General features: G+C 43.4%; 1 long non-coding RNA gene across 1 annotated transcript; it reads left to right on the forward strand.

The window, feature by feature from the left end:
* Positions 1-41,026: 41,026 nt before the first annotated feature.
* LOC309871877 lies at positions 41,027-59,596 on the forward strand. The gene is made up of 4 exons (XR_014315542.1): positions 41,027-41,089; positions 55,508-55,598; positions 58,593-58,716; positions 59,152-59,596. It is a non-coding gene; the product is annotated as an uncharacterized lncRNA (long non-coding RNA).
* The last annotated feature ends 1,352 nt before the right edge of the window (positions 59,597-60,948 follow it).

Raw genomic sequence — 60,948 nt, forward strand, 5'->3', positions numbered from 1 at the left:
TGATGTCCCCGAAACCCCGCATGTGAGAGCATTTCCTATGCCACAGAACACCAGCTGAGACAGAGAGTCCCCTCTGGGTGAAAGAGTTTGTGGGAGTCTCTTCTGAGAGCAGGGAACAGAGACATACACACACACACAAAACAGCCCACTAGGGACTTCAGACCCTCCACAGACAGGACACAGTGCAGTAAGCCTGTGACTCATCAAGACCAGTTCTCTAGGTCTGGGCTCACCCCTGCTCCCTGATAGAACACTCAACTCCAGATCTCCGATCTGCACATTTACACTGACTTTCTGAAAAAATGCTTCATTCTTGTGGGGGTTGGGGGGTGGAGGGTGGATTGCAGGCAGCAAGCCAGCTGGTACAAGACCACATTTGGGAAGGCACAGCCTTTCTTGTGATTTTAAAGCCATACACCATAGGTCTGTCTACTCTGCTCGTATGTAGCTAATTCCAAACATGAATTCCTCTACCCATTCCAACTATGCTGTAAGATCAGGGGTTACCATTAGAAGTGGGAGGGATAGGGAAAAGTTATCCAAGCCATTGGAGGGAAGAAGAGGTCAGAAGTAAGGGAGAAAAAAAGATAAGAAAGGAAAAGGGTCTTCCCTGCTATAAATTCCGCTGGAAAAGAGATGAGGACCAAATCCAAAACCCCATGAGGCTCACCCAAGTGCATTTCGGGGGGACCAGCTGCCATCGCCAGCCCTCCACCTGAGCTGGCCTTGCACACTTGTTTGTTCTGGCTCAGAACACCCAGCCCATTTTGCCAGCCGCTCCCAAGTCTGAACTTGCAGAGCAGAGTGTGGGCACAGGTTCTATCTTTGGAAGTTCTTCCTCTCTCTCACCACTAAAAATAAACCATCCCAGCTGTCCAATGTGGTTTGCAACAGACCTTCCCCAGTGACCCCACTCCTACAACCAAGGAAAACAGAGATGATGTATTAAGTGTGACATGGCTCCCCAGTCACGGCCTCATTCTCTACCCTCCGCCCCTTCGGTCCACTTATCTCCATCCAAGACTTCTTGGAAACGCTTAATTCAGGAACAAATCATAAGGCTATTAAACCATGTGCAGTGTGAAATGACAAATGTTGCCCTTTGGTGCCACCTAGGATGTGGGGTTCAAAAATACGTGACCTGGGTGGGTTAGGGGGGGAGGGTAATACAAAGCTAGAATCATTGGGAAATACTAAGATAGTGTTTTCTGTAGGAGTAAGGAACAAGGCAGTTATGACTGGGATAGAAACAAACAAACAAAATATCATGAACCATGACCTTGAATTGTGCTCCCGAGTGGTCATTTCTTCCTGAGGTCAACTTTTCTCAGCAAGAACTACGTGAGTGCCTGTGAGTCATTTCTGCAAATCTGCTCAAACCTGAGCTTTTAATTTTAGACCAGGGACCCAAGTTAAATATTTCATGTGAATAGACCAAGAATAGAAGATGAGGAAAAAAAGGAAGGAAGAAAGAAAACCCTTCATTAGACAAATTGCAATGCATATTCAATTGACATCCGTGGAGTGTCAATGATAAATCGGGCACTAGGCTACCGATACTTCTACATCCAGTAAGAGCCCTCACCTCATCAAGCTATTTAAACTCATCCCATCTTGACTTCTATTTCCTCTGCAAGGAGACTACTTGTCCAATTATTCATGCAAAGTTGTCCTGAGTGGAGTTACTTCCCCTAAAAGGCCTTTTGGTCTTGCCACACTTAACTCCAAAGGGAACAATTTCTCAAAGCCCTACCTACCCTACCCTCAAAGCCCTATCTCCCCAGGGGAGATGCCTGGGATAGCCATCTGCTTGTGGCTATCTGAAAGTTCTCCTGAGGAAGAGCTGGGTGGCCTATTCAACCCATTTAGGGGATGGGGCTGGGGGCGCTTGTCTAAGATCTTATCTCCCAAGATCTGACAATATTCTCCTCTTCTGTCCTGTCTACTACAGACTAGGCAGCAAGGGGGGCTCTCGGTTCTGAAGCATCAGCTCTTCTTATCCCACTCTTGACACCCAGAACAACCCAGGGTGTGGTGTGGGAAGCTGTGGGCACCCATGAAGTAGGCATGGACCCCATATTGCCTTTCTCCAAACTTCCTCTTTCCATGTCCAAACTGGGATCTCCCTGGGGGAGTGACAACTCCCCACTAGGTCTCCATGTTGCATAGAAAATATCCTGGCATCTGGCCTCCCAGAGTCTGCTCCCAGCTCCAGAGCCCTGTCCCTAAACTGCTGGGACTTGATAAATGAGCTCTATTTTTCTTCTCATGAGATTTTCTACCACTTTACATTATAACCTTAAAATTTCACTTTCCATTCAGCCTCATTGGATCTTAGAGAGCTTTCAGCATTGGGCATTGTGTTGGGCCAATAGCTTCCATGGAAGGAAAATCCCTCACTTCTCCTTTGCCTGCCCAGGGACAAGAAGACCAAGTTCTAGAAAATTCCAACCCCTGGCACCAGATTACTTTCTATCCTAAAAGGTTCTGCCAGAATCAGCTCCTGCCTTGCCCCCAGGGCATTGCTGGAACAAGGCCCCCCAAAAACTGATGAATGTTTCCTGAGCCAGACAGGTTCCCCCATGACTATTTTTACCTGCTCACTCACTCAGGGTTTTAGATAAATCCCATGCTCAGGCCAATTCTTTTGCAGCCTACTACTCACAGCCTGTTAATCCCACCACGGAAATTCAGGTCTTATTCAGGGTGTGTGCTCAATTCTGTAAAGTGCAGTTGTTCTTTAAAGTTTTATTTTTTTTAGATTTTTATTTTTTTATTTATTTGACAGATCACAAGTAGGCAGAGAGAGAGAGATAGAGAGAGAGAGAGAGGAGGAGGCCGACTCCCTGCTGAGCAGAGAACCCGATGCGGGGCTCGATCCCAGGACCCTGGGATCATGACCTGAGCCGAAGGCAGAGGCTTTAACCACTGAGCCACCCAGATGCCCCTGCAGTTGTTCTTTAAAGCCGCATGGATCTCCCCCACGCCTGAGTGAGGCTGGTGAGCCTGATGCACCTAGGCCAGAAATAGTTTGGTTGGAAGGCATTGGCTGCAGACTCTTGCTAGGATCCTTCCTTCTGGGTGGGCGGGCAGGTGAACTGAGACCTTTTGGCAATAAGCCAGGGGAACATTCTGGTGGCTGCTCAGGGACTCAGGGGCAAGTTTAGCATGGAAAGGGTGTGAGGGAAGAGACTATGTTCTAGGAACTATCCATGCATTGTTATCTTGGAAAACAGCCCCATTTTATAGATATGAGAAAAGTCAGTCTTAAAGAGTCAAGAATTTGCCTGTGGATCTAGATGGTGAAAACAGGTTTAAGGACAAATCAGACCCCACCTGAGGGGTTGTTCTGTGTGCTGTGCTGGGATGTCTAGACTGAGTGAGCTCATGGTGAAGTCTCAGCAAAGCTATGGGTACACCCAGCTTTGTCTCCAAGGCTCCAGACCTCTCTTTCCTTCCTCTTGGGCATTCAATAGCCGTTGAAATTTCACAGCCTCGTGGTCATTATCCCTGAATGTTTCAAGCCACCAAGGTGCTGTGAGCATCACAACACTGTGAGAGGAAACACTTGGGAAAACATTTCAAACCTAGGACAAAGGAGGAAAGTCAGAGCCTCTGTGATCTTTCTGGACGTTGGGAATCCCCATCACTGCTCTGAGCATCTGGGGAGGCCCATGCCCCTTCTGAGGCTAACCCACCCATTGTCAGGGCCTTTAGGGACAACTAGAACTGAATTGTCTTGTGCCTCACTCAAAGCTTTTGAGGGTCTTCCAATCATGTCCCTCATCTCCATAAAGCTTAGAGTCCTTCAAAGGCAATTCTCTCCCTGAACCAGAGTGGGCTCCTTCATTCTCTCTGAACTTTCTTGCTTCCCCTGAACGCCTCAATAGATGAATTTTGAGGGATTTTCCTTTCATTGTAAGAAGACTCCCACAGGTTCTAAACCATTTTCAGGAACTCTCCCTGAGGACACCAACCCCCCCCCCCAACCAGCTCCCTTCAATGACAGCTTCTTTTTTTCCCATACGCAGACACCACTGGATAATTCTCCAGACCTCCTCCTTCTCTGATATTTCCATCCCTCTGTGGCTCATCCCTGAGCCCCTAATATTCCCAACTCTATGCATTTAGTCTCTGATCCAAGTCTATCCGTTGGACTTCCTCAAATCCCTTCTGCTAAACAGTAGCATCAAGGCACATAAATATTTATGAAATTTTCAAGTACAGCACAGTTATCTCCCCAGTAAACTAAATGAGTCCCATATACCCAACCAGAAAGAGTGCAAAATAATGCTTTTCAAAATGAACTTAATATGGTTTCTTTCTAAATGTAGAGACAACTTCACACTGATAGAGACAATATTCAAAATTGTATCCTTGATAGGCAAAAAGGTCACACAATTACCAAGAAGCTGATAAAACCAGCTGCAAGGTTATTCACAGAGATGATGCTCAGAAAGGGAGTAGATTGAAGTTTCATCAAGTGTCACTTTGCCTATCACTTTGGGATATAATGTGAAAGGTGAATTTCTCTCACCTGTGTGTGTGCTGGCTAAAATTTTCTGTTGGGATCTAATGGACCGACAGTGTACACACAGAGCATAAATCTTCTCAAGAAGCACATGACGTCTGTTTATGAGGGAGATGGTTTAAGTAACATTGTGTTCTCTTTACCCTGAAAACCCAGGCTGTAAGGAAGAGATTTTGCATATAGTAAAAGATTATTTGAGATCCACGATGTAGACTAGAAGCCGTCAAGTGTTCAGGAAGAAAAGGTGTGGCCACACAAAGAATGTCCTTAGATGCCTGGCCTTAACTGAGTGTTGAGTTGGGGCTACCTCCTCTGAATCCCCACGAGCCCTGCACATATCTCTATCGCTGTCCTCATTGTGCCAAATTAGAATTCTATGTGTCTGTTCCTTTAGTAGAAGGTGAGTTCTTGGATGTTAGTTCACTGACTGGCACATAGTAGGTGCTCAATAATGATTGCTGAATGAATGAACAAGGCAGTCAATCAGAATTCAGGGAATTGAAAGTGAGGTGGGTTACTTCTTCATAAATTGAAAGCTAGAGGCAATTTTCCACACTTCCCTGGGCATGCCACGTCCTTATCTCCCAAAGAGACTTTAAACCACAAGATGCTAGAAAAGAAAATGGATGATCAAAGTAGGTGGACTCTCATCTGGATGCAAATAATTCACAAGAAGCAGAACTCTGGCAGGCAGCTCCCATCCTGAATAAGGCAGCTGTGAAAAGGGCAATTTCTCCCCCTCAGCTCCCGAATCTGCTTCTGAGCAGAGTTCTAGATCTAAAGAGAAATGAATGCAAGTCTACCCTCTACGTTATTACCAACATTACACCAAACACTGAAAGTTCCACCATGCCTCTGAAGCCACCTCTTCAAGAAGTGATTCTCCTTACCTCTCCTCCTCCTACTCACTCTTCCCATTACATGAATGGCACTCTGTGCATGTGCCAGCCAAGATAGGCACTCAATAATACAGATGGGGTGTAACTGGGCCACAGTATTTTTATTGTGAAATATTTCAAGAAATATTTTCATGCTAAGTTTTTGTGTGTGGGTCCTCCCTCTGAGGATAGTTGCACTGAAGAAAGGGGTTTTCTTTTCCTCCCATTGTGTCTAGTATGGAGCAGGTATCCTAGTGCGGGTTCTCCAGAGGTGTTTTCCTAAGACAGCAATTCCTAAGCAAGCATCTTATTAAGGAAGCAGTCCCTGGGAAGACCAGTAAGATAATGGAGGGAAGCAGAAAAGGGAAGGGGAAGAAGCCAAGCACATGATCTTGACCTTGGCTTGATCTGGACTGCAAATCATACCTGAGTTGGTCCTGCCTCAAGGCGAAGGGCTTTCAGATTCCTGCCCCCGCAGTCTTTGACCACGGGCATTTTAGGCTCTCACCAAATCTGGGCAGAGTGGCTCCTGGGGTTGAAGAAGGTTGTGAGTTCAGTCCATTAGGAATGAAGCCAGGAGAGCTGGGGGATGGTGCACAAACCTGAAACACAAGCCATGGAGGGGATTCAATTAGAGCAACAACAGCATCTGTGACAGTGGGACACATTAGAGTTGTGCCTAGATTGCATGTTATACCACTGATTTTCATATTTTTTAAAAAATTTTAATCAATTATTCTTAATTTTATTTAAATTCAATTAGCCAACATATAGTACATTATTACTTTCAGATGTAATGTTCAGTGATTCATTAGTTGCGTACAACAACCACCCAGTGCTCATCACATCATGTGCCCTCCTTAATGCCCATCACCCAGTTACCCCATCTCCCCCACCCACCTACCCTCCAGCAACCCCCAGTTTGTTTCCTATAGTTAAGAGACTTTCATGGTTTGTCTCCCTCTCTGATTTCTTCCCATTCAGTTTCTCTCCCTTCTCTTATGATCCCCTGGGCTGTTTCTTATATTCCACATATGAGTGAAACCATGTGATAATTGTCTTTCCCTGACTGATTTATTTCACTCAGCATAATACCCTCCAGTTCCATCCACGTAGATACAAATGGTAGGTATTCATCCTTTCTGACAGTTAAGTAAAATTCCATTGTATGTATAAACCACATCATCTTTATTCATTCTTTTGTTGAAGGGCATCTTGGCTCCTTCCACAGTTTGGCTATTGTGGACATTGCTGCTGTGAACAATGGGGTGTGGGTGCCCCTTCGTTTCACATCTGTATCTTTAGGGTAAATGTCCAGTAGTGCAATTGCTGGATCACAGGGTAGCTCTAGTTTTAACTTCTTGAGGAATCTCCACACTGTTCTCCAGACTGACTGCACCAGCTTGCATTCCCACCAACAGTGTAAGAGGGTTCCCCTTTTTCCACATCCTCGCCAACATTCATTGTTTCCTGTCTTGTTAATTTTAGCCATTCTGACTGGTGTAAAGTGGTATATCATTGTGGTTTAAATTCCAAATGGTTACACAAACTTTTTTTTTAATGGTTTGGCATTTTGTAATCAATGTCTGAGTCCTGGAGGCTGCATGAAGGTTGAGTATCAAAAAAAAACAGGTCCCAGGGAGATGGAATCACCTTCTTTTGGCTTTAAGAAGTAAAGGCAAGATCTCTGAGCTCTCCCATTGGTTCCCTGTCAGCTCTGACCCATGTCACCAGTGGGTGCCACCTGGAAGCATCCAGACTCCATCACCCTAGCTCCTGTGCCGGGTATGGTTGGATTTCAGCCAGCTTATGGCCAGTTGGAAAGTAGCCTAAAATAACTGGGCAGGAAATGCAAAGAGTGATAAGAGGTAAACACTTACCCACCCTTCTCCCTAGGGTCAATGGGACTTCTGATTCTGAGGGAAATTTCTCACTGGATCCAGAGAAACACAGCACGTAAGGACTGAAGACAGAAGCATTCCCTAACTTTCATGTAGGCGTTAGTCTATGCATGAGAGATGGCCCAAGTATAAACCCCAAGAATAAACTCCACCCTCTTCACTGAGACCAACATCACTGCCCACAACCAGGACCATTGGTGAGTCCTCCCTCAGGCTGAATGATGACTCAACATCATTTCCTCTTGTTTCTTTGCCAACTCAATAGATTTTATTCTCTTAGGAGCTGCATCTCTTCCCATAATCAGTTGCGGGGATTCCAGAAAAGAAGGTGATTGTGGTCTGAGAAGAACATGAAATTAACTGAACTGAACTGAACTGAACTGAAGCACGTCAAACTCCCCTAACTGCACAGGTTTTTCTTCTCTTTTCTTTCTTCTTCTTCTTCTTCTTTTTTTTTTTTTTTTTCAAATGATGAGCTTGGAAAAACCTTGCTTGCATTTTTAGCCCCAGCCTCTGACTTACTTGTTTTAGAAAGTTCATGAGGCTTTGAAGGGAAATATGATACATATGTTTGAATTCCTATTAATTTAACTCATCTTCAGCTTGTTTATGAGAGACATCTATTGTCTATAAAAAATTTATAGAGCTCTTAGATAAAAACTCTCTCCCTCAGATACAGATGTGCTGTGCTTTTCATGGAGATTTATGCCCTGTGAATACACTGTTGGTTTCATCCCAATGGAAAAAGAGAATGTCAGCTCATGCAACCCACAGGTGAGAGAAATTCACCTTGCACATTACAGCCCAATGTGACACCCAAAGTGATACTCGTTCTACTCCATTTCAGAACATCATTGTTGTGAACAACTTTGCAGCTGGTTTCCTCAACTTCTTGGTACATAGGAGCAATATGCATCCTGCAAGAACACATTTATGCAAAAGATACACACCCAGTACAAGAGAAGGATATCTGTGGTGTGGACAAAGGCCTGAGGAGGGGACAGAAAAGGGAACATGTTCATGGTAAGTAATTCATGGAACAAGATGTCAGGTTTTAAAAAGAAAGGTAAAACACATACTAATCAATTTGTCTCTCATATTATAGATGAGGAAGATCATTTTATGGAGGAAGATGCTGAGGCACACAGGTCCCATGTCAGAACCTGGGTCTATGAACCACCATGTTAATGTCTTCACAGAATCCTAGGCTTTCTCAAGAGGGGTTATTTTTCTTGCTGTTTTCAGAGTTTCACTCTGAAAACAGCTTTAGCTAAGCACTGGGTCACCTTAGCTAGAACCCAAGGCTGCTTGGGGGCTGAGCTGTACCTTCTCCCTCTGAGCCCTCCCTTTAAGCCTTGCCCCACCCTGTGTAGCCACCTGATCTGAATAGACCTATGGTCTCTCAAAGCCCACACAGTCTCAGACTAGAGTTTGGTCCTTTGCTCCTCTCACCTGAGCATGTGCCTGGAAGTCATCACTTCCTCCATCAATTTATAGACATGGAGCATTTAGAGCCATAAAGATCCCAGGAGATCACATTGGACCTGCCCTTTCATTTCATGAGTAATGAACATTTGGATAAGGTCACTTCCACACTGGGACATTTTGATGTGGTTCAAAGAGTAGGCCATCAAATTCCCATCTTAAGGAAAACCCGTCCAATGTTATAAACCCCCACAGATACTCTCATGAAGCCTAGAGCAAGTCAAGGACAGGAGGAGGGCTCAGGGAGACAGGAAAAGGTACAAGGCTCAGGAAGGTCTTCAGTGACAATGCACAGAACAGTTTTCTACGTTGATGGGTCATTTTCTTTAAGAAGCTTCTTAGCTTTAGGTTTGGCATTTTTGATCTACAATTCATCTTGTATTAATTGTTATATATGATGGAGACAAGATTTAATGTTTTGGTTTTTTCTTTTCCCATACACCAAGCCCATTGTTCCAGGACTATTTCTTGAAGATTTTTCATTTTCCATTGGATTGTTTTCATGTCTTTGTTGAAAATTAAATAACTATAGCCACCTCAGTGGCTCAAACAGTTAAGCATCTGACTCTTAATTCCAGCTCAGGTTATGATCTCAGGGTCATGAGATCAAACCCTGTTTCAGACTCTGCACTGAGTGTGGAGCCTGCTTGAGATTCTCTTTTTCCCTTTCCCCCCTCATGCTCACTATCTCCCTCCAAAAAAAAGAAAAAAAAAAAAAAAGAAAAGAAAACGACTATATAAGTGAAGGTCTATTTCTGAGTCCTTTCTTCTGTTTCATAGATCTCTCAATTGATTCGTTTTTTTTTTTTTTTTTTTTTTTTTTTTAGTAGTTCTCAATTGATTCTTATGGTGGTTGATTACTGAGCTTCATAGTTAGTCTTGAAGTCACATAGTGCAAGTTCTCCACTTTGTTCTTCCCTTTCGAGACTGTTTTAATATTTGAGGTTCTTTGCATCTCCACATGCATTTCAGAATCAGTTTGTGAATTTCTGGAAGGGAAAAAAAAAACCCTACTGAAATTATAACCAAATGACGCAGCATTTTTGAGAACATGTCAAAACTCCAGCTTCAAATACCATCTGATTTCACTCATATGTAGACTCTAAAAAAGCAAAACAAGTAAACAAACAAATAAAAAGCAGGCACAGACCCATACATATAAAGAACAAACTGATAAGGTGCCTGAGGGGATGGGGTGCGGGGGATGGGCAAGATGGGCGAAGGGGAGTGGGCTGTATTGGCTTCCAATTCTAGAATGGGTAAGTCATCTGGATAAAAGGTAAAGCACAGGGAGTAGAGTGGTTGGTACTGTGACAGCCTTGCATGGTGACTGATAACAACTACGCCTGTGGTGAGCACAGTAGAACCGATGGACTTGTGGAATCACTATGTTGTACACCTGAACTGACATGTCATTGTGTGTCAACTATATTTCTATTAAAATGAAAACCCCTCCTGCTCTAAATTTTCAGCTTGTGTATTTAATGAATGGTGAAACTGAGACCTGAAGACAATTGTGAGACATACTTAGGTCATGAGTTAAATGGGGGTCATAGTAGTCCCGGGTCTTTCAACCCCCAGCCTGCTTACTTGAGTCCTCGTACCACTGTGTCCAAAAAGCACTCAGCATCATCCTACACATGGGCCAACACCCACAGGGATAAAGGACTTTAGCTGACAAAAGCCTCAATCAGGGCCACCTTCTCTACCCACTGAATGGTTTTCCTATAGGGAAAAAAATGGCATTAGTTTTCAAAGTAACAAAGTCTTATCTTGTCACCATGGTAACCTATCTTCCTCAGGCATCCTGACTGGCCTCTTTCTTGAAATAGCTTTTCTTTCAAGCTTCCCAGGCCTAAAAGGCAGAGCTTGATCACTCATTCTGATGTCCACTGGAGGAGGTCAGCACAGGATAGAACAAGGAATGAGGCCTTAAGACTTCACCCACAGGGGGACCTATTTGGGAGAGGAGAGTGTCTTGGGCACTTCAAGGAAGCTGTGGACAGCAGGGGTTAATGTCTCAGAATCTTGAATATAGGCTGGATGCTGATGTGCTTTGGTTTGAAACCATGATTCTTGGCTTCAGGGATGTTTTGTCTACTTAAATAATTCGGACAAAAACAAAGCAAGCCAACTTTTCAAATGCAGACATGCCCCTTCCTAAAGGAAATCTCAGATCCTTTGAGAGATACCCCAATGACAAGTAGCCGTCCCCTTTGATAAATTCCATAGGCTGAACACTTGCTTATTCATGAAATATTCTTTATTAATACTTCCTGTAGGAATAGGTCACAACATTACTCTCCTTAGTGCTACCTCAAAGGCCCATGATGGCCCTTAAATGGTATGGATTTTGGTGATATCAAACATTTATTTGAATTCATACAAAGAAAGTATATCAAAGATGTCCTAGGTATTTAGACTTATGCATTATATCCTGGCTAGAACTAGTCTAGGTTAGAACAGAAACTGGAATGTGAAGGATGAGAGAAGCCCCCGTCAAAGACCCCATGGGATCGTGTGTTGGGGGGAGGGGGATTCGAGGTCATCCATTGAGGGACATCTAAGTTAGAATGACATCAAAGTTCAGCGTGGGAGGAAATTTCCCATATCATGTGGTCTAATGGCTAGAAGGAAGGTTCCTTTCTTAATATCGTCCTTGGTCTTGAGTGTCCCAAATATTGGATTTTTTAAAAATTTTTTATTTTTTATAAACATATATTTTTATCCCCAGGGGTACAGGTCTGTGAATCACCAGGTTTACACACTTCACAGCACTCACCAAAGCACATACCCTCCCCAATGTCCATAATCCCACCCCCTTCTCCCAAACCCCCTCCCCCCAGCAACCCTCAATTTGTTTTGTGAGATTAAGAGTCACTTATGGTTTGTCTCCCTCCCAATCCCATCTTGTTTCATTGATTCTTCTCCTACCCACTTAAGCCCCCATGTTGCATCACCACTTCCTCATATCAGGGAGATCATATGATAGTTGTCTTTCTCTGCTTGACTTATTTCACTAAGCATGATACGCTCTAGTTCCATCCATGTTGTCGCAAATGGCAAGATTTCATTTCTTTTGATGGCTGCATAGTATTCCATTGTGTATATATACCACATCTTCTTGATCCATTCATCTGTTGATGGACATCTAGGTTCTTTCCATAGTTTGGCTATTGTGGACATTGCTGCTATAAATATTCGGGTGCACGTGCCCCTTTGGATCACTACGTTTGTATCTTTAGGGTAAATACCCAATAGTGCAATTGCTGGGTCATAGGGCAGTTCTATTTTCAACATTTTGAGGAACCTCCATGCTGTTTTCCAGAGTGGCTGCACCAGCTTGCATTCCCACCAACAGTGTAGGAGGGTTCCCCTTTCTCCACATCCTCACCAGCATCTGTCATTTCCTGACTTGTTTATTTTAGCCATTTCCTTACACCACACACAAAAATAGACTCAAAATGGATGAAGGACCTCAATGTGTGAAAGGAATCCATCAAAATCCTTGAGGAGAACACAGGCAGCAACCTCTTTGACCTCAGCCGCAGCAACATCTTCCTAGGAACAACGCCAAAGGCAAGGGAAGCAAGGGGCAAAAATGAACTATTGGGATTTCATCAAGATCAAAAGCTTTTGCACAGCAAAGGAAACAGTTAACAAAATCAAAAGACAACTGACAGAATGGGAGAAGATATTTGCAAACGACATATCAGATAAAGGACTAGTGTCCAGAATCTATAAAGAACTTAGCAAACTCAACACCCAAAGAACAAATAATCCAATCAAGAAATGGGCAGAGGACATGAACAGACATTTCTGCAAAGAAGACATCCAGATGGCCAACAGACACATGAAAAAGTGCTCCATATCACTCGGCATCAGGGAAATACAAATCAAAACCACAATGAGATATCACCTCACACCAGCCAAATATTGGATTTTGAAGGAAGTGCAGTTGGGACCACACTTAGGGTAAGAGGTAGAAAATCCTAACCTGCCAAGAATAACTGATCCACTTACAATGTTAGCTGAAGTCTAAAAGGAATGATAAGCCAGCTTGTTGGGTGAGAGACACCTGCAGAAGACATTGAACTTCCCTGAGTCCACCCATGCCCACCCCAGCAGCCTTGCTGATAGCAATCTACCACTCTGCTCTCCTGGCCCTGCTCTGGCCCCTGGGCCATCTCTCTGTTGCCAGAACATTTCTTATATGTAGTATTTCTATAGGAGAGTGAGTTGAATCCAACTCTCTAATTCCATGGATAACCCATCAGGATATTAAGATATTTCTTTGGACACTATCCCTGACCTAGAAAGGTACCAAGATCTTATAGCTCTTCCTGGAGCCCAGATACCCAGTCTGGGCTCTCTGCCTGAGAAACCGGAACAACAGGAAAGAGACTGGGTTATTCACTGAGCATTTACCTGGAAACATACATCCTGTATTCCCTCAGCAACCTGACTTCCATCTAAAGAGAATAGTTTCAGGTGCCTGAGTGGTTAGCCCAGAGACTGAGAACTTCCTTTGCTGAGGACACACCCTGATTATCCCAGCGCACAGCGTTCCCATCTCAAAACCCCTGCAAAATGTACCAGCCCCAGTTGTGTCTTGGCCTTAGACCTTTATCTCAATTCCTCACCCTTAGTGTGAAGAGGTTAGGAGGAGAATCAATTCACTGTAGAGTAGGGATGACCTATATATGGCACTGTTACCCCACTCCCGTTCTTGCCCATGACAGACACTATTAATCAATCACTTGTCCTTTTCTTCTGAGCCCAGATGTGTCCTCAAAATCCTTCTGCATAGGGGTGTCTGGGTGGCTCAGTGGGTTAAGCCTCTGCCTTCCGCTCAGGTCATGATCTCAGGGTCCTGGGATCGAGCCCTACATCGGGCTCTCTGCTCAGCGGGGAGTCTGCTTCTGCCTTTCTCTCTCTGCCTGCCTCTCTGCCTATTGTGATCTCTGCCTGTCAAATAAATAAATAAAATCTTTAAAAAATCCTTATGCACAGTAATTGATAAGAGCTCAAATCTGAGATGAAGCACATTTTCCATCCTTGTTCTAGGAATTATGGTGTGCTGGGGATCCTGGGGGAAGCTCAGTCGGTTGAGCACCTGACTCTTGGTTTTGGCTCAGGTCATGATCTCATGGGCTGTGGGATCCAGCCTGCATAGGGCTCTGGGCTCAGAAGGGAGTCTGCTTGAAGATTCTCTCCCTCTGCCCCTCCCCCATCCTTGCATGCACTTGCTCTCTCTCTCTAAAACAAATAAATCTTTGGAGATTATAATGTTACAACAGTTCTGAGGAAGGAAAGGTTGCTTCGTTCATTCATTTAATTTATCGGATATTTATTGAGCATTTACTCTATGCCAGGCTCTGTGCTCTGCAGAGAGATGTCGAAAGTGCCACAAGAAGACAGACTAGGGGCAATCAAACTGACTCTGGGGTGGGGGGGATGTCAGAAGAGACCTCATAGGAATGGAAATTTTCAAGGAAGTAAAGAAACTGGATAAATTTGGAAGAAGGTTAGACTAAAGCAGAACAGACAGTGAGAACAATTTATGTCGAGACATAGATGTACAACAGCTACGGAGAAGTTTTGATGACTAAAGTAAAGCATATCAAATAGCAATGACAGGAAATGAATTTTTATGTGTATTTCTCAGAACCATGCAATGGAGACTGTGGTTTGTGGACCAGCGGCACCAACATCACCTGGGAGCTTGTTGAAAAATGCAGATTTTCAGGTCCCATCCCAAGCCCACCAATCAGACACTCCAAGGAAGAAGCCAAGGGATATAGGATTTAATAAACCTTCCAGGGGATTCTGATGCACACAGGAGATCCAGAAGCATGCTCCAAAATAATGATCGATGCTACTACTAATCATTGAGCTCACCTCTGTGTCCCATGGGGACAGTCACCATCCCAGTGGGGTCCAGCATTTCCCCCACAGCACTCAGCATCACTTCCTCCCACTCTACCTGACTCTGTGGATGCTGGTGCCACCTGGGGTTTCAAACTCTACACTTCAGTTTGACTTGGGTCCCCTCCCCCACACCATCTGACACATTCCATCTGCCCTCATGTCCTGGGAGCTTGGTAGTCTGAATAATAACCTGAATCCACTCAATATGGATAAAATGAGATGAGATGACAGTGGGCATTGTGAAGGAGGTCATGCCCATCTCTCCAACCAGATGGACCTTTTTTCCTCAACCCTCACTGGGCGAGGACAGAGAGCCCAGGCTCTAAGCTGGCCTGGCCAGGCTCACACGCTGACTTCTCCTCTCTCTCACTGTGTGACTTTGACTGGGCTGTTTAAGATCTCTGTGCCTCAGTTCCCTCAGCTATAAAATAGAGACAATGATGGTATTTATCTTATAGGGTTGTTGTGGGGATAAATGAGTTTATACAGGTAAAGGACTTCCAACAGGGCCTGACTCCATTTTATAGTAATAATAATTATTAAATTATTTAAAATTATAATAAATCAAATTGTTAAATCATTTAAAATTGAATTAAATCCTTATTAAAAGGAATAATGTGCTATGGTGAGTGCTGTGAAGTGTGTGAACCTGGCGATTCACAGACCTGTACCCCTGGGGCTAATAATACATTATATGTTAATAAAAAAAATTTTTTTAAGAACAAAAACAGTAAATACATAGGTAAATGCACACTGACTAAATTAAAATACTAATAATGTATACTAGATTTATATGTAGAATTAAATGCATGGCAATGATAATTTATAAATTGAAGTGGGATAAATGAAAGTGTGTTAAATTCCTTGCAATATTTGAGAAGAAAACAAAGTATTGGTCTTTTTAAAATCAACTTTATTATGAAATGTAGTGCACATATAGAAAATCCACAAAATATAAATGCATAGTTTAAAAGAAACAAAGGAATAATAAAAGTTAGTACAATTAAAGATTATTTTAAAATATTATTTGAAATTAAAATCATTGAAATAATATTTTTAAATACTAAAAGTATTATTACTAGTAGTATAGACATTACATCATTCACCTATTGCCACAGTCTCCTGTCCTCCAGTCTCTCTTTCCTGAACTTGGTCTTATAACCTGGCCCACTGGACATTGTGAACGTGGCAGCCTCGTGTTGAACAGGTCGTTCCCTTCCTCAAAAGTCTGCACAGACTCCTTCGCAATGACTTTGATACCTTCCCCTTTGATGGTAAAATAATGGAACCCTTTGCTTCTAATGGACTTTTACAGATAATAGCAGATCTGCTTTGACTAAAATCAGGGGTTTGGAATGCCCTTCCAGCTTCTCCCTTTGCCCTTCCTTGCCTACCAAGAGACATCCGCATGAAACTCTGGGATCTGAGGAGGGCAGCACAGAAACATTTGGCTTTTGAAATGCAGGCAGGAATCAGATGACCCATTTGCTTCAGGAGGACAATCTCCCTCCCAGGAAGGCAAGCCACCATGTCCAATCACACCTCACAGTTTGCTCCAGCCTGCATACCTGGTCCGCCCACCGGGATGTGGGGCCTGAATTTCCCCCCCTAAGTCTGGCCTCACTCTGCTATGTATGTGTCTTCCCAGTCAGCCCCGTCCCCAAGGGACTGTTCCTTCCTCTTGACCCTGGTCTCCCTCTGCTTGTCAGACACCCTCCCGCAGGCAGGGAACAACAGACCCTGGGGAGCTCTGAGAACAGAGGCGCCTACCAGGAGCTATTTCCAACCCAGAATGTTCTGGCCAGCTGCCCAGGCTTTGTTCCGATTTCTGATGTTCTTTAGAATCTTCTCATTACATCACTGAAAGAAGCACAATTAAGTACTACTCTCTTCCTTACTTTTTAATAACTTCTATGGTGTTTTCTGATTATAAATGTAACATATGGCCAACATGATGGAAGAAATTTGTAAAATACAAAAAAAAAATTTTTTTTAAGTAAAGAAAGATAAACTTGAATAAGTAGTTTTGAGAAACAGTGTTTTAAGAAGAATTACTGCATGTTGGGGAAAGGAGGGATGGTTGGTGGAATGATGACTCTGAGAAGATTCCATACCCTAACCCCTGGGGCTGTGAATATACTAAGATCCCACGCCAGTGACTACATTACCCTACATGCCTGGCAAAAGGGATTTGGCAGATGTCACTGTAATTGTATTCACTTCCTAGGGCTGTGTAACAAAGTCCCACAAACTGGGCCACTTAGGACAATAGAAAAGACCCAAATCAAGGTGTTGGCAGGGCCATTCACTCTCTTTCCTAGCTTCCGGTTGTTACCAGCAGTCCTTGGCATCCCTTGGCTCTCAGTTCCGTCACTCCGGCCACTGCCTGTGTCAACACCTGGCCGTCTTCCCTCTGTGTTCACACTGTCTTCTCCTCTCTGGGTTTCATTGTCTCTGGATCTCTTTTTATTAAGACACCAGTTATATTGGATTAAAGGTCCACTTTACTCTTCATCTCACCTCATCTTGAGTATACCTTCCATGACCCTACTTCCAAATAAGGTTATATTCACAGGTACCTGGGGTTAGAGCTTCAAAACATCTTTTGGGGGAGACACAGTTCCACCCACAACAGTGTTACTGGTGAGTTGATCTTAAAATAAGGATATCGTTCTGGATTATCAGGGTAGGCTCAATGCAATCACATGCACCCTTGCAGGCAGAGAACTTTCTCCTGCCAGAGTCAGTGAGATGTACCAGGGGAAGACACAGAGATCCCAAGCTTGAGAAGGATTCCACATGCCATCATTGGTTCCAGGATGTAGGGAGCCATGTGCAAGGAGCAAAGAGAAGCTTCCAGGAGCTGAACATGGCGCCTGATTGACACCAGGGAAGAAACAGGGACCTCGTTCCTACAACCATGAGAAACTGGACTCAGGCAACACCTTAAGTGGGCTTGGAGGTATACGGTCCCGCAGAGCCTCCAGAAGGGAACACAGCCCTGCCAGCACCTTGATTTCAGTCTTGGGGGACCTGGAGCAGAGGAACTGGCTGGGCTCCACTGTGCTTAGTTTATGATCCATGGAAACTGAGAGATGATAAATGGGGTTAAGAAAAATTTATGGTAATTTGTCAAACAACAATAAGAAAGGAGAATTTTAAAATAACTCTAGGCTTCTGTCTTAAGCACCTGGGTGGGTGCAGCAGTCTTTACCTTGGTGAGGAAAATCTGAGAGAAGCAGGTGATTTGGGGCAGAGCATCAAGCATAGCTCATTCACGAGACCTAGGAGAAAGCTCTGTGAAGACAACAGGTTCACAGCTGGACTCATGAGCCCAGGATTTATCCCAGATTGGGTGTAGAGTTACAAAAGTAGGAGTCATGGCTTAGAGACTATATTCTCAGTGTTCACTGTGATCACTGGGAAGAAGGGAAGAGAGAGATCCCAGACGGAGCCTGAGAAATGTCCCACCCTGGCTTAGGGGAGGGGCGAAGGGAAGAAGGGGAATCAATAAAGAAACTGGACAACATGGCGTCGCAGAAGGGAGAGGTCAGTGTGGTGCATGCTGTGAGACATCTAGTAAAATGTGGCCTCAAAAAAACCCATTTCAGTTTCTTATACAATAAATATACATTCACCGTAAGACTGAACAACCCCATTCTACCCAGAGAAATGAAAGCCTATGCTCACTGAGACACCTGTATATTAATGCTTACAGAGGCTTTCTTTGTATTCATCCAAACCTGGAAACAACTCAAATGTCCTTCAATGGGCGAATGAACAAATCAAGGTCCATCCATACAATGGACCACTACTCAGTCCTAAAGAGGGAAGGGCTACAGATACATACAACAGCCTGGATCCAAAGGCCGTGAGCTGGATGATTCCATTTATGTGACATTCTCCAAAAGACAAACTAAAGGTACAGAAAGCAGATCAGTTGTCACCAGGGACCGAGAGAAAGAATGATTACAAAGGGGTACCATGAAGGAATTTGGGGGTGATGGTGGAACCATCTTATAAATTAACTGTTGTGGTGATGGTTACAGGACTCCGTGCATGTGTCCAAACTGAGCTGTACACTTCAACATGTAAATTAATTTAACCTTAATTTTGGGGGTAAAGGGAAACATTAATTTAAAAAATACTATGAATCTAGCCATGCGGAAGTCAGTGGTGACTCTCAGAGGAGATGTTTGTGGGGACAACAGGCCTGGAAGGCAGCCAGAAGAGGCACATGAGGGACTAGGGGGTAAGGGGTTGAAGAAGTAGAGACAAAGAGCACAGACACCTGGATGTCAAAGGGAGGAGGAGGAAGGGCAGAAGCTGGCAGGAGACCGCAGGCTGAGGAAGGGGTGTTTCTCTTCCTCAGGTGATGAGGGTTGAATTGACCGCAGCCTTTGGCTCACCACCCACTTTCATCTTCAGTTTGTGCCTGGCCCATCTTTGTCATTTCCCTTTAGTCTCTGATGCCCACAGGCTCCCATGGTAATGTGTCTGATTCATGCTTGAATATGTATGTATGCATCTGTAATATATGAAATGTTCCCCTACTTGTATTTGTGCTTTTCATTTACATAACTGGCATTATGCAACTGGCCTCCTTCTGTTTCTCTTCTTTCACTCATCACATTTTAAAAAAATCGGTTCTTTCTCATCATTCTATAGCACTGGCTCATTGTTCTGGAAGCTGAGTATTCCTCAATGAGTGTCCACTGCTCTGCACCCTCCATTCTCCCAGTGATGGACTTGAGCTTGTCTCCAGATGCTCTGATGGACATCTCTGTGCATGTTCCCGCAAGATTGTGGGACAATTTACTTGTCATATGTCCCCAAGAGTGAGATGGCTGGGTCAGAGTGTACTAATCCTCGGTCCTAACTACCAGTCTCCTCCTCTGATGATTCCACCCATCTACACAGCCACCAACAAGACAAGGACCAGGTTTCCACATGGGTTCATGGGTAGATGGAATCATTTCTTCCTCCACTCTTCAAGTTCCTACAGAGAAAGGCAATTTCTACTCTTCTCCCCAGGAGAGAAATGCACTTAAGACTCCTTCTCCTCACTCCGCCTTTCATTCCCAGGAGGAGTGGCTTGTGGAGTTGATAGATATATGAGCAAACACAGCATCTCTGTGAGGTCTGCAGCTCCTCAGTGTTTTCTCTCTTGGGCCCCCACCCAGGAGATGGGTGTCTGGGACTCCTCTCCTCCACATGGTTTACTTAAAAGAGCCAGCTCCGCCCCAGGCAGTGGGAGACATACAGCTCTAGAGGGAATGTAGTATTAGGAAACTCAGTGGGTCCAATTTTCATCCTCAAGTGTAGCTGCAATAATTAAATTGATATTTTTATTTCTCTTTGTTTGAACCCTGTGGTCATCTCCAAATCAATTTCAAACTCAGGGATATATGGAGGAAAGGATATGATTTCCTATTACCTTAATTCCTTAACCCATTGGTGCATGGGTCTGAACCTTGAGAAATGGGTGCAAGAGCGAACATTTGGGGTTTAAGTAATTGAGCCTTAAGCTCATCTTAAAACAAAATCTCACAACCCTTAGACTTTAGCAAACATATTAAAAAATATGTATCCCATAACTATGGCATTCATTACTGACTCTGCTTCCCCCTCCCAATATGGGAGACTAGGAATCAATGCAAGTCTTAGATAAACCTGAGTCTGAAAAGGACAGGAGCAGGGGGAAAATTGAGGAAGAAGGCATTCATGTCTGCTAAACACGGCTCACTCTATATGTGGTGTAGAAGGACAGGGATCCAGTTAAGAAACATGTCAAAATGCTAAAACTTTCCCAAGACTGTCTGATAAAAGGCGGAGGGAGACGAATCCTGGAGAATCACATGACTGTTGCAGCACAGTGAAGAGCCAAGTGGCAGGAGAGAGATTTGTAGCTGCCACCCACATGTCACACATTCAAGGCTCCGGGGAACATCAGACAGCAGTGTTGGTCCCTACCAGGTCCCTGGAAGCTCAGGACTCAAAGTACCTCCTACAGCTCCAGGTCAGGAATCTCAGGTCAGGAATAGCTGGAGCTATTCCAGCTGAAGCAAACATGGGGAAAAGGGGGCATCCGTCCCTTGAGATGGATTTCATGGGCTTGAGAAATTTAATATGGCTACTCACGAGAGGTGGTGGAGGTTCTGTCTCTAAACAGAGTCTTTACTGAGTTCATCTTTAAATGTCAGGATTATAAAATTCAAAGGGGATGTAGAAACGAAGACATCCTCTACTTACAAGATGTTAAGAGGAATACCTCGAATGACACCAGTGACAAGCTATGTCCATTCCATATATTTAAAACTTTTGCTAAAAAATCTAAGCATCTGAAAAGCCACCCCATGATGGTGAAAGGAGTCTGTACAATGAAATGGACTTTCCCCCACTGGTCTGAGGTTGGGTGACCTAGAAGCAGAGCCTGAGGCAAGGATTTTGGTGAAGGAACTTAATTTGGAAGATGATCCCAGGAAACACCAGGAAGAGATGAAAAAGTGGAAGTGGGGAAGAGAAGAAAATCAATAGAGGGGTGCTGCTAGGGGTACCTGAGACTCAGTCCTGCTGGGAACCCTCTGAGGGACTGGTCGTGTCCACTCAGGCAGTGAGGAAGCTGGAGTGCTTACCCGTCAACCCCTACTGCCCATCATTTCATTAAGGGCACTACTTCTGGGGGTTCAGTTCACTAGCATTTCTGGACAACCTCACATGAGGTCTGAGCACACTACCATAACCAGAGAAAGCCCTCGGCCAGAGAGTCTCAGGGGCTTGCAAGAGGAAGTCAGCCACATCTTTGTCACCATGAGTGGGAAGAGGATGCAGAAGGGGCACCAAATACATCTGGAAAATAGTGTGCTCTAGTTAGCCTCAAAAAGTTAGAAAATTTCTCCCAGCTGAGGTATTGTTCCACAACACCAGACAATGTGTAGCTGGGTGCTGGCATCATGATGAAGCTGGAACCAACCAAGAATTTTTCCCCTCTACCCTCCCTCAGACACTGCTGAATTGAGTTTCAGCAGGTGGCCATGTGTATTTGGATTCATGGAAATAATGGGCTCTCCTTGTGATAACTGCATTTGGGTCACTTCCCCCTCGTATTTCTGAATCTCATGAGTAGGAGTTCATGCTATGATGGTCCCGTGTGTCCTCTTAATTTCCTTTGCCATAAAATGTGAGCCCTAGACTTTGGGATCCATGAATCAGCTTGGATATCCTGAAGGAATTGCAGTGAAAGACATCCAAACGATGGCAGGAGAGGAACTTAGAAACTATCCAGGCACATGAGTGAGACCTTCCAGTTGAGGCTACGGAGTTGACATTGACAAGGGTGATCTGGGATTTTAATGTTTGTGAAGTTCTTCCCAGGTTTTATTTCTAATATCTTAGGTTTCTGTTTATAAGCAGGTGTTTGAGTAATGGAAGTTTGAATTGAATCCTATTATTCAAGTTTAGGAGAGTCTTCTATCCATTATAGAAACAGAGCTTTTAAAATCTATCATTTGAGCTCATTTGCTGACCTCGCTGAGCCCTTGGTACACCGAGGCATCACCTGAGCTAGGAACACAGAGGGAGAGGACTGTCAGCATGGGATGTAGGTCTTAGAGTTGATTTGGTTAATGTACTGTGCTGACGCATTTCAGAGCCTTTAGGGAAAGAGCTAAATTGCCCACCCTTGTGTTTTAGAAGATTTAAAGATTCTTTTGATGTCAGGACACAACACAATGACACTCAGAGGGATGAAAGGCAGAACTCTTTGTTGCTTACAGCTCTGAATGAAAGAAGGCTGCCAGGCAGAGCCACACACACATACAGACACAGACACTTCCCTCAAGCCCAGGTAACAGCCAGCCTGAGGGGAGGGGGCAGCCTGTGCCCAGCAAGCCGTGTGGGGGGTTAGCTCAGTCACTGGGGCTCTCAGTGGGTTGGCTAATTGGAATAATTTGCTGGACTCCAGGGCATAGGCACGGTCCTTCCCGGTCTGGGACCTTGGGGTTCTGGGCACTTGGGGCACTTGGGGCTGATAACATCCTGCCTGGAGTATGAAAGCCTGATGAAGGAAGAGGTTGGGAGTGTGGGCTTAATTGGGTGCTCAAAACAGGGGAACGGACCAGCCTCCAGCCAAGGCTTCAAGGCTGGTTCAGAACAGCATACACAAAGATACAAACAAATAACTTCGATTATTCCTGGTCTCAGGATGATGAAAAAAGTAGTGGCTGGTGCTGGGGAGTGGCCACAGGACTGTGGCCTCAAGGGCTCCCTGACTGGCCGCCCACTTCCTTCCCTGAGGAATGACCGCACCCATAGGGGACCGATCGTAAGTTTAGACCCAGTGTCAGTGGACAAAACTTGGGTATGACAAAGAGCACCATCATCCTGCCGCTTTCCTCCCTTTGCACCAGGTTGTGTCCTCAAGTTTGTGAAGAGACCAGCCGGTTCTTGGGAAAGGTCAGAGGTAGGGTTACAGATAGGGTGGAGCCCTCATGATGGGAAGAGTGCCCTCCGAGAAAAAGAAAGGAAAGAGCTCTCTCTCTGTTTCTGTCTCTCTGTCTCTCTGTGTCTCTGTCTCTCATGGAGGGATATAACAAAAGCCAGCTATCAGCAAGCCAGAAAGTGGGCTCTCACCTGACACTGGATCCGATAGCACCTTGATCTTGGACTTCTCAGCCTCCAGAACCAGAAAAGTAAATGTCTGTTGTTTAAGACGCTCAGTCTCTGGCATTTTCATTATAGCAGGGCTAAAGCCCTGACGGATGGCACCGTGAGATTTCCCTTTGAATGCTCACTCCGTCTCGACCACATCCCTTCCTTCAAAGTGTGGTCCATTCTCCAGCTCCCCTCATGTCCTCATCCTCACCACATCACTAGAAGCTCCCTCCTCCGTGCTCTCACTGCTAACCGCACCGTGCATGTCTGTCCACCTGCATACCTCATAGATCTTCAGGGGGAGAATGTTGTCTGTATTCTGCTTGGATCTCCAGGGCCTGGCATTGTGTGCGACCCTTATTAGGTGGAGGGTAAATGAGGGAGTAGATACTCTGCCTGCGACAGAAAGCAAAGGGCCAACTTGACTCACAGGTGTTGGAATAGATGCATTTACTCGGCGTGCCCAATGTAATTACAGGTCTTGGGTGATTTAAAGGCTGTTTCTGCAGGAGCCAATAAATCTTTGATGAAGGCCTTGTCATCCGGCATAATCGCCCAGCTTGTCTTTGGCTGTTTAAATGCACCGGGTTACACCATCTGAGACTCTGGGATTTCAACCAGTGATGCTGCACAACCAGGGAACACTCGTGCACGAGGCTAGAGGGGACAAGGCCCACTCTGGCGCCTTGGCAAAGGCTCTTATGGGAGTGAGGGTCTGCGGAACTATGGAAAACTCAGGGACCAGAGAGTGGAGAATGTGGCAATTTGCATTAATTGCACCAATTCTTACCCTTCCTTGTATCCATGTCATTTGCCATGTGACTTAATGAGTGTATTTTCCCAGCTCTAGAGGTTGGATTTGGCCAGGGTACCTTCCTTGGCCAAGAGAAAGATGAGTGAGTCAAGTCTAGTCCTCCAGCAGCCTTATCTACTTCTTTTTGTTCTCTGGTACCTTTGCCGTCCCCAAGAGAATGAGACTAGACCCCTGCTTCTGGGAAGAGGATGAGAGAGAGGCATGAGCAGTAAGCCCTTCCCGTGGAATGCCACTAAGATTTTATAATTTTCGTTATCCAGCATCCTGGTGGCTCTGGCTTATACCATTACCCAGAGCAATCAGAAACACAGCGGGGTCAGAGGGCAAAGGCAGAATGATGTCAAAGAGGGTGGACAAATGCCATCATCAAGAAGCCCAGTGCACGCTCAGACCAGTGCACTAGGAGTGGAGAAGCTAGGGGAGAGGACAGGCTTCAGTGCAACACCCTCCAGGAGTAGAAGCCTGAGTTTTTCCTTGAGCAGCTTGTGCTGTCTGTCCGGAGCTTGTTCTGTTTGGGCCTGAAAGTAGAAGGCCAGGCATCACCCACCCACACTCCTATCACTCCACATTCAGGCTCTGCATAGCTGCTTGGTGGGGAACAGGAGCTGGGTCCCAGCTGCAGATTTCCTGCAAGGTCTCTGGGTGCTCCAAAGCAGTCACTGCTCCTGTCCAAACTTCCGTGTCCGCAAAACAACAAGCAGGACTTTGCAAGAATGTCCATACCTCTCAGGATGGTCTAGGTTATGCAGAAATCACATCCCCCTCCACCCCGCCAAATTTCAATAGCTTTCAACACAAGCCAAAAAAGTTTGAGGTTTATTGGTGATGTCCTCACTGAGGACCCAGGGTGAAGTCCTCACTGAGGATCTAGGGTGACAGAGCAGTCAGTATCTAATTGTTGTCAGTCACCGAGGCAGAGGAAAAAGAACAGGCAAGGCACACACGAGTTCTTGCTGCTTCTGCCTGGAAGGGACAAGATTCCACTCACTTTTCATGGGCCAAGGCATGCCCATGACCAGCTTAATTTCAAACGGGCAGGGAGATGCAATTTTATCCTGTGTCTGGAAGGAAAAGGACACGGAACATTTGCAAATAGCCTTGATGATGACTATGCTCTCCATCCAGCTGGATACTTTTAATGTCTTAAAATATTAAATATAGCCTTCTTCCAGCCACAATCATCATAACTGTCCCATTGTCTACTAATCCTATAATGTGCTTCTCAGTTACGTGTTTGTAATCCAGACATTGACTGGGGTCACTTGTCTTTGAGATTTAAACTAAATCTGGCGGGCACCTGGGTGGCTCAGTCAGTTAAGCCTCTGACTCTTGATTTTGGCTCAGGTCATGATCTCAGGGTCGTGGGATCAAGCCCGGCATCCAGCTCCATGCTCAGCAGGGAGACTGCTTGTCCCTCTCCCTCTCTCTGTTTGCTCTCTCTCTCTCCTTCTCTCTCACACACATTCTCAAGTAAATAAATGAATGAATAAATAAATTAAATATTTTAAATATATATAAATGGCTGAATCTCCATCTTCCTGTGGGAAGTCCAATATTGTGCTACAAGCACCCTGTGAATTCGCAGGGGTCATCACCAGGACCCCCTCCAGTAAGTTTTGTCCCCACCTCTCTGTTACCCGCAGTGGTTTTTTCCCTCCTGCTCCATTCTGACATGACGAAAAAAAATTTTTTAAAGTCCCCTTTTCCTTGATTTGTCCTGAATTCATTCACACCAAGCATCTCTGTACAGAACAGATTTTGCTGAAGGTTTGCACGGGGAGAAGGATTACATCACAGAATATATATGACCTAAAACTGGGGATCAGGCGTTCCTGTTCTCCTGAGTCTTTGGGTCACCCGGCTGCTGGGAAGTTCTCTCTGTGCTTTGCTCTGCAGGTGAAACTCTTTGCCATTGGGTCTATCCCCTCTCTTGCTAGTTTCTACCCATTCTTTATTATGAACAGTAATGTAGTTCTATTGGGCCTCTTTTTGGCCCCGGGGATATGTTACATAGAGACACTCAGTTGTCTGCTAAACAAAGCACATCTACTGTGGGTCCTGGGCAGCTCAGAAGACCTGGCAGAGGCTCTGAAATTCCAGTCCCCACCAGCCCCTGGTCCCCTCCATAAGAAGAAGGGAGCAGTATAGAGATTTATGTACCCACAGACATAGTCATCGCTGCCTTCCCCTTGCTACATCCCTTAAAAGGCAGAAGTTGCTAAAGTCAGTTTTGGTTTTAAATAACTCTCTCTCTCTCTCTTTCTGTTAAATCCAGACTCACTTGTTTTTGTGAAGGGCTTGTATGTGAATGCTAGGTCATGAAACCCGCCACCTGCCCACGGGGATGGTGCTAGGCTTCTCTTCCTTTACACATGAGAAAACCGAGACCTGGGAAGACAAGCTGTTGCCTGAGTCTCCCACTCAGACCCCACGTGCAGCGCAACCTGGGCTATAGAACAAATCTCCCTTTCTGCTCGGTCAAGGTGCATCTCCGACCTCACGCCCTTTCCAAGAAAGGTCTCTGCTTAAAAGAATTCAAGAGAAGCTGTAAAAATTACCCGAAGGAGTGTTTCCTGCCATCGCTTGCCTTTTATCTTCATCTTGAAATACGTTTTTAAGCCAGCAAGGGGGATAGACGCCCCCACGTCTGCACTTCGTGAGGGGGAGCAGAGAAATGGAGAAGGGCTTGTATCTGAGCGCACAGAGCGTAGGGCAATGCCCAGAGAAATAAGGCTTCCAGACGTCCATGGGACTGTGGAGCACCGCGGGGCCCCCTGAGGAGTGTCCGGGGAGGGGTGAGTGGGGCTGAGGCCAGGGGAAGGGGGTGCAGTGAACTCTTCAGAGTCCTTTCAAAGAGAGCTTACCAAGTTGTATCCATCCATACAGGGCAGTTCATAAACATTCCCTTACATTTTCCTTTTGTTCCCCAAGAAACTTCTGCCCCATCTTACTGCAAAGTGTGATGGTTTCTCAGTTTGTGCATGCTAGGGGCAATTCACTGGCCTGACTGTGGAGGGACGATCCCTGCCACTGGACTTTATATACATTGAAAAATGCTCAAATATCCCCATTTCACAGATGGGGAAACAGAATCCCCATGAAGTAAAGGACTCACCTCAGATCTCCCAATTCCTGGGTAACCATGGTGAGACTGGTCCCCACAACATCTGCCTTCCGGTCCTGAAATGCTCCGGGACCCCAAGCCTGCCAGGATGTGGCAACCAACAGCAACTCCAGTAGACATCACCGTCAGAACCAGGCACCTGGAGCCCCAATGTCTCTGGCAGAGTCTCATTAATGAGGGTAAGATTGTGATTCCCTTAAGGGTATCTGGGACTGGCAACAACTTTACCACAAAATAATGTTATTCTTTACTTATTTGAGAGAGCATAACATTTCCCATTGTGAACCAGTGGTGTTGTAGTTTCTGAAGGATTGCTTTGCAGTTAATTTATATAGGGAAAATTCCTGGTCTGGAGATGTATCCACGCTACCAGGATGCCCTAATAAATTATACTGGATCTGAAAATACCATGTGTTTTCCTTACCACATTTACTTTCCAAGTTCTGCATTTTCTAAGAACATAAAAGAATGTACTTCAGAAAAAGCCAGATACTAAAGAAAGGGCAAAAGTTCCAAGATGATAACACCCTTGCAGTTTCAAAAGGGCTCTTGCTAGTGGTGACCACGAAGTGGCTTTAAACACTCCCATTTTCAAAGTATCTCCTTCCTGGTCAGTTCAGCCCTGGTCCAGCCTCCCTGCTGTGCAGGAAGCAGAAAGTTCAAGATTTCCAGCTGTGCTGTGAATGGGAGAGTAAATACACAGTGGTGGGGGGTGCAGCAACTCACTGTGGGGGTTCTGCTTCCCAGTCTTTGCTGGAGATCACCACAGCTCTCTGGCCAGCCCTTCTTCCTCTTTGCTTTCCTTGCCTCCATTACCATGCTGCAGTGTAATGGGGAAAGCTCTGAAGATCTGGGTTCAAATGTTGCCTCTTTCACCAACTGCTGAGGGATCTGGGGCACTTTGCTCCCTTTGAGACTCAACTTCCTCATATGTACAGTGAAGACAATGGAACCAAAGCCAGGAATAGAGGAGAAAAATATGGGTTCATCTTCATAATGAGAGAACATTCCCAGTTTACTAATTATATATTAAGTCTATGATTTTTGATACTGTACTGAAAATGTTATTTTTAATTCATCAAATCTTACCAGTTTTCCACTTCGGGTTTCTGAATGTGGCGACTGCTCAGAAAAGCTCTTTCCTACCCAAGGATTATTAAATGGTCAGCCATTTGTGTCTACACAGTATTTTGTGTAATGATTTAAAATACCAACATTTATTATATACCAAATTCTGTGTCTGGATGTCCTAATCTATTTCATGTATCTACCTTTTTTGTCCTACCACATTCTTATCATTAACTTGGCTTTAAAATATTTTTATATCTAACAGGAAAAATCTCTTTATATCCATTTTCTCTTAAAAACTGAATGTTCTCGGGGTGCCTGAGTGGCTCAGTCTGTTAAGCGTCTGACTCTTGATCTCAGCTCAGGTCTTGATCTCAGGGTTGTGAGTTCAAGCGTTCTGTTGTGAGCATGGAGCCCAGTTTAAAAAAAAAAAAAAAAGTGGTTAATCTCATACAGTGACTATTAGTAACAGTTTCTAAGAATAATATCTTACTAGTATTTTTTCCTTCTAAAAAACAGTATGTGTTTTTTAAGGTTTCAATAACAGTGAAAATATTCAGGGGATAACAGCTTGAGAAATTGTGCTGGCCTCACCTTCCTTTGAAAAATCTTTAGAAATGAGAAAAAAGATATTTTTGAAAGAATAAATCTATGGAAATACCAGGGAACAAGAAGTGCTAGGTGGACGAGAAATTATGAGGCATACCTGAATGGTATAAAAGACAGATGGAATTGGGTTGAAAGAGGAAACCACAGTCCAAAATGTGTTCAGAGAAACTTGCTTCAAAAGGTAGGAGTATCCTATAGATGATCCAAGCTAAGAGTCAACACATGAAATGAGCAGATCGAAGACACACCAAGAGGAAAATTCTATGGGGATCACCTCCGTCTTCTTCATGTCCTTCTCCCTCTCCCTCTCCATGGTATAGTGGCACTGAGTGCCCAGTGCTTTGACTTACAAAGCTGATGATTCCCAAAAGGATCAGGGAGCCACCAAGCCCAGGAAATAGTCCGTCACGATTGGTAATATATCCACCCCCTCTCCTACCAGAGGCAAGCTGCAGATAACACATGTACCCTTTACAAAGAGATTAACAGAAAAAAAACAAATAAATACACAAACAAGAATAATCAAACATTTGAATCATATTTAACCAAATTCACCACCATTCACAAAAGGAACCCAGCTCAAAAAAGAAGAACACAGCACCTAGGGAAACTGAACTCATGCGGCAAGGAGAGGCATCAGAAACATCTATCCACCAAAAATATGCTCTCTGATAAAAAAAAAAACAATTAGGGATCTTGGAAATGAAAAATATATTAAGTAAAAAAAAACAATAAATTGGAGAATAGGAAGGTCATAGCCAAAGAGCACATTAGTGACCTGGGAGAAAGAGCCAATGTACCTTCTAGTAAAGATACCAAACTGACTACAGGTAAGAATCACCTGTACTACTTGAATACACGGACATGCTATGGACAAAGTGTGACGTTTAAACATATATTGCTGATCTCAAAGGTTAAAATGAGAAAACTTCCAGGTATCAAAAATGAAGAGAGAACCTATGGTCAAAGCAATGAGTGAAATTTGATGCACACTCTCCCTCTGAGAATCAAGAATTGAGGATAGGGAGTAAGACGGGGATTTGTGATAACGTGCATTTGGGATTTGAGTCACAGGTCCCGTGCATCACAAGGAGCCAGGAAAATAATTATCTATCCCATGAATGAGGACAGAAACTCCTTGCCTACTTATCCTTCCCAAGCCATATGATGAAATAGAAGTATTCTCTAGCAAGTGACCAGAACAGGGATTTGTGCCTAGCTTGGGCCTGATTCCCATGCTCCTGGCCATGGCGGGGGGCGGGCGGCGGATAATAAACATTCAATGTTTACCATTAAAAGACACGGTTCTAATGACTCATTGCTTGAAGAAAAATTCAATGCGAAAGTCATAAAATATTTAGGATGAATAAGTGTGAAAGAAGGCAAAATTTATGGAATTCATTATAAATGATATTGAAGGAGAGTGCATATATTCGACGGAGCTTCTAGACAGATTCTCTATGATATTTATCTGTTCTCTTTATCAAAGAGTAAAAAGATAGGTCTTTTTTCCTCTACGTTTGGGGACATATCTTTGACATTAACTTCCCGGCTCATATGTATTTATTTATTTATTTATTTTATTTTGCCAATTACCTATTTAATTTCCAAGAGATTCTTTCCAGTTCTCTGATTGTTCCATTTTATAACAACCTATACTTCCCTTATGGATGCCATGTCTTGTTAGACACATCTGTTAATCGTAGGGAGGTTTTACATTTTGTTCACATTTTTTTCATTTTGTTACATTTTTTCATTTTGTTCACTGTATTATTTGTTTCCTTGGGAGTCTGTTACCAATGCAAATACATTTTCTCAACCCCCTACAATTTGCCAGACACAGCTCATACCCCTCTAGGGAAGAAAGCAAAGAGTCACTGCCCCTGGAGACAGCTTATGTTCTACTTGAGGGAGACAGAAATAAACTTATAAACAAATAAATAAGATAATTCCTGGTATTGATAACTGTTAGAGGAAATAAACGCAAAAACTGGCTCAGAACTTATAACTCCAACAGGGCTTGGTCAAAAGGCATGGGGAGTAACCATCCAGGACACAGCACAGAGAAATAAACAGATGGAGATAGATAAGAGAGGTTGGACATAAACATGATGGATTAAGAAGCTGCTACATATATAATTAAGAGTTCCTTTACTTTTCCATATAGATGGTAGAATAATCTTGTCTGTGTATAGGAAAAAAAAATCTTGCTAAAATTTTGATAGAGATTGTGTTAAACTGATCTATCAATTTGGAAAGAATTTACATCTTGACTATGTTGATTCTCCTTATCCATGAACATGGAATATTTCTCCACTTACTTAGATTTTCTTTGACTTCCTTCATGTTTCGTGGTTTTCTAAATCAGTCTTCTGTATGTTTTGTCAGATTTAAGCTTAATTTAATTGTTCTGTATTTTGAGCAATTGCAAATGGAATGACATTAAAAATTTTTGTTTGGGTGCCTGGGTGGCTCAGTGGGTTGAGCCTCTGCCTTCAGCTCAGGTCATGATCTCAGGGTCCTGGGATCGAGTCCCGCATCGGGCTCTCTGCTCGGCAGGGAGCCTGCTTCCTCCTCTCTCTCTGCTTGCCTCTCTGCCTACTTGTGATCTCTCTCTGTCAAATAAATAAATAAAATCTTAAAAAAAATTTTTTTTGTTTGTTTTCCATATAGTCATTGTGAGGATACAGAAATGAAATTGATTTTGGGGTGTTGATCTTATATCTTGCAATATTGCCAAATTTACTTATTAGTTGCTGGAGGTCTTTGAAGATTTTGTGGGGTTAGCATTTATTTAGGGCATCATGTCATCTGTAAAGAGAAGTAGTTGTATCTTTCTTTCTGATATTTATTCCCTTTATTTTCTGTCTTTATTGCAGTGGTTTAAAATTCCAGGACTATGTTAAATAGCAATAGTTGATGTCTTTTGCCAAATTGGGAGATTTTCAGCCATCATTTCTTTGGATACTTTTCTAGCCCCACTCTGTGCCTCTTCCCTTCTGGGGCTGCCATGACACGACATCATATCTTTTATTAGAGTCCCACTTATCCTTGAGACTCTGTTCATTACTGTCAGTCTACTCTCTGTTGTTCATTTTGGGTAATTACTCTTGTTCTATTTTTAATTGCATTAATTCTTTCCACTGGTCTTTGCGTTCTTCTGTTAAGCCTAACTACTAAGTTTTTTCATTTCAGTGATTGTAAATTTCAGTTGTAAAGTTTCCACTTTGTTTTTCTTTGTTTTCTATATCTTTGCTGAAAATTACTACTTTTTTCTTTCATTTGTTTCAAGCATGTCCATGATTGCTCATGAAGCATTTTTATGATGGCAAATATCAGGTAATTCTATCTAAGCATCAGTGCCATTTCAGTTGGTATCTGTTGATGGACTTTTCTCATTCAGTTTGAGATACTTTCAGTTCCTAGTATGATATATATTATTTAATGATTGATCCTGGACATTTTGGATACTATTTTTTGAGACTGGGTCTTATTTAAATCTCATGTTTTAGCAGGCCTCTGATAAAACAGCTATGGTGGGTGAATAGGGTGCCATCTCCTTACTTGCAGTTTGATTTAGAAATCCAGGCTTTCCAGTCAGCCTCCAATGACACCCAGTTGGGAAGATATACCTCATAAATACATGGTGAGGGTGGTAGTCTGGGCTGTCCACATGGTCTCTGCAGAGAGAGGGGGATCTTCATTAGATCATTAGATCTTTAGATCTAATCTTTAGATCATTAGATCTTCATTAGATCACTAATCTTCATTAGAGGGAGGGGGATCTTCATTAGCAACACCAGTGCTAAGCAGTGGTGAAAGTCCTGACTTCCTACTATGTCTCCCTTGACAGCACACTAGTGGGGAGGGGCAGGAGTGCCCCAATATTGCCAGGTAGAGAGGGTCCCCATGTGATATCGATTGGCAATCTGGAGGGGAGAGGTTACTAACCTAAAGTCTATGGTCCCCATTTGACCTTCTCCAAAACTACATGGTAATCATGTGACCAATAGTGACACCAAAACAACTGGAGCATCTTATAACAACCTTCCAAGGATACAACGGTAGGGACTTCTCTGGCAATGGTGGAGGTGGGGATATAGCTTTTCCTGTGGGGTTTGGCAGAAGTAGGGTTGTCACTGTCTAAGTTTTCTGTCTTCTTAGACTGCCTCTTTAGCTAGAGAAAGCAAACTTTTCTTGGGGGCTTTATTGGTCCCTATTGGTGTTTCCAGGAGCCAGCTTCTCCATTATCCAGTCTGGGGTATAATTAGGTAAAATGAAAACATGAAGAACTCAACACCCAGTCATTCCCTGGGTCCTCCAGTCCCTACTTGGTCTGCCTTCCTTTCTTCTTATATTTGTTTTATACATAATGTCCAGGGATTTAATTGTACTTAGGGGTAGAGAATGGGGAAAAATATATCTGTTCCATCTTCCCAGAAGTACAAGATCCTAGTCTAAATTTTAGCAAGCAAAATCTTGTTATATGCTATCTAAAAGATATACTCAAAACAAAAAGGCACTTAAAAGTTAAGCACAAAGAGATTTAGAAATCTATACCAAGCAAGTAGTGGCCAAAATAATCAATATCAAATAAAATACAATTTATAGTGGAAATTATTAATAGATAGGGATAATATTATATAATGATAATAAAGGAAATTCCAGGGACACATGGGAAGCTCAATGGTTAAAAGTCTGCCTTCAGCTTGGGTCATGATCCCAGGATCCTGGGATCCAGTTCCACATCCAGCACTCCATTCAGGAAGGAACCTGCTTCTCCCTCTGCCTGCCGCACCCCCCGTTTGTACTCTTGCGTGCTCGCTCGCTCTCTCTCCCTCTCTCTTTCACTCTCTCTCTGGTAAATAAATAAATAAAATCTTTAAGGAAGTATAATAACAATTGCAAATATCTAAGGATACTGACTTGAAAAACAGAAAAGTTGACAGAATTTCATAACAAAAACTGACAAATCCACATTCAGAGATGCCACTAATAAATGCTTTGCTTTCAAAAACTGATAGATTGAGCATACCAAAAAAAATTTAGAATAAGCCAGGGCGCCTGGGTGGCTCAGTGGGTTAAGGCCTCTGCCTTCGGCTTGGGTCATGGTCCTGGGGACCTGGGATCGAGCCCCGCGTTGGGCTCTCTGCTCAGCGGGGAGCCAGCTTCCTCCTCTCTCTGCCTGCTTGTGATCTCTGTCTGTCAAATAGATAAAATCTTTAAAAAAAATAATAGTCTTCAAGTCCTGCATGAGACACTTTTAAAAAAAAAATTTAGAATAAGCAGTCGACACAATGAAAACACTTGGTTAATGCATATTTAGAACGCTGCATCCAAATTTAGTGCTTTTCCCTTCCTTTTAATCACACATGGAACATGTGCTTAAGAAGCAAGCATTGCCCACATGCCCAGGAATCTCAGCCAATTTTAAAGAGTGGGTAGCAGACATTATCAATTTATCTGATCAAAATACAATGAATATAGCAATCAGCAACCAACACACCCTTCCAAAAAAAAAAAAGAAAGAAAGAAAGGAAATTCTTTATATTTAGACACTAGAAGACACAGTTTTAAATGGCTCATTGCTTGAGAGAAAACTACGATGACAATCACACAATATTTAGAAGTAAATGACAGAAGGAGAAAGCAAATCTGTGGGGAGGAGCAATGAAACTCCTGGATTAATTTTCTGTGGTGCTTAATTGTCTTTTTTATCAGAGGGTGAAGCAATATGTCTTCTGTCTCTCTCTTCTGGGAAATTTCCAGACATGATCTTCAAGTTTCATGTTTGTTTGTTTGTACTTTACCAATCACAAATTGAACTTCCAGAAATCCTTTGTTGTTGTTGTTGTTGTTGTTGTCCCCTAATTGTTCCATTTAAAAAGCAGCTTATTCTCATTTTATAGTTGCAACATCTTATTAAGTGTATCTATTAATATTAATTTAAGTGCTCTGGGGGGGGGCATGGTGTTTTACACTGTTTTATTGGCTGAATTACTTTGTTTCCCAGGAGTCTCTTACGTTTACTTTCCTAGGTTTCTGTTTTCATACAGTTAGTTTTCTTCATATGTGTCATAGCTTGGTTATCTCCAAAAGCAGATTTTGAGAGAAGGCTTGAGTGCAAGTACTTCATCTGTTAACTGAGCTGATTCCAGTTTTTAGCTATTACAAATACAGCTGTGACAAACATTTGGATAGTGGATTTTGTAAGAACATAAATTTTCATTCTTAGAGATACATTCCTGAGTGCAACTGCTGAGTTCTATAGTAACTGTATGCATAGTTCTATAAAGGAAATGTCACATGGTTTTGGAAGTAGCTAAAACACTTTGCATTTCCACCAGCAATACATGAGTGATCGAATTTTTTGCATCCTGACCAGCGTTTGGTTTTGGTACTGTTTTTTATTTTAGCCACTCTAATAGATATGTACATAGCAGTGGTGGTTTTAACTTGCATTTCCCTGACAGCTAAAGATGTTGGACATCTCTTCATGTGCTTGTTTGCCATCCAAACATCCTCTTTCGAGAATTTGTTTTTCATGTTTGTTGTTCATTTTCTAATTGAACTGTTTGATTTTTACTACTAAGTTTTGCTAGTTTTTTCCCTCCATATATTCTCCATACTATTCCTTTGTCAGATGGGTGGTGTGCAAATATTCTCTCCCAAACCCTTTTCATCCTCTTCACATGAGCTTTCACAGAACAAAAAATTTTGACAGTCTATGTTTTGTTTTTATCTTTCTAAAAGAATCAAATGTTATTTAATATTTTGGGAGTTAGCTTTTTCTGCTTAATATTTCTACAGTCATCAAATTATAGCCATATTACCTTTATGTTGACAGCTATATGATACATTATTGTGTGAATATGCCACAGTTTGTCCAATCTCTAGGGATGGGCATTTGGATTGTTACCAGGCTTTGGTTGCATGAACAATGATGTTATGGACATCTGATATGTACCTTCTTCCGTATATATGAAAGAATTCCTATTGGCATGTGCCTATGAGTGGAATGGTTCATCTGTAGAAAGGATTCAACCTAGGGATGGGGCTCAGCAACCCTGTCATCTATGGCTGTGTGTACCTTACACCCAAGCCTTTTTCATCTTTCTTGTGCCTCTACTATTGACACCTTCGTCATCTCTGTTTTTTCAATATTTTTTAATTTTCTTACTAGTGAAAACTGAAGACATTTGGGAGACTAACAGATGGTGATAAAATGTCTGTTATCTTCTGTTGCCATCATTTAATAAAAGAAACCAAGAATTAGGAAGGCTCTAACCACAGAATGAAGGACAACTCTTTCCAAGAAGACTGTTGGTACCTACACTCATTTTTAAAAATGAAGATATTTTCATTATTTGAAAACAGAAAAAAATACATACATTTTTAATTTTATACAATTAAAATTTTAATTTTATAATTTTACACTACCTAAGATACAATTTTTTCCTTGATGGAAGTGGGCCAGTGTATGGCAATATATTGAGCAATAGAAAACATACTAGTTATTGAATTTCCAACTTCTTTGGTTATATAGTTTTTAGCCCAATCATTGTCAAAAATGGAGCTCCAAACAGAAACCAATGAAAAAGATGGAATCAACATTCAAAGTCACCTGTGATGGTTAATTTTATGTGTGAACTTGCCTGGGCCACCAGCTGTCTAGATACTCACTCAAGCATCAATTATTCTGGGTAAGTCTGTGAGGGTGTTATTGGATGAGTTTAACATTTGAATTGGTAACTGAATAAAGTAGATTGCCCTCCCTCATGTGGGTGGGCCTCACTTAACCAACTGAAGGCCCGAATGTAATCAAAATTCTGACCGCCCTTTCCCCTCCCGCCATGAGTAACAGGACCTCCTCTTGCTTGATGGTTTGAGCTTGAACATCAGTCTTTTGCTGCCTTTGGGTTTGAACTGAAATATTAGCTCTTCCTGGGTCTTGAAACTTAGCCTCCATAATTTTCTGATCTGATGCCTACAAATAAATATATAAATGTGTACATATATAACTTGTATGTATATATAATGACATATGTGTGTATATATATTTATTATGAAGAATAAATTTGATTTATTATCAAGAATCACATGATTATAGAGGCTGAGAGTTTCAAGATTGGCAGTCAGAGAACCAAGAGAGCTGATGGTATAAATTCCAGTCTGAAATATAGAGAGATATGTAGATATCCTTTTGGTTCTGTTTCTCTGAAAAACCTTGGCTAATATACCATCTTAAGCATCTCACTCAATTTGGAACATTTTAGGTGCTCTCAAGAAACAGGGAACACTAACCCTGTGGTCCTCCTGCTCTCCTTTCCCCAGCAGGCTTGGGAACTGAGAATGAAGGGACAAGGCTGATATTCCACTGAAGAGGCTACCAGGAAGATCTTTATGCTCCCCCACTCCCCACCAGTCCATGGGGTCTGTGAGGCTGGGGTCCTGTCTGCATGATGAAAAGTGCTCAGGAATAGCTCCAAGAGGGAGCTGGGGGCCTCTAAAGCAGAAGGATATTTGGAACTCATTGCTCCATTTGCTGAAGCCTGCTAAGTAACTGCCTCCAAATCATCAGTAATAAGAACATAAGCTTCTGGGGTCCCTGGGTGGCTCAGTCGGTCAAGCACCCAACTCTTGATTTCAGCTCAGGTCATGATCTCAGGGTGGAGAGATGGAGCCCTGCATTGTCGGACTGTATGTGGAGCCTGCTTAGGATTCCTCACACCCACGCATGCATCCACACGCGCATGCTCTCTTTCAAATAAATAAATGCATCTTTTTTTTAAAAAGCACATAAGCTTCCTTCCATTATGACTTGGTGTAAATACACAGCCATAAGTGGAGATATACCTCTGTCTACCTCCTCTTCCCACCTGGGTGGAGCTGAGACAGCCTCTGGCAAACCTCTAGCATCCTGCCTTTTACAGATTATTTTCCATATTATTTTTTTTAGAAACTGTTTTCTCGAATAACTCAAATCCTTTTGCCCCATAACAGTCTATAGCACCATTTAGACTAAGTTTTCAAACAGAGCGTTAAAATGGTCTCATAGCAACATTACAAAATTATCTCTCAGATTGCCTGATCATTGTCGTTTTAGTCCAAGGGAAACCAGGGACATCGCCCAGGGACACGGAGGGTGGGCGGCAAGAAGAGAATCTTCAAGGCCTAATTCCTGGCTCACAGTTCTGAATTTGAAATGCCTAACCTGGCTGCATTATTTCGGACAAGCTTAGTTCACACTTTCTCAAGTGGTTTTTGCATCCCTTGGTCTAAAAAAAATACCACTAACATTCTTCAGAAGGAGCCCTTGAAACACAAAGCTTCTCAATTCTCCCTTGGTGGGCAGTAATTTTCCTATTCAGTTTGTGCTATGTGGGGAAAAATCATCACAAGTCTATAAATTACCATTTTTAAGTACCAGTACCATGCTGGGTATTAATTGGGGCCCTCTGGACAATGGCTACACCTGGATGCTGGTGGGCGAGGTAAAGACAGCTGTTCTCAGAGTCCCACTCTTGGGCCCCACTTTGCTGGAAGGAGCAGGGGCCAAGGAGCTTGGCACTAGGAAACTACGGGGAATGTGTTCCCAATCTCCATCACTTTTTAATGTTAAAACCATTAGGTACATTAGACTCTGCGTGCTCTCAAAACACTTAGAGAAACCTACATATAAATTAGTGACTTTCCTCTTATTTCGTAAAGATACAACAAGCTTCTAAAAGCTAATTTTCTCACTATTATGAAAATAGACTAACATGAATTGCAGAGTCATAGACTCCAGTGACCTTGGAGTCTAGAGAGATGCTAGAACAATGCAGCCAGATGTCAGACAATGGGTCAGTCCTTAGGTCCATTGTCACCTATGGCCAGTACCTTGAGATTTGAACATCTTGAGCCTAAAGTAGCTTGCACTGCCATCATGGTTATCAACCACGCCAGTTTCTAGAATCCTGGCCATTTGCGTGTGTCTGAACATTCTCTTCAAAAGCTTTTCCTTGAGGAGGGAACAGGGGAAACAAAAGGTAGGAGCAGATGGTGTGTTGGAAGGAGTAGGAATGGTGCGTTTTCACAGAGATCAAATGGCAAGCCTGCACTTTTGCTCTAATGGAGGGGTTTTAGAAACAGGAAGTAGATGACTTCTGCACGGAAGGCATGGGGGAGGGGAGCCTATTTAACTTCTCCTTAAATTCTCTGAATGAACACCAGTTGCCCACTCTACTTATGCTAGCTCCAAAATGTGGTTGGGAGGAAACAGGTTTTACAGTGTTTCTCAAACATAAGCATGCCCCCAAATCACTGGGAGGGCTTGTGAAAACAGAGATTCCTGTAGGACTGGGGTGGGATCTATGATTTGAAGTTCTACAGGGCTCACTGATGCTGCTGGTCCAGGGACTGCTCTCTGAGGAGCCCCAGAATAGGGGGCTTGGACCATTGCTTACCACTAAATAACCGTGGGCTATCTCTGTAGTGGACTCACCATGCTCCTCTCTCTCTCTTTCTTCCTTCTGCCCTCCCGTGGCTAGAATCTCATATATTCGATTCCAAGCAATTGGAGAAGAGAGAGGAAGTGGGGCGGGGGAGAAGGGGCAGGAAGGCAGGGAGGGAGAAGACACCACCACACGCCTTTCTGGAATGCTGCATCTCATTAGCAGCTTTCACTTCTGGAAGGAGATGGCCGGCTGAGGCCTCTCTACAAAACAACTGAGGTCAGGGGTCATTTCTTCATGGGAAGCTTGTCACTACCAGTGGCCTCTTCCAGAAAGATTAGGTTCTTCACGTTCAAAAATATTTTAAGCCCTCCTAAAAAAAAAAAAAAAAAAAAAAAAAAAATCAGAACTGTTGGCAAGACAGAGAAAAGGCAGGATGTTGTCTTGTTTTTAAGAAGTCACCATGTTTTCATCTTAACTAGAGAGCTGGGAAAGAGGAAGCATCCTTCTAGGAAAGTCCTGCAAACAACCAAATAACAAATTGGAGTGTCCCAGGCCTGGTGGTGAGGAGACTCAGCTCCTGCCCCAGAGAGTGGGGGCCAGTGAGGAGAGAGAATGACTGCCCAGTGAAGAGTGGGTGACTGCAAGGGGCACAGGGCCTGAGTCAGCCTCAAGGAGGTACAACGGGGTTGGGACGTGTTGTCCAGAGCCACGCTTAAGGACTAAGGCACTTGCTTCCTCAGCTGCCAGGACTGTTGACTCTCTCTCATCCCTGGGATCTGGACTCCGGTCCAAGGGGTTACCTCCCCAAAGGCTACATCTCTTCTCAGGGGCAGCCATTTCTAGGAACTGACCAATGCAGGGCTTCAAAACCTGGATCCCTGTGGTGGTAAATTTTATTAGTTGACTTGGCTGGGTCATGATGCCCAGATATTGGGTCAAACATTATTCTGAATGTTCTTATGAAGGTGAGGTTTGGGGGTGGGTAGAGAGGGATGAGAGTAACATTTAAATTGGTGGACTCCCAGTTTGAGGAAAGCACGTTGCCCTCCACAGTGTGGGTGGGCCTCATCTAATCAGTTGAAAGCTTATTAGAACAATGACTGACTCTCCCCAAGCAGGAAGGAATTCTGCCAGCAGACTACCTTGGGACTTGAACTGCAACGATTCCCTGAGCCTCCAATCTGCTTGCCTACCCCATCAGATTTTGGACTTGCCAGCTTCCATAATGGGACAAGCCAATTCCTCAAAATCCATCTTTTTCTTTTTCTTTTTTTTTTTTTCTATCCCAGCCTGAGGGGCATATTCCACATCGTATTCCGGGATTCTGAAGTTATAGTTATGTCCAAGTGCTCACAACCCTGGTAGGAGTCACTTCATGTTAAAGCTACATTCTTTCTTCCCGCAGGCAAAGAAAGTGCCAGGTGATCCTTCCACCTCCTCACAGTGCATCTCAGAGATTGGAGAGACACATTGTCTCTCACAACTCACATCACTAGCAAGGATCTCTGATTGGCTGGGTTATACGAATAGTGTTCTGATTGGCCAGCTTCAGCATGGACTCCCACCCCTTGGTTGACATGGATCTCGAGAAGCAGCTGGCTTGGAGGAGGGGCAGTTTCCCGAAGAGAGGACCCAGAGACAGACGGCATAAGACTATGTAAGCCTTTGTGACCAGAGAAACTGGCCCATTTTACTTTCTGCCTAATTAGCTCTGGAGTGTGGAATATGGAAGGCTACACTGGTCAGTCTCCCACAGTTGTCCTTTCTCTAGTGTTCTGGCCACAGGTCTGAGGCTGGCTGGGTGAGAGAGCTGAGGACTCTCTGGCACAGGTCCCAAGGCCTAGATTTGGAGAAAGGAGTGGGAAGGTCTTACTTTGGCTTCAAATCTCATCCAGCTTTTCCAATCTGTTTGATACCAGAGAGTTCTGAATGTGGTGGACTGTCGTATTTCCCAGCCATTGATGATGCTTTGGTTTTCATGTGCGTCATGACCTTTTATCATCTGAACCCAAAACAGAAAGGGGGTGATTCCTGGGGCCCCACCCCCAAATGTTATTAGCTGTGATCATCTGTCTTTATCACCTCCTCCAGAACAGGGCCACCTGACTTGGCTCCCCCTCGACCCCCAGCCTCTAGAACAGAGCAAGTGTTCAAGTTCTGTACGTTACCTAATGAACAAGTTTGGCCAGAAATGCATCCTTCGATTTTGTTTTCCTTCTTAATGGTGACACGTTGACAAACATTGGAAGCAGAGCGTTTAGCCCACTGGAAATAAAAGGCATACCTTGCTGCTGCCAGAAATTCTTTGCAAAGTTTCCCTTGCCAGAGAGCCCTGTGTGGGAGTTTTCTGCAAAGCAATAAATAATAACTTACACCCACCCTCCACAGGCACATTTCATTTTATTGGCTAAATATAAACGGGTAACTGCAGGCTTCTTCAGGGAGGCCCACGCTATATCTCTCCACCTTCCCTAGATGGGGTTGTGCCTTTAGGCCACCTGCCTCCTCCCTCCCCAGAAACAGCCCCTGGGGGACCAACCCTCCCTCCGCAGGACTCCTGGGGCCAAAAGAGGTAGAGAACATCAGTCCTTAACACAGAAGAAGGGCTGCATCTCAGAAGATCCCTCAGGGGTGACTCAAATTTCCAAGTCCCCCTTTGAATTTGATTTCAAATTCCAAGAAATGAGGCAGAGTGGAAAAGATCATTTTCCATAGAGAAAGCCCTGCTCCTCCATGAAAGGAAAAGCCCTCTGGCTTTGGTGGACGTTCTTCTGTCACGTCCCAAAAAAGACCACTTTCATCTCTTGAGCTTCAACTTTCCAGATTTATTCTCAGGGAAGTTTCCCGTTACCCCCACCCCCCACCCTTTTCCTTCTGTGGAACAGCTCCTGAGTACCCCTAGGCTCATGACCTCAGCACATGATCCTTGGAATCGGTGGAATGTGTGATTCCCTCACCAGACTTGGAGAACATCATGAACAGAAGCCATGTCTTATTTATCTTTAAATCCCCAGAGCCTAATACATAGCAGACCCTCCATAAACATGCTCTAAATGAATCGTGGTTGGTACAGGCGTACGTGCATAAATGAATACTCTGCCTCCTGTTCTTTCTATCCACTCCATTGTGGACTCATCATTTCAAGTCTACAAATAGGAATGCTTGTCCCTGTTATAACCCCATGATTTAGAAGGAAGAATTGAGATCAAAGATCTTAAACTACCTGTGTAAGTTCACCCAGTGAGTGAATGACAGAATCAGGATTTGAACCTTGGGGAGTCTCATTCCAAAACCAATCCCTCTTCCCATCCCTCTAGACACCTTCCAGCCCATTGGAAGTTTCATGGCCCCAAACCCTACCCAGGGAACATAGCCTTCTCAGAGTATTGTTTTTCTATGGGGTCACCTGCACATCTGCTGGCAAGACTTGAAAGAAGGGAGAAGGAAAGACGATGGGGAGGGGTAACGGATGGGTGACAAGCTGACAAAGTCTTCTCAGTTCTCATCAGGCAGCTTTAAAATGCCGATCCTGAGTGAAGCTGAAGAGAGCGGATTATTGAACCACATGCTGCCAATATTACCAGTTATTTTGTTCCCTTCAGTGGTCAGCAGAGGCGCCAGTCTTCTAAAGAAATGAAAACACTCTGATGGAGGAATGTGGGAATGAAAGAGATTCAAAACACTCTCTCTGATCCAATAAAGTACACATTGTAAGAAAAAGAGGATGGAGTAAGCGGCAAAGATGTCTCCATTTTAAAACCACTTAGCTTGGACCCTGCTCACTCTTTAGTCTACATCACTGCCACCTCCAGTTTAAAAAAAAAAAAAAAAAAGTTTTTATTTGACATACAAGATTTTTTTTAAAAGTATATTTTACTCTACTTGACAGATGAGCTGATCTTTTCAACATAAAATGAATGGTTTGGCCGTTCCTTTGCATTCTTTGCAAATTGAAATCTCAAGAGCAGGAGCCAAAATTTAGCAGGGTAACAAAAACTAAGGTAGAAGGAACAGGTTCTGACACTCCACTTCCGCTGTTCCCTCCTGCACCCGCAGCAGATTTATCTCTAACTGATCGCAGCGCTGAACTCACATGAAGCCCCGGAACCAGGCTGCACACACCTTGCTATAGGAAGATTCTAAAAATCTGTTAGAATATTGCACCAGACAATCATCCTGCCGTTCCTGGGAGTGAGACACAGGTCTACTTAGGAACTAGGGTGCCCGTGTTCTAGCTGCAACTTTCATCTAATGGTTGTATGACTAGAAGCGAGGACCTTATCTGGCATCGTTGTTTTCATACATAAAACGGAGTTCGTCATAGCTGTGCTGAAATTGGTTCGGGGAAGTAGATGGCCCCAAACTTCAAGAATGACAGAAAAATATATACAGTGGGGGGATGAGTCTGTCACATCCCAGAAAAATGAGACTGAGGTCACTTGATTAAAAACATTGACTAGGGGGCGCCTGGGTGGCTCAGTGGGTTAAAGCCTCTGCCTTTAGCTCAGGTCTTGGTCCCAGAGTCCTGGAATCGAGCCCCGCATTGGGCTCTCTGCTCGGCAGGGAGCCTGCCTCCCCCTCTCTCTCTGCCTGCCTCTCTGCCTACTAGTGATCTCTGTCAAATAAATTTAAAAAAAAAAATTACTAAAAAGATTGACTAGAAAGTTAATGGAAGCAAATCTGGGAAGGAAAGGAGATTGTAAGCAACATCAACCAAAAACACAGGCAGGGCGTAAACTCCAGGGCAGTGGAAGTATTAGAGAATTCCAAGCGAAAAATTAATAGACTCAAGGAATGAGCTTGAGTTCTCAGGTGTTTATCAGTGTAATTATTTGGAGGAAGAAAGTGTTTGGGCTTTCTAGGGCTTCCATAAGTACCACAAATTAGATGACTAAGCCATACAAATTTTGTTTTGCCTCTTGGATCTGGAGACTAGAAGTTCAAGATCCAAGTATCAGCAAGGTTAATTCCTTCTGAGACCTGTGAGGCAGAATCTGTTCCATGTCTCTGCCTCTGCTTCTAGTAGCTGGGTGGCCATCTTGTCCATTGACTTGCAGAAACATCACCCTGATCTCTGCCTTCATCTTGATGTTCTCCATGTATGCACATGTCCAAATGTCCCCTTTTTAAAAGGACACTGGTCCTATTGGATTAAGGCCCACCCTAATGACCTCACTGTGACTAATTACATCTGCAATGACGCTATTTCCAAGTGAGATCCCATTCTGAGGTACTGGAGGTTTGAGCTCTAACATATGAATTCTGGATGGACACAATTCAACCCATAACAGGGAGGTGTTGTCAGAGCCACTCAGTAGCTGAGCCCTCCTTCCCTCTCCCGCCTCCAACATCTGGTCACCTATCTTGCACCAGAACAGGACATCACATGGGACAGCCAGAGGAAGCAGAGTCACAGGTGGTTGCTTACCCCTCAGAAAGATGGGAAGTCCCCCTCCCAGGAAACAATCTTTTAGTAGAACCCACCCAAGAGTGAGTCCTGTCTTCCCTTTTACAGAGTCACCAGTGGAAGCCTATTAATCACAAGAAGAATTTTAGAAAATAAAAACCAGCCATCTAATTATAACAGTAATAATGGATGGACACAAGCAGGGTTTATTCCAAGCAAGCAATGATGGTTCAACTATTTGAAATTTGCTAATATGATTACGTAACATACAAGGCTGGGAGACAGAGTCTATTAATATCTCAATAAATGCATGTGATTGATTGCATTCCTCTTCCCAGTTTTCCATCCTTCTCTGTATCCACACTTTCTGCCATATGACTTTGAGTTCCTTTCTCCAGAGGCGGAGTATACATCCCCCTCCCCCACCTTCACTGTTTTGGGGCTTTGCCATGTGACTTATTTTCACCAATGAGAATGGAGTGGAAGTGGGAGGGTCCCAAGCCTAGCTCCTCTGTGGTATTCTTTGCTTCTGTTCATCCCCTCTTCTACTTCTGCCATCATCATAGAACATTCCCTGGTGGATCACTGGTCCACGAAGGATTAGAGACTTTTGAAACAGTCTGGGTTTAACTTGAAGCTTGTTGCCAAGCCAGTCAAGCTAGTTAGCCAAATCCTAGTCAACCCACAGGTGTGTGAGTACTAATTATTGTGCTAATCCACTGAGTATGGGCTGATTGTTACACAGTGTTATTGTGGCAATAGTGAACAGATACAATGCAGGAAAGGCTGTTAGTAAAATTTGGCACTGGTCTCTGATTTAAAACACAGCTCCCCACACATAGGCAGCATAACTGCCTGCAAACTACATTCAACTAATAGCAGATAAAAAGCTTCCTTAATCTGGAAAATTTAAAAAAAAATTTTTTTTTCAAGAAACTTGAAATAAGCCGAATGGTAAAATATTAGAAATGGTCACATAAAAGTCAGGAATAAGACAGAGATGCCACCTTTCAAGAATGTTTTGCAATAATAGGTCTTACACAAAAAATAAAACAAGAGAAAGATACTGGAAGAAAAGTGAGAAAAATGTTCTTGTTTACAACAATACAGCTGTTCATCTAACAGATATAAATCCAGCAAAACCGTTTAGAAAAAACACCAAAGTTTAGTAAATGATCAGACACAAGATCAGTAGATGACATTCAAAAGTTTTCTTCTATATGAACAAAAACCAAGTAGAAAATTAGAAAATATAATGGTAAAAAAAAAAAAAAAAAAGTATTACATAACCAAAAAAAACCAGTGATCACTTTTCTCCACAAGGCTCATAGATACATAGACTCAGTATCGATGGCAATGCCTTCCCAGACTGATCGCTACGTTCAGTTCGCTCCCACCCACAGCCCCAGGATTATATTTCCTTTTTAGAGTACCCGACAAGCCGGTTCCAAAACCATTGCAAAGAACAACATGTGTGCAAAATGCCAAAGTAATGAATATACTGGGGAAGGGTGGGGGAAGGAGTCATACATATCCTAAATCATATTTAAGAAAAAATTTTTAAAGATTTATTTTATTTATTTTGGAGAGAGAGAGAGAACACAAGCAGGAGGGACAGAGGGAGAGAGAGGGAGACTCTCAAGCCGACTCTGGGCTAGCCCAGGGCCCAATGTAGGGCTCAATCTCACAACCTGAGCCGAATCCAAGTGTCAGATGCTTAACTGACTGCCACACCCAGGCAGCCCTCAGAAAAATTTTAGTTCCTGGGGTGCTTGGGTGGCTCGGTGGGTTAAGCCTCTGCCTTCAGCTCGGGTCATGATCTCAGGGTCCTGGGATCGAGCCCCACACCCAGCTCTCTGCTCAGCAGGGAGCCTGCTTCCCCCCTTTTCTCTCTGCCTGCCTCTCTGCCTACTTGTGATCTCTCTCTCTCTGTCAAATAAATAAATAAAATCTTAAAAAAAAAAGAAAAAAATTTTAGTTCTAATGCTACAGTAAAAAAAAAATGAAGATAAAATTAAAACATTTGGGTAAAAATAAGCTTAGCGCATGTACTATGCACAGGTCCATCTTAAAGGACAAGGACTTGCTTCCAATAGAAGGACTATAATCCCTGGAGGAAGGTCTGAGATGCAAGAAGGAACGGAGTAGGAGGAAAGCAAGAAAAATATGTGAGCAAATCTAAGAAGAAACTGATTCAGAAAACAGCAATCATACCAATGCCTGAGTTGTATGCCATAGTATTAAATACAGAACTAAAATTCTGGATGTAAATCACAAGTAGAGAGCTAAGTGTCAAAATTAAAGCACTCAAATCTTACTGGAGGGCCTGGAAGGAGAGTAAAATTCTTGATTGGGAATTCGTTGAGTTAAATGTGCATTTAAAATTTCAATAACAGGGGCGCCTGGGTGGCTCAGTGGGTTAAGTCTCTGCCTTCGGCTCAGGTCATGATCTTAGGGTCCTGGGATCAAGCCCCACATGGGGCTCTCTGCTTAGCAGGGAGCCTGCTCCCCCCCCCTTCTCTCTGCCTGTCTCTCTGCTTACTTGTGATCTCTCTCTCTGTGCCAAATAAATAAATGAAATTTTTTAAAAATTTCAGTAACAGAGATAAAATAATGGGATAAAGCATATGACTTCAAAACCGAGATGAAAAAATTTCAAGGAGAAGTAAAAACCTCTCCCAACCCAAAAGTTGACAAGAATGAGAAAAAGGAAAAAACAAACAAACAAACAAACAAACCAGAAAAAGTGGAATAAATAAAATGTCCAAAATAAAATGGTCAAAAAAATGCAGTTATACCAAGAATAACAATAAAAGAATATAAAGCAGAAAGTTCTTATTAAAAAATAAAGATGGAATCTTTTCCACTCCAACTACCTATTATTTACACTCCATGTGTAAGACACAGAAAGACTGGAAGGAAAGGGATAGAAGCAGATAGCAGATAAACAGCAACTAAAGAAAGTTAGTGTTGCTTTATTAATACCAAACTCAATAGAGTTCAATGCAGATAATCGTCTTGGAAATAGACAGACTTAGTGTGCATTAATGCAAGAAGAGAAGAATATTCTAAATTTGTATGCCTCTACATCAAAGCTTCAAACTGGGCGTCCTTGTGATGTATTTTTATGACATTAACCAAAAGAGCAACCTTAATAACACAACTCGGTGTGACTTTTCCTCCTTAACACACCCCCGCCTAACCAGGTCCCACTTCCCGCGAATGTCTCCAAATAAACCACCTGCACCCCAGCGGAGTCGGGCTCTGCTTCAGGGATGCCGGGCAGGCAGAATCCGCATTGGTGGGTGTTCCAGGAAATGGCTCCTGACTAGGTAGGACACAACCCAGAGAAGTTTGCTAGGGACCTGGGAAGGGGAACGAAGGAGATCAGAGCTTGCACCAGAGCCTTGGCCCTGGGAACAGGCCTCAGGCAGCTGGGGAAACAGTCAGAGTTGGAGGGTGTTTGGGGAAAAGGCGGGGGAAGGGGGTGCCCAGAAAAGGAGAAGGGCCACCGAGACTGCCCTTGGCATCCTCGCCTCCTGTCAACTCTGGTCTCCCTAAGGCCCTGGCAGAAATTCCACCCCGCTCTCTCTCTGGCTCCCACCCCACCTCGCATTCCAGCAAAAGTTCAGTCTGGTGCAGAAATACAGCCCTCACTTTTGGGCCCAGGTATTGCCAAATCAGAGGCCTCTTCTGAAAACCTGACGTTGTGTTTCAGTGTGTGGACAAAGACCACTGGAGTCCCTGGGCAGCCAACACAAAAGGACAGCGAACTCTCCCAGGCAGAAGACCCAGCCCCCTGTCCCTGCCTTTCTCAAGCAGCCTCCGTGTGAGGAAGGTCTTGGGCTCAGAGGCGGATGGCCTCCTGGCCTGGTGCCCTTGGGATCATCACTGACCCTCTCTTGGCCATGATTTCCCAGCTGTGTAGTGGGAATAAGAGGACTCAGTCCCCTCCCTATCCCACAGGGTTTGTTCCTGTGAAGGCACCTGATGGATGCTGGGGTTCAAAGTGAAAGCAAAATGCTCAGTTGGGAACCTCAATATATATCTTTTTCCCTTCAAAAAATACTGATGGATGTTCTCTTGATGTCCCATCATATGCTTGGCATGGTGGGAAAGTCCAATGCCACGGCCACCCAACCAGGAACCTGTAGATGCCCCTCTTTTCACCTTAACAGTTGGCTGGGTGCCTGCCTCCCTGATCCATCCATCCTTTCCTCAAGCTCTCATGGACAACCTTGGCTCCACCATGCCCCTCCCCCAGGACACTGACTTACCTTCTTTCCTATCAGCATCTCTTGCTCTCCTGGCTCCTTCTTACCTCTTATCCCCTCTGTGCCCTCCTCTTAATTACCTGTTTGATGGTGGAAGGCATCATGGAAAAAAGGAAAAATAGAGCAGAAAAGGAGGGCCAGGAATGCTGGGGTAGGGTTGGGGGGAATGCTACAGTAGGAAGGGTAGTCAGGGTATTTACTGGAATTAAAATTGAATTAAATTTTAAAAGAATTTTAAAGGTAGCCAGCATGGGTCTCTTCAGGAAGATTACATGGAGCAATTAATTGGCATGAGGAATTAACAATGAAGAAAATTAAAGAAATGCATCCGGTACAGAGGGGCAGTCATTGCAAAGGCCCTGGGGTACAAGTAGGTTTGGCCTGTTGAGTGAGGAGCAGATTGGCCAGAGTGGAGTGACCAGAAGAAAGGGGAGCTGAGAGAGATAATGCAGGGTCACATAAGAAGGGGTGGAAATGACCCCAAAGAGGAGGCTTTTGCAGGGTAAGAGGATGATGGCTTGGACCAGGATGACAACAGTCGAAGAGGAGAGAAAGGTTGAATCCTGGATAAATTCTCAAAGTAGAACCAGTAGGATTTCTTGGCAGGTGGGGTATGTGAAAGAAGAAGCAAGGACTCCATGGTCATCCTTGCACTGAGATTAAATGGTAATATTAAAATATGTCAGGAACGGCAGAGTGAGGAGCCTGGCTAACTCTCTTCACAGAAAAACAATGATTTGAGTGGGAAAAAAAAATTTTTTTTTAATTTACAGTCTCTAGAATCATCTTAAGGGAATATAGCAAGTGAAGACACATTCATAGAAGAAACTCGATTAAATCTCAGGAAGGACAGCAAGAGTGTGTGCTATCTGAGCCATGACCTGCTCCCTCCTCCTTCCCCAGCTCTGTGGGATGGAAACTTTCCTACAGGTGAGTATGGCCAAGAAGACAGGGACTCCCTTCTCCCTCAGTTCCCAGCCTCAGGCTACAGCTTCACTCTGAGAAGGTCAAGGCTCAGTGTTCCTCCAGCCCCCTGTTCTGCAATCTCTAATCTGGGTGGGTGTGGAGGAAGGAACAGAAGCCCTCTTTTCCCCTAGTAGTCTCTGTAGGGTGGAAGCTCTCCTCCAGGTATGGCAAGTGGAACATCCTGAGGCCTCAACTGTCCTGTCTCAGCTCGTTCACTAGATGGGGGTTCCATGCTTATCGAGGAAACATAAGAAGATGAGAAGCTACCTACCACCCCTCTGTGGTCTTCTTGCAAAGCAAGAGTGTGTCACTCCAGGAGAAGAGGGCCATTGTCTTCCTTGGGTAAGAGACAGGCCAGAAGAAGGAAGAGCTCCATGGTACTGCCAGGAGACGACTGACTTTACTTGGAAGAGAATGTGGAGAATTCCTTGCTCACAGCTGTTGTTGAAAACCAGGAGATCTTGGTGAGAGGAGACTGAGAGTAGACCGGCAACTCCAGCATACGGGTAGCAGCCATTGAAGTGGCAGAGGTACAGAAAGTTGAACAAAATAAACAGGGTAAAAGACAGCTAAGAAGAACACTCCTAGAGTCCCAGATGACCCGGGGGGGATAGCAGGTGGTGTACCTGTGGGGGTCTGCACGTACTCGGGAGCCATGGAAGCTGGGCATGGGGTCAGACATGCAAACCAGCCCACCTCACATACAGATTAATCAACAAAGGGCAGAAGCCTCCCAGCACAGGAGGTCCAGCACACCCTCTGATGAAACCCTGGCCAAAACAATGAGCTCCTTGAACCCTGGGGAACTCCTGGAGGCCAGGAGTAAAAAAAAAAAACAAAAAAAAACACAGCCCTTGAAAGTCTTGACAAATGTGTTCAAGGCAAGGCTGTACCCTCTTGGGAGTGATGGAGAAGGACTTCCAAGCTAGCCCCTGGCTGAAGGTGGGCCCACTACACAAAGTCGCTGAGCTGTGAGTGTAATGTCCAAGCTACACACACACACACACACACACACACACACACACACACACACACAGTCTAACCAGTTAGAGAACCCTAAGCATAATCTTTGACCACTAAATAGCTTCTGTGGATTCCAAGGTGACCCCTAGGCAGCCAGAAGAACAAATCTGAGCAGGGACATGGATGGCTGCACACATCCCTGGAAACAGACTTCACGAAATTAGTTCAGCCAAGTCACTAAACAAACAAACATCAAGCAAACAACAGTAATAACTACGAAGGAGGCGGGTGAGGGGAGGTGGTCAGTAACCAGAGTTGCTACAATGTATTACTTAAAATGTACAGAAGCTCGGGACACTAAACAGAAATTTAAATCCATACTGAAAAATAAAAAGCACCAGTAAAGATAATTGTGGACATAAACCATAAAAGGTGGCATGATGGTATATTTCTTCTCTTGTCTTTAGCTGATAGAAAGAGTAATTGTACAAAATAATATGTTTATAATTGTATTATTGGACCTGTGAAATATAGAAATGCTATACATTTAAGGGGCGCCTGGGTGGCTCAGTCTGTTAAGCATCTGCCTTCGGCTCTCATCATGATCCCAGGGTCCTGAGATGGGGAGTCCTGCATCCGGGTCCCTGTTCAACAGTCTGTTTTCCCTCTCCCTACTTTCCCTCTGCCCCCCCGAACTCCTGCACGCTCTTTCTCTCTCTCTCTCAAATAAACAAAAAGTCCTTTTTTTAAAAAAGATTTTATTTATTTATTTGACAGATAGAGATCACAAGTAGGCAGAGAGGCAGGCAGAGAGAGAGAGAGAGAGAGAGGAGGAAGCACGCTCCCCGCTGAGCAGAGAGCCCCATGCGGGGCTTGATCCCAGGACCCAGGACCATGACCCGAGCCAAAGGCAGAGTCTTTAACCCACTGAGCCACCCAGGCACCCGGATAAACAAAAAGTCTTTAGAAAAAATAGGCATGTAATGTATTTGATAGTAATAGCAAAAAGAAGGCAGCTGGGACAAAAGACACACTGAAGTAAAGAAATTAATCAAACTAGATGATAACTGGCATCCATAGGAATGAATAAAGAAAACTGGAAATGGAAAATAATAAATTCTGGATACATATTAATTTTCCTTTCTTCTCGTAGCTTCTATAAAAGGCATGCAGTTGCATAAATTAATAATTATCGCAATGTGTTTCTGGGTTTGTAACATATATAGATGTAATATTTTAGCAATAATTGAATAAAAGGAGGAAGGGTATGGAGTTATACAGGAGAAAAGTTTTGGCATTCATTGGAATTATGCTAGTAAAATCTGAAGAAATCTGATAAGGTAGCTGCATGTTGTAAGCCTTAGAGTCATCGCTGTGATAATAACTTCAAAAATAGAATATGAGGTGCCTGGGTGACTCAGTCAGTTAGGTGTCTGACTCTTGATTTCGGCTAGGTCATGATCCTAGGGTCATGAGATTGAGTCCTGTGATGGTCGGGCTCCATGCTGGGTGTGGAGCCTGCTCAAGATCCTCCCTCTCTCCCTCTCCTTCTGTCCCTTCCCACCCCCATCTCCTCCCCCTGTGCTTGCAGGCTCTCTCTTTCTAAAAAAGAAAGGAAGGGAGGGAGGGAGAGGAGGAGGAAAGAAGGAAGAAAAGAAGGAAGGGAGGGAACGAGGAAGAAATTGGAGTTAAACAGTCATTAAAAGAATTAAAATGCTATTCTAGAAAATATCCACTGACTACAGAAGAAGACAGAAAGGAAGAAAAGAGGAGGACCAAAGAGAATGAGGCATAGCAAAATGCTCAGTTGCCATTGTAAATATAAGCATGCCGGTGTAAATAAATAACACCAAATGTAAGTGATCCAATCAAAAGGAAGGGATTGTGGAAAAAAGCCAGATCCAAGTACGTACTGGCTCCAAGAGACACACTTTATTTTTTTAATTGCCTCTGTTTGCATTTTATACACATAATAAAATGTCATTTTAATGACTTTTGGGTGTACAATTGAGTGGCATTAAATGTATTTACATTATTGGGCAACCATCCATCTCCAAATATTCTCATCATTTCAAACACAAACTCTTAACCTATTAAATAATGACTCTCCATTCCTCCCTCTCCCCAGCCCCTGGCAACCACCATTATACTTTTTGTCTCTGTGGATTTCACTACTCCAGGTCCCTCACATAAGAGGAATTGTACAGTATTTGTCCTTTGGTCTGGCTTATTTCGCTAAGCATAATATTTTCAAGGTTCATCCATGTTGGAGCGTATTATCAGAATTGCACTCCATTTTACAGCTAAATAATATTCCATTCCTTGGGGACAGGGTGGTACTTAGCTATTGATTTACTATTCCATTTTATTGAGGTATAATGGACAAATAAAATAGTGTATATTGAAAATGCACAACATGACAATTTGAATTATGCATACCTTATGAAATTATTACCACAGTCTTGTTAATTAACACAGCCATTACCCACTAAAACATAGTTAGGCTTTGTTTTGGTTTTTGTTTTGTTTATATGTTGGTGAGAATCCTTAAGGTCTTCTCTCAGCAAATTTCAAGCACACAACACAGTATCATTAACTGTAGTCATCATTAACCATAGTCATCATTAGATCCCCAGAGTTTATCCCTCTTATAACAGAAAGCTTATTCCTTTTAACCAGCATCTCCCCATCTTCCCCAGCCCCTCACCCCTGGTAATCACCTTTCTACTTTCTATTTCTGATTTCAACCTTTTTTTTTTTTTTTGAGATTTTACATATAAATGAGATCCTACAGTATTTGTCTTTGTCACAGTAATTGCACAATGGGGAAAGGACAGTCTTTCTAACAAATAGTACTGAGATCACTGGAATCCACCTGGAGAAAAATGTATTACACAAAAATTAACTCAAATCAAGGTCATAGACCTAGATGAAAGAGCTGAAGTTGTAAAAATATTAGAAGAAATCATAGCTGTAAACCTTATGATCTTGTGTTATGACTTCATAGATAAGATGCCAGAACACAAGTAATGTCTGAAAAAAATACATAAATTGGACTACATCAGTTCGGTGCTGCAAATAAATGCTGTGCCATCTAAGTGAAAAGATAATCCATGGAATGGGAAAAAAATAGCAAATCATATATTAAGAAGAAACGCATCGAGAATATATTTTTTAAAATCTCAATACCAAAAACACAACCCAATAAACTATAAAAGATGGTATGATGGTATATTTCTTATCTTGTCTTTGGCTGATAGAAAGAGTGATTGTATAAAATAATATGTTTATAATTGTATTATTGGAACTGTGAAGTATAGAAATGTGATATATTTGAGGGGCGCCCTGGTGGCTCAGTCTGTTAGGCATCTGCCTTCGGCTCTCATCATGATTTGAAGATATAATTGAAGGGTGGAGGATTTGAAGATATATTTCTCCAAAGAAGATATACAAAAGGCCAGTAAGCCCTTGAAAAGATGCTCAACATCATTAGTTGTTAGAGAAATGTGGATCAAAACTATGAGACACCATTTCATACACCATGGCTACAATGAAAAAGACAGATAATCACAAGTGTTGGCAAAGATGTGGAGAATTTGGAACCCCTTGTGCCTCGCTGGCAGAAATGTTAAATCTTTCAGTCAGGTTGGAAACAGTTTGTCCCTCAAAATGTTGAACATAGGGTTTCCATATCCCCCAATAATTCCATTCCAGGTTTATAATCAAGAGCAATGAAAACATACACCCGAACAAAAAATGGCATGTGAATGTTCGCAGCAGCATTATTCATAAGAGTCAAAAGATGGAAAGAATCCAACGACGGATGAATAGGTAAATAAAATATAGTTTAGCCAAACAATGGAATGTTACTCATCAGTAAAAAGAAATAAGTATGATATATACCATAAAAAAGGATGAACTTTGAAAACACGCTGAGTGAAAGAAGCCAGTCACAAAATAACACAGGTTACATGATTCTATTTATTTAAAATGTCCAGAATAGGAAAGTCTATAGAGCCAGAAAATAAATTAGTGGTTGCCTTGGACTGGGAGGAGGGTGTGGGGAATTGGAGAGTGACTGCTAGCAGGCATGGAATGTCTTTCTGAGGTGAGGAATAAAATCTAAACAGACATTATATTTGTGGTTACACAGCCCTGCAAAGAAACTAAAATTCACTAAACTGTACACATTAAGTGGGTGATATCTCTAGTGCATGTATTAGATCTCATTAAAGATGTTTTTAAATATTCATATGAAGATGCTCCAATAATTTAATGCACAGACACTCCAATAGTAAAATGCTAACCTACAGTGATGCTCCAAATTTTAGATTTCTTCAAATATTCAGCCCTGTACCTTACGTGAATTCCAGCCTGCATTTCCTCCTGCCTGCAGCTCCCTACCTGGATTCCCTGTCGGCCCCTCAGGCTCTCGAATTCCCCTCAAATCTGATCCTCCTCCTAGGTGCCCCTCACTGATGACCGCATTGCCATTTCTGCAGGCTTCGAGACTGAAAATCTCAGTACCACCTCTGACTCCTACAGCTCCCTCATTGGTAAGTCCAGGTGATTTCACTGCTGCCCAGGTTAATCCATGGCTTGCTGCCCCTCCATGTCAGCTGCCACCGCCTGAGTTCAGACCCTCAGTCTTGCCCCTGCATTAAGGATGACCTCTAGATTCTCCCACCCACCTGCACCAATGCCAGGTTAATACCCCCTGGGAAGAACGCCAGTCACACCAAAGCTCAGCAGCTCTCAGTGGCTCCACGTGCTGAGTGAGTCAAGTCCAAACTCCTTCTTCTGGAAATTTGGGGCTTTCTAGGTGTTCTTTCCCCCCAAACTACCTTCCTTTGTCCCTAATGATTCCCTTCACAAATATTCTATATTAAAAACCATCTGCTGTCCTCTTTGAATGGCATAAACATCCCGCACATCCTTGCCTTTGCCCATGCTGTTCCCCTCCACCTTACCCATCACTTCTCCTTGTCTATGAATGTCCAGATGTCCGGTCAGGCATCTTCAAGAAGCTCCTCCCTAGCATCCCCTTCTTTTAAACTTCCGTTACATTCTATCACATGCCAGTCATGCTGCAGGTAACGGTTCATCAGATCCTGTAACTCTCTAAGAGCTTTACCTCTTGCATTGCCATCTCTAACCTTCTTCTTAATCGCTTCTTGGCCTTTTGGCTAAGATCAAGTGGAACCTTGTTCTTTACCTCCCTTCTTCTCTTCCTTCAACATTGCAACGCGTCTTTGCGTGGCATTCTTAAGGGTCTAACCAGTGCTCGACTTAAAATTCTCAGAGCTTCTTAGCAGAGAACCAGGCACTAAGGAGGGACTCAGTAAGTATCCATGGACACAAAGCAGGGAGAAGACACAGATAGTGTACTTCCTGGCTTTATGGAACTTACAATCTCAAATGGAAGCTAGACATAAATTATTCCGATGCAAGACAGGATGAGGGAAGTATACGATCCATGTGTCCCCAGGAGCCGTGGAGCCCAAAGGTGATATTTAACGCAACTGAAAGGAACGAGAAGAGGCTAGTTACTGACTGGGGTGAGTGAGATTCTAGTAGGTAGATTTGGGATGGACAGCAAGAAAGCATCAAACACCTTTGCAAAAGGTGAACTGGGGAATAGGATTACAGAGTAGGGTGTATGCCCAGCTAAAAGGGGAAAGGGTGCTATATCTGGAGATAAGCCTTGAAAATTATGCTGGAGACACATTGTAGAGAGTGATGGACTCGGGGATAGGGAATTTAGACTTTATCCTGAGGACATTTCATTGAGCAATGAAAGAGCTTGGGGGCTACACGGGGCTGAAAGGCCACTTCGTATTAAGCCAATTGTGTCTCCATGAATAATCAGTGGCTGATTCACCTGATTTGTAAATCTGACTATTCGGCTACAGATGCCTTCCAAAAATGGGGGCAGATGGTGATTAATTTTTTAAAAGATTTTATTTATTTATTGGACAGAGAGAGATCACAAGTAGACAGAGAGGCAGGCATAGAGAGAGAGAGGGAAGCAGGCTCCCCACTGAGCAGAGAGCCCGATGCGGGACTCGATCCCAGGACCCTGAGATCATGACCTGAGCCGAAGGCAGTGGCTTAACCCACTGAGCCACCCAGGCACCCAGATGGTGATTAATTTTTAAAGGGACAACAAAGAGTTTAGCTCACTTTTTTCTTTAAAAAAATTGTTAAAAACCTTTATTTTCTTAAAGTATATGTAAGTTAACCAAAGGCTCCAGGGTAAGTTTCTGCTTGGATAATGTTTATTTTGGTACCTTCAAAGCTTGGCAGTTGTTTAGAAATTCAATTACAACTCTCCTTTAAACAAAACCACCCCTGGGAATGGTTGAGTTTGGGCTGATCTCAATATATTAAGTTGACATTATGAGGCAGTTATGCTGCAGGTTCAGAGGGTTGATTAAATCTCAAAATGAGCGCAGAACAGGCGCCGAGAGCACACACTTTGTTTAATTGGCTCTTTCAATGGGCAAGACAAAGCGGGGGTGGTGGTGCGAACAACAATATAAATGGAGGCAATATTTATTATTGTTTAAAAGGACGTCTCCTCTGTGTCAGATGGGAAATCTAGCATCAGCTCCCATGGCTTTTCTTCAAGACTGTGGATACCCCCCAAAAAAGCACAAATTGACAGGCAGGGCTAGAAGGAAACTGAGACTCCAAGCCACATGCAGGCCACTGAGAAGCTATATATATATATTTCAACAGGTTTAACCCATGGCAGAGATATCTAGATATTTATTGTTCACTAGTAATAACCCAGTGCTTCTCCTTATTTCCCAACCTTCCCAACCTCCCTGTTAGTTAGGTGGAAACCAGGTGACGAGTTCTGGACAAGGCCCTGAGAGCAGAAATGGGCTCTGTCACTAGTGAGCTGAAGCATTTTGGAGGCAGGGTCCTCCCTCCAGGCCTTCTCTTCCCCAGTTACAGCTGCCCTGGGTTCTGGGTGAATCATCCGTGATGGCAAAGCATCTGTCAACCTAGACTCCTGAGTGAGAAGTAAAACTTAGTCATGTCAGGCCACCAAGGTATTAGAGTTTGTTTGGACCACAGCATAGCCTATTCTGACTAACCCATCCCCAGTATCCATCCGTTCTGTTATTGGGTCAGATCCCCTAATATTTTTAGCTGGACACATGGCTACCTGAAACGAAGACTATATTTCTCAACCTCCCTGGTGGCTGAGAGGAGTAATATGTCTAAAATCCAGCCAGTGGAATGCAAGTGGACATATTGTCTCTTCATTAAGAAGCAGCAGTAATGGGGCGCCTGGAGGCTCGGTGGGTTAAAGCCTCTGCCTTCGGCTCAGGTCATGATCCCAAGATGCTGGGATCGAGCCCCGCATCGGGCTCTCTGCTCAGCAGGAAGCCTGCTTCCCCACCCTCTCTCTCTCTGCCTACTTGTGATCTCTGTCAAATAATTAAATAAAAAAAAATCTTAAAGAAAAAAGCAGCAGCAGTAATATCCCCTTTTCTCTTCTTCTTTGCCTGTTCTTTCACCTGCTACCTGGAATGTAGATGGGGCCATCTTGGACAAGATGCTGCCTTCAAGGCTCCCAAGAAGGACAGCAACAGTAGAGGAAGCCAGAGTCCCTGAGAGCATGCATCACACCGACTGTGGGCAGCCTGCCCACCTTTTCATGTGAGTGAGAAATAAATTTATACATTCTTCAGGCCATTGTTGATTCTAGAAACTTCCATATATTAAGATGTTGGACTATATCACCAAATGATCTTTTTCACTTCTTCTGCAAATGTGTCAGAAATAAGTGGCAAAGAAGGCCAGAACCAGGACCAGGACTGCCCAATGCAGTGGATATTTTAGACAGATCACTTGGGTTGCCTAGGAGAGCTTGACAACTCTTCAAACAAAAAGATCCTGGAAGAACCAGAGCACTGTGACAACACACATATGGTTAGCAACAGAGTCTCTGATTTCCTTACCTGGGAGGTCGAGGCCATAACTGTTAATAACAACTTAAAATCCATTTCTCTTCTTCTTCTTGACCCTGAAGTAAACTCCTGCCAAGAAAAAGCCACCTACTCTCTCTGATTTGATTTATTTTTATGTTTTTAGGTTTCTTACTTGGAAGATGGACTTCTCCTTCATTTTGAGTGCTACTTAATTCCCAAGCTTTCACCCATTCCATACTTCTTCCCTTTGTGGTATGCTACCGTCCACATACTAAAGTCTCAGTGGGTGTGAACTTCCCTTATTCTACATCCCTCCCATAATCCATGCCTTGATACTGAGAGTCCTGTTCTACTGTGGAATGAAATAACTCTTCTATCCAGTAAGTGTCCACTAGAAGGAAAGTTCCATGAAAGCAAGGATTTTTATCTGTGTATCTCTAGTACCTAGAAAAGTACCCTGCATATGGTAGGAATTCTATAAATATTTGCTGGATTTAATACCTAATATCTACTCTATTTACCTCACTACCATGCCACTATTTACCTCTGAGTTACATCAGCGTATATGTATTCAATGCACAAAAATATCCTGAGTGACCAACTGCCAGAGTCTAGAAAAATAAATAAATATCGAACTTAAATAAACCAACAGGCATCTTTTTTTAGGGGAAACTTTGTATATAGTATTTAAAGCCATGGCTAAATTAAAATGGGAGTTTATTTTAAACCATAAAGCCTTGAGAATGCCTTTCTACGTTTACTAGCTCTACCTAGAATCATGCTGCGATAAAAACCATCTCCCAAATTCAGTGGTGTACAGCATAAAGTATTGAATTCTCATTCCCCCACAGCTGCAAGTTGGCTGATCTAAGGCAGGCTCAGCTGGGCTTGGTTCCAAGCTCCAGGTCAGGTCCAGATTTGCTCTGTATGTCTCCATATTTTCCATGTCCAATGGTTACCCAGGGAATGTTCTTCCCATGAGGAAAGGCATTGAGCACAGAAGGAAAGTCCAACTGCTCAGGCACTCTTCTTTGTGCTCTATGTGCTAACATCCCATTGGCCAAAACAAGTCCCATGATCAAGTGGTCAGGGAGTAATTCTGACCCCCCTGAAGCCCTAGCAAGGGGGTGAATGGACAAAATGGGGACTGAAGAGTTGAGATTGATGATTCACTACACCACACTAAGTTTGATAAATATCTAACATGAAATCTGGTTATTTTTTATATAAGTACAGCTCTGTTGAACACTATAAATTGTCACAAGAAAGGAAAGTGAAGCACGAAATCCCCAGAACTCAACAGTCCCTAAAGCTGGGAAACATTCCTCTGTTTCTGAATGAACAGCACATGCTGGGTAAAGGTGGTGAAGATGTACTTTGGGTTCACACTCTCTCCCAAGCTTACCATGTTCCAGATCTCTGTCCTAACTCCACCCTTGTCCAAACATTTTAACTCTTCCACCTGGGAAACCTTCCCAGTAGAAGAGTTCTCCAGGCTGTTAATAGTGGTAAATGGCAAGAGAAGTTAAATCAAGATATTTTATATACTACCTTCATCCTCATTGGGATGATGGTTCCATGCCCCATAAAAACAAAGTACCTTCAATGCCAGAAAGAATGGTCATAGAGTTATGGAAGTAGAAGATATCAGAGAGTAGCCAGACTCCCTCTTATAGTATGGGTCCTTTGACATCTGACCCAACAAGTGTTCACCAGCCTTGCTGACTGCTGACTCCCAACTGTGGTCACTATAGGGTTCCTTAATCTGGGCTCCTCAGACTGAATGTGGACAGAATTTTGGGGATCCCTGAACTTGGTTGGGAAGAAAGTTAACCGATGTTTAACTGAAGTAGGATTTAGTTAATATCATAATGACATTTAGCACTTCCTTCAATTTTGAATGTAAGCTCAAACCTACAGTAGTATTAGCAATAACTCTGCCTTTGTCACCAAATGACGT

Source organism: Mustela nivalis, assembly GCF_964662115.1.
Source record: "Mustela nivalis genome assembly, chromosome: 8".
Classification (NCBI taxonomy): Eukaryota; Metazoa; Chordata; class Mammalia; order Carnivora; family Mustelidae; genus Mustela; species Mustela nivalis.